General features: G+C 28.8%; 2 protein-coding genes across 4 annotated transcripts; one reads left to right on the top strand and one right to left on the bottom strand.

The window, feature by feature from the left end:
* Nucleotides 1-17,192: 17,192 nt before the first annotated feature.
* LOC100197521 (outer dynein arm-docking complex subunit 2) lies at nucleotides 17,193-55,342 on the bottom strand. 3 transcript variants are annotated; one of them, XM_065799093.1, is made up of 16 exons: nucleotides 55,258-55,342; nucleotides 54,977-55,028; nucleotides 54,069-54,165; nucleotides 53,840-53,902; nucleotides 31,391-31,537; nucleotides 22,139-22,348; nucleotides 20,355-20,576; nucleotides 20,163-20,273; nucleotides 19,546-19,761; nucleotides 19,283-19,464; nucleotides 18,893-18,956; nucleotides 18,691-18,741; nucleotides 18,373-18,450; nucleotides 18,062-18,172; nucleotides 17,716-17,937; nucleotides 17,193-17,624 (listed from the first exon to the last, which is right to left on the bottom strand). In XM_065799093.1, the coding sequence occupies exons 2-16, from the start codon at nucleotides 55,024-55,026 to the stop codon at nucleotides 17,511-17,513; spliced, it is 1,938 nt and encodes a 645-aa protein (XP_065655165.1). In that variant the 5' UTR covers nucleotides 55,027-55,028; nucleotides 55,258-55,342; the 3' UTR covers nucleotides 17,193-17,510. The 3 variants fall into 3 exon arrangements, with proteins under 3 accessions (XP_065655165.1, XP_065655166.1, XP_065655167.1); XM_065799094.1 differs by having other exon boundaries at nucleotides 55,268-55,283; XM_065799095.1 differs by lacking the exon at nucleotides 55,258-55,342 and having other exon boundaries at nucleotides 17,335-17,624; nucleotides 54,069-54,147; nucleotides 54,977-55,130.
* Nucleotides 55,343-57,613: 2,271 nt separating this feature from the next.
* Nucleotides 57,614-59,783, top strand: LOC136081150 (uncharacterized). Its single transcript, XM_065798445.1, has 3 exons — nucleotides 57,614-58,181; nucleotides 58,230-58,566; nucleotides 59,000-59,783. Exons 1-3 carry the CDS (start codon nucleotides 57,614-57,616, stop codon nucleotides 59,781-59,783), a joined length of 1,689 nt encoding a protein of 562 aa, XP_065654517.1.
* Nucleotides 59,784-72,089: the final 12,306 nt, after the last annotated feature.

The following is a 72,089-nucleotide window of genomic DNA, read 5'->3' as shown; positions in this document are numbered from 1 at the left end:
AGTTGATTTTACAAACAACATGTAGATAGATCAACTGAAGGTGTTGGTTTGGTCAGACTCTGTTAATTAAAAAAAAGTTTTCTCTAGTTTTAAATCTAAAAAAAAAGGTTGTATCACAAAATCGGAGGCTCCCTCTTCTCCTTGTAACAAGTTGTCATATAATTGCCTCCCCTTCCACCCCTCCCCTCCTCCTACCCTAAAGCGTGACGTAATTTATAGACAAACCCTTATGCCCTACTAATTACTCTAACAATAGCAACTCCATAATGTAATTAGCTTGTGACGCGATCACAATGCCAATATAATTTTAATGTTTGTTTTAAGAACCCCAAGAAGATCTTACGGTCTTGTTACAGAGCACCACAGTTCCCAAGCTATCTTGGTCTCTTACTTTTAAAGCAAGTGCTCTAACCAATGCGCCATGGCCGCTTAAAAAAAAATCCATTATTTAAAAAATGCTATAAATACTTGATTCTAACCTTAATTTCATTTCTAAAATAATAATTCCTTTAATAAAAAGTTGGCAAAATATTATTCCTTTCATGGAATGAAATGTTAGTCATGTTAGACCTTATATAGATTGCTTCATTATTATATTGATTCGGGGTAAATATATTTATTAAGAGAAATAACTCTATTAACTAAATTTTTTATTTCAAGTCTTCAATTACACAATCATTATATATTAACTTCAAAGTCATCAACATTTTCTGAAAATAAAGAGTCTTTGATATTAGATTTGTACACTATATAATGCGGTAGTGGTGTAGTGGTAGAGCGCTCGATTCATAAGCGAGAGGTTCCGAGTTCGAATCCCACCACGCCCCTGGTAGTACCGCGCTCAACTTGTTTCTCCGCGCAGCAGCCTTGTTCGTCAAGGTTCGTGTTTCGGAGTTATAGAGTTGAGAGCGGGTTATAACTACAACTAAGTAGCCTCCTCGTCTGTAGTGGCCTACTGGGCCTTGGGAAGGTGAGTTAACAGAAAAAAAAATATCTATACTAAAGTTAGTCAGCATTTCTTTTTGAGATTGTGGAATCTTTGTAGTACTTCCCTAGAAAAATTAGTTCTGATCTAATTCTTATAACAGCATCCAACATATTTAGTGATATTCTGTTTTTGGTCTTTGTTTTAGTGGCAGATACAAGAGAGAATATCCTCTCAACTGCATCCATGCTCAAACAGCATTGCTCACAGGTGTTATCAAACAATTTAAGGTGTGGTTAGCGAGATTTTTAAATGTATTATGTCGGAGTACACCAAGCCAGAGCTGCTCAGTATTAGTTGGAAAGCCAACTATTTTAAATGGTTCTTCTTCATTCCAATCTAGGAATGCAAATTTTTAATACTGTTCTTCTATTAAGTTCATCTTGTATTAGATGTAAAAACGGCAGTTCAGGTGTCTGGATTCATAATCATAACATCTGGATTCAAGTACAATAAATTTTTATGTCTCCATTGATAAGGTAGTCTAGATGTTACTTGACTATAACTTCATCTAGTAAACATGTGTGTAATAGTAAAAATTTATCACATAGCATCACAGTGAAGCAAAATGACCAAAACGCGGCCAAAACTCATTTAATAAAAATGTTTATTAATTTACAAATTTTGTAAATTAATAAACATTTTTATTAAACTACTGTTCCTATTCAAAAACAAACAAAAAAAGAGGGTAATTAAAAACTTTTTAAGTTGTAGACCTCTCTTCTTATCCCCCTCTCCTTCCCCCTTTAAATTTTTGGTGCAATTTTTGTTTAATTTTTAGATTCTAGAAATCATTCTAAAAATATTTTCTAAGTGATAAAAATATTTACCTTATTTTTTAAGCAATTATATGTAATCCTTGATTATATATACTGATATGTGAGTTTTTACAAAAAAATATTTAAATTTAAAAAGATAACATTTATTAAGAAAAAAACAACTAATAATCTTCTCTGGAGAAGTCCTGTACGTCAGGATCAAGGTTAGGACCAGCAAATGTCTTGGGGTTCTGAAAGCAATTGAAGAGATCACAGGGTCGCTCCTTATTAGTAAATAATAGAATTGGTTCCACATCACAATAATTCTAGGTATTTTGCATGTGTGATTGAGTTTTTCATTTTGTATGACCTTATTTTGTGCTTCCTGAGCCTCCTCAGAATAGGCTCTGATGGGAAAATCCAAATGCTCAGCAATTAAAAATTCATGTTTCAGAACCTTGTGAAGTGTTGGTGGCATAATGTACCAAGGATAGGTTTCCTCTATCAGCTCAGAAGTTTTATAATAGTATGCTTTAAAATCATCCAAGTTCAGGAGGAATCTAATGCAAACGGCATTCAATAGGTTTCTTAGTCTTAAAATGATGTCCAAACTAACTCCTGCTATTTCAGAGAAAAGTTATGCTGCAAGAAATGCCCTCCTTGCAGTGTTTCCTGTGTTATTATTTCCAAATCCCTACTTAGGAGTATCAACCTATAAGCTTAACTCCTCTCTAAACTTTCTTTTGATTTCTTTTTTTTTTGATATTTTACTGATAATTTATCTTCTGGAGATCAGGACAAGTATCTTTTGATAACCATTTTATATCCCAAGTGTAGAATGAATTCAAAAAATTGCATCCAACAATGCAGTGTGGATAGTCCTAAAGCTATAGCTTGCTTATTGCAAACTTTTTCTCTAATTATATCCAGCTTGTTCATTTCACTAGGCTTGGCAGAACAAACATTGCAAGATTGAGTTGAGTTTGTATCTGTTATAGCATTCACTGCCTTACCGTCCAAAATGGTCATCTCAATTTTTATTTCTATCTTTGCTTTTTGGTTAGAGAAGAGGATTTCAAGTTCAAAATCTTAAAAACTTTCTATTTGCTCCCTAACATCTAATTCTTCAGCTCTTGTTGACTCCTTTGTTTTTTTTTTGGTATAGCAGGTGAAGAGACCTACAAAAGAGGGGATTTGAAGGCGTTGGGTTTGAACAAACTGTGATGTCTTTTATTTCCAGTTTTAACGTAACAATGGCAGTTCGGAACAAGAAGTTTTTGTTTAAAACTCCAGTTGCAAGATCTGTGTCATCAAACCTTTGATTGTATACACTTTAAGATGAGGCTCTATTTATTCCAGCTTTCATATAGAATTTTCCAGTAGCTTCCGATCCATCTAGACATTCTGTATTAGATATGTTTAAAATTCTTGAAAAAGTGTGGTTCACCATTGACTGAACATAACACTTCGCAGATGTTTCTAAAATTTCCAAATTTTCTGGATAACATTTGGATTTGCATCAAATATTAATTTGACTGAAGGGTATATCTCTGCATTCAGTTTCAGTAAAGAGTTTCTAAAAACTTGAGATTGTGAATCACTGAGATCACAATTTATCTTTAATGCAAGGGACTCTTCTGCTTTCATCATTATTTTCGTTTCGGATTCGTTTTTGTATTTTCAATAATTCTCTAGGCTAGAGCTGGATTTTTGACATAATATTAATTAACTTTTGAAAAGTCTGCCTTTCCTGGGCTAGATTTAACCCTCAACGCAGCACAGCCATGTTCGTTGGTACAATGGTCACCAATCAAACTAAAAAAAACTTTTAGAAAAATGTACTCATTTATATAAAATTAGCAACCAAAAATGTAGCAAGTAGATTTCAATATACCTGGATTCTCCTTTTAGTTCTCTCCGAACCATCAACCCATGGTCTTCCTGGTCTTTATGTGGGAGGAGCAGATCTTGGGTACAGTTCTAACGCCTGCCATTCTTTCTCGAGTTCCTCAAGCCGAAAGAAGGTTCTTCCGTGCTTTTCATGTTTTATCTTGAACTTGGCAAGAAATGTTTTAATCCTCCCTTTTAAATCTTTCTAAAGTTGTGAACATTCATACTAATCTTCACTTAATCCTCAACCACAGAGCACAAGTTGGGATTATTAGTTCCAACTTCTTTGATATTATCATAAACATCAATCCTCCTCATGTATAGTTTTTCCCACAAACACAACATTAAAATAAAATTTTTTCTTATCTTAACTCAACGAGAACTTGTCTCTTACAAATTCTAATCATAATTTATACAAAATCACATACCTCAAAAATTACTATTAAAACCCACATAAACATGCTTAAAATTTCACATTAACCGTATAAACACATTAGCAATTACACACAAATCCGTACAAACACATTAACGGCAATTATTCACTTTAATTACAAACAACTAGACGTCATGTAACATTTAGCATAATATAATCACATCATGTTAACAACATCAGTATTCAAGATTTAAGAAATACGGATGAAACACTTTTCCAGGCATGGTGTGAACTCCCAAATTTTTTATTTTAATACTATTGTCAAATGAGGATGTGGTACAAAATATTACGGTTATTATTTGAACACAACTATTTTCAAAACCTAAAATAATATTCAATTTTATCGATAGAATTCAAATTTCATGAAAAAAAATTTTGGCGTTCAGATGTAATGACCACGTAACGTTTACAACTTTACGTGGTCATTACTTCTGAAAATATTTATATTTTTTATAGTTATGCTCATAAATCTATTTCGGGCAATTTGGGACAGCTGAATTTTTTTAATTATCCTTGATAACATCCCTTTGGATAAAAAAGTCATTTCAGGGTGGAACTCTGCGGAACTTTTAAGGTATGATATTTTCAAAAACAAAATTTATCGGAAAATTTATTTTTTCACCTGATATTTTAATTACTCATTTGGCAAAAACAATATTCAATATTTTAAGTTTTTTACTTTTGGAACAGATAAAAAAACAGATAAAATAAAGCTTTATGATTAAAAAAAAAAATCATCTAAATGAGTAAAAAAAAAGCAAAATTAAAAAGTATAAAAAGTTCGCGAATTTTAGCAAATTTTTTTTACCTTCAACCAGGTCTGAAAAATGCTTCTCTGACTAGGATACTAGACATGAGAGAACCGAAAAAATATTTTTTTCTTATCATTTAATATGTTTTCTAATAAGTTGTAAAAAAAATTGATGAGAATGGTGGATTTAAAAAAATCCACTCATGGCCACTCATTGAGCTTTTCGCTTAATTGCGCGCCTTAATAAAATTAAGAAATATATTAAGTACTATCTTTATTACATGCTTAGAATATCACACCCCCCATGTAATTTGTTTAAAGATAACTTACTAAATAGTTGTATTTGCTGCTTAGAAACTTAAAATATTACATCCCCTTATTAAAATCACGAAATTTATTGCACACTATAACAAAGAAATATTTTGAATATCACATCCCTCGTGTATATTGTCATAAACGTCATAAACATTAGTTTTATTTGCTGCTTAGAATCTTAGAATGTCACATCACCTTAATGAAATTAAGAAATATATTGCATGATGCCATCCAATATATTTTATTATATGTTTAGAAAATCACATCCCCCATGTAATTTGTTTAAAAATAACTTAGAAAGTCAATCTTGAACTTAAAGTCAACGTAAAGCTTCAACGACTTAAAACATGTTTCAGTGCTAATAAGTTATCAATAAACGTACAAAAAACTAAATATATTTTATTTCACTTAAAGCAACAAAAAAAGGCACTTCCATCAATCTTTATCTCTCTAAGTATCGATTTCAACAATATTGAAAAAACCCTTACAATTAAATTTCTTGGAGTGGTTATAGACTAAAATGTTTCATGGATAGCCCACTAAACACTCAAATATCTAAAAAATTTGGTTTACTTTTTAAAGCTAGACCATTTCTATCACAAAAAAACTTGAAAATTCTTTACTTTTCGTTTATACATAGTCATCTTACATACGCTAACATTGCTTGAGTTAGCACACACAAGACAAAATTAATGTCTCTTTTTCGACGGCAGAAGCATGCTTTTAAAGTTATATATCATAAAAACAAATATACACATGCTAAACCTCTATTAAAAGAAATGAAAGCGCTAAAAAATTTTAAATCAATATCTATGCTAATATACTATTTATGCTAAAATATAAAATGGGATTTGTTCCTTCGCGATTTACAGAAAACTTCTTTCATACAATTACCAATAAGTTTAACACTAGAGCAGTGTTAATAATAATAACCAATAAGTTTAACACTAGAGCACTAGTGAGTAACTTCGTGGGCCTGGTTTTTCCTGGTTTTCTGCTCCAGGTTTTTTCTCAGCTTGCTCTTGATATGCAGAGTACCATATGGTATGTCATATAACTTTGATGCCTTAAAGATTAAGATTCTGTTCTTTGAGATATCTAACAAGACATTTTACGTAGATTCTGCTGGATACGGTAGTTACGATCAACTACCTGGTTTACATTTATAAGTTCTCATATTCCTTGCAATTGTTCTTGTATATATTTCTAATATCTTATGTCTTTATGTTATTTTTAACTAGAAATAATCGTTTGAAACAATATAACATTACAATAGGATTGAAATGTTAATGACTGAAAATTATCTAAAAAGGTTTAAAAAAATGTTTAGATTTTTCTGGAAATGTGGTTGGGAGTAACTAAAAACGATTGGTATATACCATTGGTATTATAACTAGAATATACCACTTCAACATCTACATATGAGTTTTTAGAAAGCAGTTTATGTTAAAAAATTAAAGTTATAACATTTTGGGCATTTTTCGGGGACATAAAATCGTAAAAATCGTTACTTTGTTTTTTTACCCAAACACATTCACATGAGTTAGATCTACTTTACAATCATTATAATTTCAAAAATATACACAGAATATAATTATGCATCAGAAAAAAAATTGAAATTGGTGGTTATTTTACATCTACATTTCTAAGGCCAATACTTTTGTATCTAATAAGATAACAATTCACCCCATTTTAGGGCACTTATTTTCTTGAAAATCAGAGAAATTTTAAAATATAGTATTTTAAAATTTAGTAGTAATAATTTTTAAGTTTCATAGTATTATCTTTCAGCGTTCAAAAATTATGATCATATAAAAATTACAACCCCCTAAAATTGAGGGGGGTTTAAACTTTATATGGTCATAATTTTTGAACGCTGAAAGATAATACTATGAAACTTAAAAATTATCGATGAATATAAGTCTAGTTGAGAATAGTACAAAAAATATTTTATCAACTTGTTGCTCTCACGTTTGGGGCAGGTGTAGCAAAAATTTTGGGGCTTTTTTGTTCCCAGCCTCCAATCATCGCAATTTTTTGCAAACTCTCATTATTTGACATAAGTATAAACATATAGGTGTTTGGAGTTAGCTCCATGTCTGGAAGTTAGCTATCTCAAAGATCAAAAAATGCTGGATCCGCCACTGCCTGTTGTTATAAGAAATGGTTATTGCCTTCTCCCAGGAAACTTTCTTTTATTCCTCCTTATAGTTGATTTGAAAGATGAACGAACTAGTATTAAAATGTAGAGACGATCCTCCAGCTTCCCTCAGCTTCCCCAGTTGATAAATCTATGGTGGGATTAGAGTTAACAAAATCACTAACAGAGAAAATTTGAATATTGAGTGTGATACTTGGAAAGAGCGAATTTCTGATTATTAACTAATCTATAAGCCTCCTGCTACTCTAAGCTTATCACGTCAGGAACTTCATAATATGATTGAATGCAAACTAGATCTTAGTTTGGTTGGCTAGGACATTCCATTACTCAGTCAGTCTGTTGAGCGTGCTGTAAAGCTCGTTTCTAAAGTTTCAAAAAAAGCTTTTACTTTACAGAATAAGTATGGCTTAGGAAAACAAAAAAGTCAAATAACAAGAAGAAAGTTTAATTCTAAAAAAGATTATGATGCATAAATATTTAATGTTTTAACTTTCTCCACATTCCATATTTTATAATGATTATTATAACAAATTATAATACTAATAATTAAAAAGCACACTCTTGTTATAATAAGTTTTATTTTTCCCGAATCAAGAATAATTTGTTGCAAAATTTATTATTTCATTCGGTAATATTTGGCGCTATTGTTGGATTGTATCTAGATGAAATTTAAGGCAGATCTGGGCTGCAGGACCATTGCACTCATGGAGCTGAAAGTTTTTATAATAACTAAATAGTTTTCTTAGCCATAAACTCTACATCGGAATTTAAGGTCGTATAATTAGGTTTAGTGTATTAAATTTAGGTGAAAAATTGAGTGCGCTGTGTGCTTCATTTTTATAATATTAAATTTGAAAGTAAAATGAGAAAATAGTAATGGTTTTAATTGAGCTATCAATCTAACTTTGTTCAAATACTCCAAGGTTTTTATATCTTCAACTTTGTTCATATATCTTCAAGGTTTTACGTTTAACTGTTGGTGATCAAGTTCTGTTTCTCTTCTACTCCTACCATTAGTTGCTGCTGTAATGTATTATATAGCAAATAATATATAGTATCTTTAGCATATTAAAGTGTTTTATAATTAAAAAAAGTTATTAATAAACGCAAACTAAAATTGAATTAACAAGTGAAACCGCAGTTTTTTCATTTTGAGGAAAAATATCGACGTCTTGTGTGATGTATGTTATGCGGTTTCTAAATGTAACTTTAATGATAATTGTAAATTTTTGTTAGTGATTTGCTTGTCGTAATATGACAAAAACTAATTATAATAAGTTTATATGGTCAAACTTTATATGGTCATAATTTTTGAACGCTGATTACTATGAAACTTAAAATCTCTTTATGAATGAAAATCTAGTTGAGAATAGTACAAAAAATATTTTATCAGCTTGTTGCCCCTCACGTTAGGGTGGGGTGGGGAGTAGGTATGAAGTTAATGGGCCTTATTGTTCCCAGTCTCCAATCTTCGCCACTTTATGAAAAGCCCTTTTTGCAAATCACTTTTTGCAAAGCAGTTTTTAGTTTGCTCCATATCTGAAAGTTAGGAAATCTCAAACACCAATAAATCCTATATCCGTCACTGAATATAAATTATTACTACAACGTGCTAAATTTTTATTACAGTAATTGTGAGCCTAACTGTAAATTTGTCCTGAAAAATGATCGTGATAAATGACTAAAAAATCTTTAAAACAATTAAGTAAACCGTGACATTCTTTTTAAACTTCTCTATTTTTTTCTTCGTCAATCAATTCCGTTTTTTTTTCAAAATGCTTGTTGAAAGGTTGAAGAATGCAATGAAACCAAATGTTAGCAGCTGGATGTTTTAATCTTGACATAAGATGAAGAAAAGTAACAGGATCTTTGATTCCCATACCGTATTCGTATCTCCAGTGAGTTTTAACTTGTTTCATGCATTTTTGAAAAAACGATGAATAAATATCTTCTAACTATTCGATAGTCTTTAAACCATTACGCAATTTGTTCTTCATTTTAAGTTGAGCCAAACATTTCATATGCTCAATTTAATTTAATCGAAAGAGGCGATTCTAACATAATTGCTCAATAAACCGTTTTGAACTTGTTTGCGATCAAGTTTATCCCACCATCTACAAGAAATATAATAGAGACAAGAAATTTGATACAAATCATTTTCCAATTTTTCTACAGAAGTTGTTAATAAGTAGTGTTGCATTCTCGGTTTTTACATAAACAACTCTAATTTACTTACTCTTTTAAACACATAACCACTTGTAAATTATTAAACCACTTGAACCATGATAATATATTTGCAATAAAATTACAACAAATTATATCGACATTATTGTAGTTGGCATTTATCTAACCTCTTTACGAAACAATCGAACATCATTGGAAAAATACAAAAGTCAATTAGACATACTTAAAGGAATTTTAAATAGTTACGAGGGTAATGGCGAAGTAATTAAACTTGGAGATTTCCAGTCATTTCCGCACGGAATATACGATCTATTAGAAAGAACTAGCTCTAAGAGAAATAATCATTCTTTGATTTTATCTGAATTTATTGAATCAAACGAATTATAATTAGTCGATGTAACTAAAGGGTCTGGTCCTGCAATTACTTATCAACATTTTACATTACCAAACTCATCGTATATTGATCATATAGCTATTTCAAAGCATACATCTCTTCTAGTATATAAATGTATCGTTATTCCTCCTTCTTTTCAAAATGTAAGTGATCACTTGCCGCTATCGATTTCAATTGGACTTAAAGGTCAGTATTATCAAGAAAACACAAATAAAATAACAGAGGATTTTAGCATTCCAAGATATCTCTGGAATAATTTAGACTTTATAAACTTATATAAGGATCACTTAAATACCAGTTTTAATAATCTTAACCTTATTGGTAATTTCAAAAATGAACCAAATTGCCCAAATCTATACTACTATTACTAATAGTGGAGCATGGGCTCTTAGAGAACACTTAAAGTCAAAAAAACGATCTACTTATTCAAAATCCTGATGGACTCCCGAGTTAACTCGAAGTAAAAAAATTTTTTCACATTATTTTCAAAAATGGAGGGAAACGGGATTCGTAAAAGACTCCACCTCTTCTATCTTTAATCGATACCTCTTTGCTCGGAAGAATTTCCGCAAAGCCGTCAAAGCAGCCCAAAACAATAAACTATATTAACAATACATAAAAATTGAAAAACTAAAACACTCTAACCCAAAAAACTTTTGGAATGTTTTTAAGTGTATAAAAAAGAATTCAAATTCAAAACTTTTTGCTATAAACAACAAAAAGGGTAAAGAATCGATTACCGCAAAATTCGCTACTATATTTGAAAAACAATTAAACACTGAAAGGTTAAAACACAGTTCTATTTATCGTCAAATTCCACCTTGTGAAAATACTGATGAAATAGTAGTTACTGATGAAAATATAAAAGTCGCTATTTCTTGCCTAAAATTAAATAAATGCCAAGATCATTTCAATATATCTGCAGAATATTTAAAATATGCCCAGTGTAATGCACTAACGCAATGGATAAGAAAATTTTTTCACTTTTCAATTAATCATGGATTGACCCCTACATTTATATAAACTTCAACTTTTATACCGCTTGTCAAATAGTATAAAAATCACTTACCGATCCAAATATCTATCGAGGTATCAGTATTATTTCAATATTTACAAAACTTTTAGAATACCTAATCTTACTCATCAGTCCTGAGATAAAAGGAACACATTCCCTTCAATTTGGTTTCAATAGTAAGAGTTTGACCTTGCATGCTGAATTTGTTATAAGCGAAACAATTAGCATTACAACAACAATAATTCGCAACAATAATTTATTTATGTTCTTTAAATGTTGAAAAAGCTTTTGACAGTTACAATTGGGACATTCTCTTTGATAAACTTTACTTTGATAAAAACTTACCTCTCCAAAAAGTTACCACTATATCTTCTTTATACCACAAAAGTAGTGCAACTGTCTCTTACCTAGGTTCTAAATCAGTTTCATTTGCTCTTAAGCAAGGAGTGAGACAAGGATCTATTCTGTACCCCTACCTATATAACATATACACCAAAAAGTTACTCAAAACTATAAAAAATGATAACGTTGTCGGTACTTCTATACATGGAAACATCACAGGTGTTGTTGCTTATGCTGACGACATCATTCTTCTTAGCTCTACTCTATCTGGTTTTGAAAGGCTGATTACAACGTGTAATATTTACAATAACTTAAACGACATAAAGCTTAATACTGTCAAAACGAAACTGTTGCTTTCCGGAAAAAGACAATTAACTAATTGCAAGATAACCCTAGACGACCATCAAATAATACTAAATGAAAAACTTAATCATCTAGGCTTTATTTGGGATACACAAAAATCTATTTTTGCATCACTCAATAGAACAAATATTAACAGTAGGGTATCAAAAACTATATAAGCTCTCTATTTAAAGTTCGGGAGATATCGACTTTAAAGTTCGGGAGATATCGACTTACATACAACAAAATAAAATAAACTTATTTATCCGTCTATTAAATAATAAAGTAACTTTTGAAACCATCAATTTTTCAGCTTAACTATTGGTCATTAAAATATTAATTTTTAGATGATATAAAGGAATTATGTAAGATTCATAAAATAAATATGAAAAACTTAATTCAGGATAAGAAGATAGTGAAAATTAATATTTCAGAAAATATAATTTTTGAAGATACTTATCAAATTTTAGTACAGGCAATTCAATGTTGGAATTCAAAGCAACAGCGAACAATTTTCAAAAATACTCTTGAAGAAAACATTCCCAAGTGATCTTTATTCTCTCTTTATATATTTTGAACTATTTTTATGCATTTTTACCTTGTAAAAACATTTACAGAGGGTGTTTAATAAAATAATAATAATAATATTGGGGTATTACGCAAGATACAGATAAACATTCTGATTCTTATGCACAAATATTTTAAATAGTTGAATGATGATTTGTGTGTGTATTTTTTTTAATGTTTTTTAGATATATATATATATAAATCTTTCTTTTCTCATGTTCTAGATTGTTTTAGTTCAAATTTTGATTTATCATGTGAACTAGAACAATTCTATGTAATTATCTATATTAAGAACAAGATTTTTAAGTTTTGACTTAATAGAAAATATATTGTCATGAAGAGTAATTAAGGTGTACTTTGGAATTAATTTGTTATATAAATAGAGGCCGCGATAAGAGGTAGAAAATTGAGAGTTTTTTGGTTTTTTTCGGGGTGGTACGTTGCTGACTTGAAGCAAAGCATTCTCAATGTCATTTCCACCACTAAAGACACTATGTTACCGCGAACATGGCGGGAAATCAAGAACCGCCTTGATGTGCTTCCGCAGAGAAAGACGCCTATAAGCTTAAAAGCCTGCAAAGTCCCTGGATTACAAAAGGGCCTATTAAATCTTTAAAGAAAATAAAGACTATATGAAAAATTCTTAAAAAATAAAACTTATCAAAACGAAAAAAAATATAAAATTTACAAAAACCTGTTTGAAAACCTGAAAAGAAAAGCTAAAAAAATTATTTCTCAAAATCACGACAAAATAATATTGGTAATAACAAAAAAAACTGGGATATAATAAAGGAAGTGATAGGAAAAAATAAACAAGATCATGGTAATACTTTACCGAAATATGTATACACTGAAGATGAAAGAACAGTAATTAATGAGCGAAAAGTTATTGCAGAGAGTTTTAATAATTGTTTTATAAACGTCGGTCAAAACCTAGCAAATAAAATAACTCCCGGAAATAAAAATTTTAAATCATGTATTAAAGAAGAGGACTGTGTGATGGATGAGTTTGAAGTATCTTCTGATGAACTTCGGTTTGCTTTTAATATGTTAAAACCAAACAAAAGCTCAGGTCTTGATGACATTAGCCCTAGGGTTGTTAAAGAAGTTTTTGATATTATTGAAAACCCCTTACTAATTATTTTTGATCTTTCATTTAATAATGGAGTTTTTCCTGACCTTTTAAAACTAGCAAGAGTAGTTCCAATTTTTAAAGACGGTGATATTTCTAAATTATCTAATTATAGAATCTCAATACTTCCATGTTTTTCTAAAATTCTAGAGAGAATAATGCATAATAGGCTATACAATTATTTTATAAAACATAAATTGCTTAATAATAATCAGTACGGATTTAGAAAATGGCACTCGACAGAACATGCAGTAATTAAATTAGTTAAAGAAACTTTAAACGGATTTGAAAACAACCAATATACTCTTGAGGTTTTTATTGACCTCTCAAAGGCCATCGATACTGTAGACCATAATATTCTTCTTTACAAACTTAGAAATTAATGGAGTCAAAAATAATTATTATAAATGGTTTTTTTCCTATCTTAATAATAGCAAACAATGTGTATCTTATGACAAAACCTGTACTAAACTAGAAGACATTTCTTGCGGAATTCCGCAGGAATCTATTCAAGGGCCTTTATTATTTATTATCTATATAAACAATGTTTACTTATCTTCTAGTGTATTAAATTTCAATCTTTTTGCTGACGACACTCAGGTTTTTTATACCCACTCAAACATAGAGTCAATCTTTATCACTATGAATCGTGAGCTTGACAACCTCAATGAATGGTTAAAAGCTAACAAACTGTCTCTATATAAAACTAAAAGCAAATATATTCTTTTTTCTAAATCCTCCAAATCTGAAACTTTGCCCCTAAAACTTTCAAAAATTTACAATGGACATTCTGCATTAAATTTTTAGGCGTTTTACTTGACGAACAAATAAGTTGGAAAGACCACATTAATTTATTAGAAAATAAAATTTTAAAGAGTATTGGAATTATGTGTAAGATAAGACATATGTTGGATAAAAACTGCTTAAAACCTATCTACTTTTCATTTATCCATAGCCTTATCAGCTATTGTAATATTGCGTGGGCCAGCACTTATCCACCAAAATTAAAGCGTAACTTAAACAAAAACAAGCGAGCCGCCTTATATTAAATGCTAATAAATAGACCAGTGCCAATCCACTGCTTAGAAAGCTTGGAGTGCCTAATGTTTATCAGTTAAATATTTACAGTATTCTTTTATTCATGTTTAGATTTAAATATCGTATGCTGCCAAATATTTTTGACGACCTCTTTGTTATTATAAATCATAAATATCAAACAAAGCATTCATTGCGTAACTATCAGGTATCAAAAACCTTATTAAAACAATCTAATTTTTCAATAACATACCGAGGGCCACATTTGTGGAACTCATTCCTTCCAATTGAAAGTAAAACTATAATTTCACTTCAAACTTTCAAAGTTATTTTAAAAAAACAGTTACTTGATTATGACATATCTCTAATTCTATTTTATTTTTAATATCTTCTTTTTTTAATTCTTAACTTTTCTCTCGTTTGCTAAAAAGCAAAACATATTTTTTTTTGTTTATTTATCTCAATTTGTATTTATTTCCTTTTTTTTTTACATATATATTTTTATGTATGTAAAAATATTTCTTTTTTTATGTATAAAAAAAATTTAAAATGTTTATTTAAAAGTATTTATATTATTTTATCGATATTGTAAAATTTTATGATAGATTTATGGTAGTGTAAACGATACAACGGGGCTAGATGATAAGACTTTTGTCTTCTGCCTGCTCCGGTCATATCTTAACTCAAAATATTTTGTAAATAACTTATTATGAAAACAAATTAAAAGAAAAAAAAAAATAGAGGTCTATTAAATACAGTTAATAAAAAATTCTAAATACATACTGAATACAAATCTAAATAATACTGAATACAATAAAATAATTATTGTTAAGAAATTTCAACAACTGCCTTTGTGAAAAAAACTTGAAATTTAAAGAGACTTAATGGACACCGTGTATTTTAATTTTCTAATTTATTTTTTAACATGCTAAGACTAAAATGACACTATTTGGTAACATGCAACACCATTTTAAAATTGAGAAAATAAATTTTGCACTGAATATGAGTTTTTTATGATATTCTTTTTTTTCTTATGTTAGAGTGCCAATAATTGTGATAATAACTCAATTATTGGCATGGCAATATTTTTTTCTTTTTTTATATAAGTTGTTTTATAAGTTTTTAACAATTTCTTTTTTTTATCAATTGTTTTTAATATTTGATTTCTTTATTTAATTACTAATTCAAATTATTGGTTACTCCCAATCAAATTTCCACAAAAATCTAAACATTATTTTTTTAAACCTTTTTCGTTAATTTTGATTAGTTTTTACGCTTTTGCTCGCGCAACGGTACCTTCGCCTTAAATTTTTTTTTAAAGCCGCGGTAGTGATTTTTGATTGGTTGATTTTTTTCTTTTATTTAAAGAATGCATGCCTAAACCAAAACCCTTAATCGATGTATGTGCGCTCCACTGCGCCTATCCCTAAATCAGTGGATGTATGTACACTCACTGCGCCTATCCCTAAATCAGTGGATATATGTGCACTCACTGCGCCTATCCCTATATCAGTCGATGTATGTAAATAATAAAAATCAATGTAACTTTTGATGTACAACAATAATAACTTTTAACAAAAAGTAGTTAGAAAACATTTAAAAACATTTTTTTGGAAAATGAACCAATGAGATACCACAATATGTCTATTAAAGCAGTTACAAAAAATACAACATCTTGGGCAGCAGTTTTTAAATCAAAGTGATCTGGTGCAAGTAACCTTGTTTGTAGACCTGTACCAGACTTTGCCAATTTACATAGAACAGGCATGTCGGAAGTATCTTTTTATTAATGATTTTATTAAGTAGCCGTGGCGCAGTTGTAGCACATTTGCCTCAGAAACAAAGGGTTCGTGGTTCAAACCCCACCTCTGGGCAAGTTTTGCGGCATTGGTTAGAAGGAGACGTGAACTTCCAATTGAATGCTCATCCACGGTGCTCTGTGATAAGGCTGTAAGGACTTTTTGGGGCACCTAAATAAAAATTTAAAAAAAAAGTACACAAAATTTTTTTTATTATTACAAAATTTTATGTTGATGATACAAAGTTTAAGAGTAAAAGTAACGAACAATGTAAAGACGGTTTAAGATGACTTCAATAAAGCTGTCATTTGGTCAAAAAATGCTTAATTTCTTTAAATATTGGCAAATGCCTAGTTAACGTAAAATCTAGTTAAAAATGAGAATTATACTTATCTAATAGATGACAGAGAACTTGAAAAAACTGATTTAAAAACAGACTTGGTAAAATTTTCAAATGATCTTAAATGGAAGCAATAGATTATATCATCTACCTCCAAAGCAAATTCAATCTTAGGACATATATCAAAAACATTTGCACATCAAAACGTAAATTTGCTTTAGTTATTATGCGAAGTATTTGTCCGACAATATATTGAATTTGCTGCCCCCAGTTTGATACTTAATAAGACATAACTTTTAGGGATTGTTCATAAATTACGCAACGCTAAGTTTATTTTAAAAACAGAAGTTGGAAATCTTAAACTCGTTTAAGCGGCGATTTTCATTAAACTTGATAATCATTCAAAACTTTTGATCGTTTTTGTTTTGTTTATTAGTGAAAGTTAGCGTTGTGTAATTTATGGACGATATCTTGATCAATAGAATCGCACCATTATGGAATTCTTTGCCGGAAAATGCCGTTTACTCAAAATCTTTGAAGGAATTCAAAAATTTTATGACAATACATAAGTAACAAATTACGCAAGTGTATGAAAACTTTCATTGCTTTTTGATGAGGCTGTCAAAGTGTGCAACTCACACTTGCTGGTGTTTCTAACTGATGTGCCCTCTCTCCACTATGGTGGTTTTGAAATCTAAATTGTTTCTGGCCAACATGGTTCAAAATAAATAATTCAATTACAATAAAAGTTGGATCAAAAAATATTAAATAAGTTTTTTATATATACTAGTGTTACATTATATTTTTTGTTTGTTTTCATAACTCTAAATTCAAAAGAACTCTTAATAAAATAAAATGCTTTACAGAGTTAATTAAAAAAAAAAGAATTCATATAATTTAAACTATCTATGAACAAAAAAATTCTTTAACAAACGAATTAATTTGCAGCAAAAGTTTTTTATAATATAAAAATTAATTTCATATTAAAAATAAAATTTACAAAAATAAAATTTGATATGAACACCTAACAAAATTTGATATGAACACCTAACAAAAAGTATAAAAAATCAAGTATCCATGGCTTTTTCATTAGCCAGAGCTAATTTACGTATGTTATTGAGACAACCCGCTGCTGCTTCTTGAATCTGTTCGTCAGAAGAACCCACCATCTTTAATAATGACTACGTGTGACATTAAAATTTTTTTTACTATTTAACATTGCTTAACTATTTAGGTAAGTAATAAAGACAAAAGAATATTAGTGTAAATTACCTTAACAACTCCGTTGCTATGCATTACAATACAATTATTGGGGTCACGTGATAACTGAAACAACGCTTTGGTTGTAGACAAGTGGACATCACTGCTTGTTGATTTGAGATATCGAACAAGAGGCGCAACTGCACCTGCTTGGCCAAATGACACTCTATTGTTACCCCATGTACAACAACGTGAAATTGCTTCTGATAGATAATGCCTCAAACGATCATCTGTCTATAAGTAATCAGAATAGAAAATGAAATTCGTAGTATTACTTGTAATTTGAATCACAAACAGGCTAATTAGATTTAACTTAATTCAAAATAATATTATTTTTATAGCAATTGTTTTAAATTACGGTGTTAGTTAAATGAGCAAGCATCGGCACCACCCCGTGATCTGTTATGACAGCAAGATTCTCTTCATCTTTAGCAATTTTTCCTATTGCTGCACATACACTTGACAACACCTGAAACAAAACATTCTACAACGTTTATTTAACTACACTTATGCGACTTGTGGAAAATCACGGCTGTTAACTTTTTTTATTCTTTTTTTTTAAATCTCGATTTAAAGTGAAAACAAATATAAAAGAAATTTCAACATGTGACTATATTTTATATAAATGCTTTAAAAATTAAAACTAATGTTAAATAAATGGAAACATACTTCTGAATTTTCTGACTTTAGTAAAGATACAATCAATTCCAAACCTCCAACAAAAGAGCGAACCATCTCGCCTGCATCCTAAGGAGAAAATAGAGTTGTATAAAAATAGGTTTTACATTAGTTGCTCACACACCATGCAATGTTGATGTATGCACATAAGGTGACATTACTGAATAATGTCAAACTGCACATGAAGCATGAATTCATTGTTTACAAAGTAACACTGTGAATGTGATGTAAACAACAACATTTTTTTATTAAACTTTATAAAACATTGCAATTTCGACAAGTAATTTAAATTTTGTATAAGTATTAGACCTTGGCGTTTTCAATGCAAGGACATATTGCCCAAGCTGCACTGGATTGGACCTAAAAGTTTAATAATAATAATAATCAAACAAATTAAAGAAATTAAATTAAATTTTAAAATTAAATGAAAAATTAAAATTTTGCTATAAACTAATATAAATATCATTCCAAAAAATGTTCCATCAGCTGTACTTTTAAAACTTTCAAATACCTCTGGATTTGGAGATTTCAGTAGTGACCATAGTAAACGAACTCCGTCTAATCTGTCAATAATCCTAAAAAACATATTTTAATGTTTTTGCAAAAACAAAATATTTAATTCAGCATATAAAAATATTATTTATAATCAATCAAAATAATTTTATGATTGATTATAAATAATATTTTAAATTTCATTTATATGAAATTGAAAGTTTAAAAAAAAAGGTTTTTATCAATTTTATACCAACAGTATTTTTAGGAGTTAATTTCATTTAATATTTTTTTAAACTAAAATTTTAATAAACATGAAACAAATATTTATTTTTGCATTCATGTATAAGAAGACTTTTTAAATTTTTTATAATATTTGAATAAAAACTTTTAAAATCATATTTTTTACGCCATATTCTCTTGCTCAGAAGCACATTGGCCTATGGCTTTGGTTACATTCACAAGAAGTTGTTGATTTGTTCCAGTTAAGAGTGAAACCATAGGTGCGATGCCACCAGATTTGCGTATGATGGAGCAATTAGCTTGTATTTTTGCACATTCGCCAAGGGCTCCAACAACATTAATCAAGACCTAATGTAACAGATTATTAAAGAAAAACATAAACAATTTTATCTAAAACCATTTTTAATATTGATTAGTAATAATTCTGACCTCTTCATGTTGATTGTTAAGCAATGTTATGAGTTGTTCTATAGCTTTGAGCTGCTGAAAAACAACAACATTATCACTGCTAATAGCACATTTCCATATGGCACCTGTAACTGCAACTAGTAACTCTTTGGTTTCTGCATGTGCTAGCAATGCTATCAGGGGTTCTAAACCTCCATAGATACGAACAAGATCTCTTGTGTCTTTGTCTTCAGCACACTATAACGAAAGAATAAAAACAATCACACATTTAAATGAAAAGCTTAAAAGATATTCATGATAAAAAATTAACTTCTTGATTGTTCAGCTATATTGTGGATGAATTTGTTTGAAATAATAAATTATAACTAATTTAAATTTTCAATGAAATGTTACTAAGAATATTACAGTAGAAAATGAAAAATTTAAATATTACCCAATGGAAAATGAAAAACTGACCAACAGAAATTGAACTATTTACCAACAGATTAAAAAATCATTTCTATTATTTTAACATAAAGTCAAAAAAAATATATTAAAATATATACGCAAAAATAAAGTTTGGACTCTTAACAAACCAAATATCAATGACATTGACTAACAGCATCATTTTCTGACAACATAAAAAACTTTAGACTTACCTTATATATTGCACTTGCACAATGTTGCTGTAACTCTGTATTATTTTTACGCAAATTATTTACGAGATCTTTTACCATGCCCTCTTCACGTATTGCAAGACGATAGCTAGCCTATTTAAAAACAGAGAAAAATTTTACATAGATACTGTAAAAAAATATTTTTTTAAAAAATTCCAAATGTTAACTTCTTACCAATGAAGCACACTCTTGTAATGTTCCAACAATTGGAATCAGCAATCCTTCATTATCTGACTTTAGGAGTTTCGCTAACAGCATTATACCACCAGCATTCTTAATTGCTATTTTATTTTTGTCGCTTTTACTGCAACTCCATAAAGCTAGTGCTCCTGCACGAGCAATTTCAATTCCAAACTCTGCCTCTTTAGATGAATCAGTACAATCAAGAAGCTGTACCTTAATACAAAAAATAAGAAGCTGTACATTAATACAATCAAGAAGCTGTACCTTAATATAAAAAAAAAAAATTCAATTAAAAACTATAATGAAAGCTTTTGATTTTGATAAGTAAATATGTAATAAACACATCTTTTTTTAATACATAATATGTTTCAATGTAATTTCTATATTTCATTACATTTTTGTAGCAACCACTTAAAAAATTTTATGATTTTTTTTACTAGTTTTTTTACTAGCTAAAGGCTGAGAGGTAATACAGTCAATGAGGTTACTCATTTCTCTGGTAGTACCATATTCAGTTTGTATCTCGATGCAGTGGCTTAAAAAAGGTCACTGTGCTAAGAAACAACTTGAGCATTATACTACCAGGATTGTGGTAAGAATTGAACTCAGAACTTCTTGCTTATAAAACAAAAATTAAATTTTTGTTACCATTTTGTTTTTTATTATTTTAAGGTAACTATATTGCTGTCTTTTAGAGTTTACCTCATTTAGAAAAGAAGAAAAAAGGTACCATTTTAATTAAAAAAAAAAAGCTACCATTTTAATTTACTAAAATAAATTATTCAGAGTGTAAGTATTACAGTTAAATGATTATTTATCAGTATATAAACTAAAGTAACTGAGGAGGTATGTTTTTAATAAAAAATGGCTACTTCATACTAAAAACCTTCATAAAACCATTTATAAATAAAACCCTGAAACATCTTAATTTCAGATATTCACACTTTGTATAGAGCTATTATTATAAGTAGAGGCTAAAAGAATACTCACTCTTTATGGCCATGCTATTTTTATGCTTTAAGTTTTAAACTTCGTGGGAAAGCACAATATTGTTTGGTTTTACACTATTTATTGAAAAGAAAATCACTTAAATTAAGATAAAAATTTTTAAATACAACTTTTTTTTATATATGTTTGTAATTCAAAATCAAAAATTGATTTTATAAAACAATTTATAAAATATTTTTTATGATTTAGTATTCCATTGTATAAAATTAGTTTTTGTGAGTTAATCATTAAAGGTAGTGTAAAGTAGCCCGGTACCTACATATGAAAAGATGTATAATTAATTATTATGAAATCATACTTTTATGGTAAAGAGATACAAGAAGTTTTTAGCACTAGGTATTTATTTTTAGGTTTTTACTTTTATTTTTTTTACTGTAAAACATGCTTTGCTACATTGACTATCTTATAGCCTGCTGCTACAAGGGAGTGTTGCTAAATCCACTATCTTATAGCTTGCTGCTACAAGGAAGTGCTTCTACACTGACTATCTTTTAGCCTGATGCTACATTAACTATTTTACATTCTGCTGCTACAAGAAAGTGCTGCTACATCTTCTGAGTGTTTGGTTAGGGCAGGCAGTCTATTAAATGATTAAGAAAAAAACTTTAAAAAAAGTTTTCGAACTTTTTTAAGTCTTTCAAACAAATTAAAATATATATGTGCATATATATATATATATATATATATATATATATATATATATATATATATATATATATATATATATATACATATATATATATAAGTAATACAACACGCATTCATACCAGTTTTTTTATTCCACCATATTGTCTGACTGCTTTTCTAGCCCGACGAAATTTAGCTACATGAGATATATTTTCAGCTGCCAGACATTTTAACTCTTTATTTGATGAACTAAGTATTTTGACCATGGTTTCTAACCCACCTAAATCTGCAATGGCTTTGCATATTTGCATATTTTCAGAAATAACTTTTAAAATCTTTAAAGATCCAACCTATAAAAAATATTAAATTATAATATAAAACACAATACAATTTATTTTAGTAACACTATATAATAGTAAATAGTAAAGTACATAAAAACATAGAAAAAATACAATAAAGTTCAAACATGGTAACCAATCCAGGGTTTATTTAAGAGATTTCACACCTAAAATTAGTTTGATAAACCTTAAAATTAAGATTATATCTGAACAAATGTTTTATTTATGAGTTGAAACTTTCTTGTTTGTGATTTCTAGTTTTCCACTTAAATCATTTCTATATTTCAACTTTAGTTGGTAATATCTTTTGCCATTTACCTACAACTGAAATTTGAGATATGAGAACACTGCAAATAATAAATACAAAAATGACATTTCAATTAAAAACATATTTAAGTACATTTAACAAATATTTAATAACATTAGTTGTATATAATTTATATTGACTGTGATTTGTGACTTTTTTTAAATATTCAATTGGTCAAAAGCAAAAAGGTAAAAAGTAAAATATTAAAGTGAATATACTAGTAGAATTATGAGAATAACTAGGGTACTAGTGGGATAACTAAGCTTAATGTGTGTTGATTAAAAGCTTGCAAATGAAATGAATCATTAACATTTTATCTTTCTTTTCACAATTGCACAGTGGGTCAGAAGCCGGCAAAACCATACAAAAAAGTTTTTAAATTTTGAAATTTTGAAAAAGGCAAATTTTGCTCAATATATTAATAAGCCAGAAATTATATTTTATTAAAAAATAATTTTTCAATAAAACGCCATATTTGTTGTTTAAATATTTCCTTAAATACTTTTTATCAATAACAACAAAAAAGTGTGAAAATTTTATTTTTTTTACATCCTTTGAAAACTTTGATTTCTTATTTTAAAGAAGTTTAAGTTTATTTTTGAACTTATAAATGACTTATATAGTATTATGTTAATATTTAAATCACATAAAAAAAAAATATTTTTTGCATTTTATATATATATTTTCAACAATGCAAACATCAATAATTTTGAGTTTTTATTTTTTTCAAAAATATCATTTAAAACCATCGGATCAACCTGTATCAACCGCTTAAAATGATATATAATTAAATACCAATATAACATTGATCTTTTGGTATAAAAATTGGCTGCCTATAGCAGCCTAAACGAATACACTTTTAAATTCAATTAACTACGTCCACGTTTCTTGTTAATGCGTTTTTGATCAATAACAAAAAATTTAAGAAGATTTGAAATTTAAAAACTGCAGTTTGACTTTATAATAATTTTTATTAAAGACATAAGTTTAAAATTAAATATTTTTGTATTTTTTAATTGCTTTCCAGTAACTTCCTCAATTTGCTCAATGAACATTTAGATCGCATTGAAACCATTATTCCTAATTTTTTATGCTACCGTTTTAAAGTAATAAAAACTCAGAGACTGTGATAAAATATGAATTATATACTTCTACGTAGTACAAGTTTGGGACATAATATTTATTATTTATTTTATAATTTCTGAAAACAATAAAACTATATGTAATCGATAAAAAAAACACCATAACAACCAATGAGAAATAAAGGAAAGGAACTGAGCTTCATAGTTACTGCTCGTAAAAAAATTACTTTATTAAAAACATTTTAAATTACTTTCTTTCAAATTAAAAGTATTTTATTGAACAGACAATCTCTTAAGAATGGATAGGAGATGTCTTATGAATTATATAATGGAAAATAATTTACTACAAAATGATGATTTACATGCAAAGATTTTGAGTTTTGTTTCCCAAAGCAATTTTGAAGAACCTAATGATAACTTGTCAATTATTTCAAAATTCATTTACCAAGCTAAAAAAAAGTGGAAAAAATCGAATAGAACAAGTGCAGTATTTTAAAAAAGATATAAAGTTTGGTTAAACCAAACTATATTTGACTGTAAAAAAAAAAAAATCGAAACAAAAACCTGTGGTATGTTTACTTTAACTATGCGTAAATTTATTATAATGTGTATAATTTATTTGTATTATTATTACAACAATTTAATAATTGATAAAATAATATTATACTTTAAGGTAGACGCCCTTCGATTTTGTTTGAAGATGCGTCTGTGAGAACTAAAGATTGCATAATTAAAGAGCTTTTGAGTAGATATAATTTAAACGAACTTTTATATGCAGCAAGTAAAAGTTTGAAAAGGGATAAAAGGTTTATAGAAGCAAAAGTGGTTAAAAAAATATACAACAAAGAATTATCGACAGAATCATTTACTTTAGAACAATCATTAGCGCTAGTCTTAGATGCTAATTTATCCAAAGAAACTTATCAGCATTTAAGAAACAATGCTCTTCCATTCAGCTCTCTATACCCATCCTATCATATTGTAAAAGAGGCTAAAATAAATGCTACCCTGAAAACATTCAGGTCAGTGACTACTCTGCAGAGGTTCCATTACAAGCTCTTCTTTTTCATACTGCATCAAGAATATGTTCAGCTTATAGTGTTGTGTTAAATTCACCTGTGCTTAAAGATTGTATTAAACTATTTATAATATAATAAGCTGGTTTTGATGCTGCAACAGGACAATCTGTTTATAAACAACTGTCAGATGTTTCTAGTGAACTTCATACAGATGAATCACTTTTCATAACTTGCTTGGTTCCTCTTGAACTATATTGTTTCAAAGATGACAAAAACAGGTTGTTTGTAGAAATCCGAAACCATCGTCAACTAATTACTGCAGACCTCTGAGATTTAAATATAGAAAAGAATCAAATGAAGTAATTCTTGCAAAATATGAGTCAATTATGGCTTCTATTAAAGAGATAACATTATCTGTTGTACCTGCTTTATTGGAGGACGGTACAACAAAGGAAGTTGAAATACAACATATTGTAAATTTAACAATGATAGATGGAAAAATTTAAACTATTATTTCCACAGCAACCAACTTATACCAATGCTGTTCAGTGTGTGGTGTACCTCCAATCGAAATGAACAATTTATCTTTAGTTGTTCAAAAAAAAACTTTAGAAGGCAATATAAAACATGGCGTTTCAACTTTGCATGTTTGGATAAGGTTTTTAGAATGTATGCTCCATATCTCTTATAAGATGCCGATTATGAAGTGGCAGGCTAGAAATCAAGACGAAAATATTGTTAAACTGAGAAAGCTTGAAGTCTGTGCTGAATTTCGAACAAGGATAGGTCTTGTCATAGACCAACCGAGAATAGGTGGGGCAGGTACATCAAACAATGGCAACACAGCTAGGCGATTTTTTCAGCAATACGATGTCTCAGCTAGTATAATGAACATCGATGTAGATCTTATGAAAAAGCTTCATATTATTCTCGCCACAATATCAAGTGGTTATGAAATTAACTTATCCAAATTTAAAACATTCTGTTGGGAAACTGCTTCGTTCTGCGTATTCCTGTACCCTTGGTATCCTATGACCCAAACACTTCATAAGATTTTGATTCATGGCTATGAAGTCATCGAACTATTTACTCTTCCATTAGGTATGTTTTCTGAAGAGGCTCAAGATGCTACCAATAAGGTTTTTAAAATTTTTTGTGAAAATTTTACAAGAAAATGCGATCGGAAAAAAAACAATTTAGACCTTTTTCATCGCCTTTTATGTGCATCTGATCCTTTAATTTGCACATTAAGAAAGAAGATACGTAACAAACAAAAAAAGTCTACCATCTGGTGTACTTGAACTATTGCAAGAGCCAACAATAGAATACTCTGCGTAAAACATAAATTTAAATAATATCCTTTTTGTTAATTTTGTTGGGTAAAAACGGAATTTTTTATAAATGGAAAATAAATGAGTTTTTTAATAATTTGCGTAATTATGTAATAAAATTTGAAGTTTTTAAAAAACAAATGTTATTTTTTCCACAAATTATGTTTTTCAATATAATAAATAAAAAAAAAAAAATTTCTTTTGGTTTTAGAGGTTTTGGCTAAAAAATGTCACTTTTGACCCACTGTGAATTGCTAAATTAGTGTTTACCTTATTTTAGACCCTTTTTAACAATGCTGACTGTATTTGGAAAGATTTGGACCAAATTCAGAAGATGAGGACCTTATTATATTTTTTTTATATGCCAAATATTGTTTTGTTTTTTTGCAAAAAATACGCCTATATATGGCAATATTTCAATAAAACTTTCATATGCAGGCACTGCTACAGGGAGTCAAAATTATTTTCTTAGAATAGCTCCTAATATTGTCTGCACACACTATTATAAATTTTAATAGAACTAGAGCATTATTTTAGTATTTATTCCTAATAAATTAAGTCAAAAAAACCAGACATAATCTATAACTATGTATATAACTAGGTCTAGTTGCATGAGAATTTTATAAATTTTTATAGAGACTTCTACTGTATGAAGTTTATATGATTATATTGCTTGATGAAAGATCATTAACTTTGTTGAACTTCTAGAATAAAAAAAATCTATTATAATAAATCTATTTGTAGTACATTTTTAATTTGTTACAGTCCTTAGAGAGAATAAAATGTTATTAATAGTCAGGCTTTTAGTATATTAGTCAATTTTGTTAAACAACATTAACAAGATAAGATCTTAAATATTAATATTGACAGTTGAAAAGTCAAACTTTAACCCAAACAAATGTTGGTTACTGCTAATAATATCACAGTATTTTTGAGATTCTCATAATGATAAATGACAACACACATAATGAGTACTCTAGTTTTTTCTAATTATCCCTCACTACTAACTTCTCATGGAAACTATATGTACAGCCCATTGCAAAATTAGTATCTGCAAAAGGTTGCCAATCCGTATCATGTTTGAATATTTTATACTTCTGATTTCATTCTCTATCTCTGTAAATTTCTTATTTATCTTTTTATGGAGTACTGTTATCATGATTGGGCTGGTTCTTCTAAAATTCTTTTTTTAGACAAGGTCTAAAAACATACTAAAAAACATAAAAACATTTTCTATCAACTCCTTACATACCTTCTGATAATTCTATCTTAAACAATGTTTGCTTACAGTGTTGTTGTTTTCTGATAAATCTATCTTAAATAGTATTTGCTTGTGTTTTTGGGTGAGAACAAATTAATAAAAAAAAGATCAATATCATGCTCCTGGTAGAATTATTTTCATTCATTTTTTTTTAAACATACTTGTTAATTTCATATCAAGGAATGTTAGATATTTTTAGCATTTTTTGATCAAAGCCTATTGTTATATACAATAAAGTTTAGGACTTTTATTCATCAATATATAACAATACATACGAAATACACAAGACTAGCATATCAAAAAGGTGAATTCAAGTCATAGTAGAACTTACAGTCTAAAACAAATTGAGATGCGAAACCCAAAAAACTTATCAAAAGAAAATTCCAAATGCTTATTAAACTTTCATTTGTTAAAAATTCATCAAAAACTTTGTAAACATGATTTCTAAGACTTATCCTTGAAATATTTTCTTTAGCTTAAATATTTTTGCATAAAAAAATACTTTGACAAACGTAAATTAATTTAAATTAAAAACAACAAAACTAGTGGCAGCCTTAAACTCAATTAAAACTCTCTTTCACCTTTTTCTGTAAGAGGTTACAAAGTAATTCCAGCAAGTTTTTATTTTTTGTTTGCTTTCAAGCTTAGGAATTGAAGCTACTATGCAGTCTTTCATAGAAAGACTGCATAGTAATATAAGGTAATATAAAGACATGCGATCGCATGTCTTTATATTACCTGGCAAATTACATTTTACTTTGACGATTTGACCACGGCTATTTCACATTCTACGACAACAAAGTCTCTTTAACAAATTTTAATATTAGAATATTTAAAGTTAATACATTTAAAAATATAAACAAAATTTTGTTGGAAAAAAAAAGGTGAATGTTTTAGAAAGCCGATAAAATTAAATAAGTTTGATCTTAAATGCTTTTATATTATAAAAACGCTTTTTAATGAAGTACCAAAACACTTCTAATGAATTTTTATAAGTATTAATAAACTTTTGTTTTTTTTTAATGTTTATCTTTTCGAACATATTTAAAAAACAAACAAAGTACAAATATTAAAACAAAGAATGAAATGGTTTTTTAATGCGTAAATTAAATAGGCAAATCATTTTAGTTTGACGAGTTTTGTTTTAGTTGGATTATACATGTATATATATATATATATATATATACATATATATACATACATATATATGCATATATATATATATATATATATATACATATATATACATACATATATATGCATATATATATATATACATATATATACATACATATATATGCATTTATATATATATATATATTGTGTTTTTGCTTTAGTTAAGTATTTTTTTTTTATTTTCTCTTTCGTAGGGCTATTTTTTTCTTTTATAAATTTTTTTTTAGATAAGTTTAGGTAAGTTTTGGTAGCGGATTTTTAAATTTTAAAATATGTCAAAAGCCATGGTCAAATTATCAAAACAAATTACTTTTTGCATGGTCATATAATTGCGTGCGTTCGCAGGTCTTCCTGTGAAACACTGCTATGTAACAATTTTTTAAATGGCTGCTAGGACCATCAGACCAAACTTGTAAAATTTTTACATCCTTTCTAATAAGGTTAGTTATTAAGAAGTCAGTTTAAAAAAATAATTGAACTTCTTGAATGGTTCAAATCATTAGAAAAACTGCAGATTTACAAGCTAACTAACTTTACTCATTTTTTGTTCCAATGTGCTGACTGAACCTACCAAAAAGTTGAGAACTTGAAACACAACTGAAATTCAGTTGTGTTTCAAGTTGAAACACAACTGAATCAAGATTGCTTTTTTTAAATCATTTTTTAAAATGTTCATAACTCTTTGATTGTTTTCTTTTTATAAATTAATTGAGTAGCATTTGAACAAACATCATTAAACAGAATTATGGCTTTGTCATTTTTATTTGCTTTTTCAAGGTACTTAGTTTTATAAGGCTGCATAACTTTCTTCCAATGGTACAAGGGAATTTTTTTATCATGTTTTTTTTTATCTGAACAGTATAGTTTGAGAAATAACACTCCGTCCTTACAAGCTAGCTTCACAAAGATTATTTCAACAATTATCACTTTTCTTGACACACACTATATATTTGGTAATTTCATTACATTCGAATAAAGGGGAACTTGCATATCTATGTAATGTAATGCTTTATATTTTCATGTTTTTGACATGAACAAATATTTTTAGGCATTCAGCTTGATAAAAGTATATGGCCCAGTCTCAAATAAGCAAACTTGGATTTATTGATTGAAAAATCAGTGTGTTCGTTTTTAAATACTTGATATGCTTCACTTAAATTCATTGATAAATTTCTTTTATGCATTATCTTTTTTACTTTATTACTTCTTAAAACAATGGTATTTTTTTCCAGGTGCCTAACGGGATATATTGTATTGTTCAAAAAAACTTATCTTACATACCTTTATTATCATTAAGAACTTATCTTACATACTTAACTTATCTTACATACCTTATTAACTTATCTTACATACCTTCGTCATCATTAAGAACATTAGGCCCATGTGTTAGGTGCATACCTTGAAAATCTTTATTAAACTAAATTGCAAGTTGTTTAACAACAGTGGCTTTTTTAAAAGGAGGAGTTGGGAGATCACATATTGAATTGAATGGTAGAGGGCAAAAACGTAAGACCACCAGCGCAATTGATCGCAATATCATCATTATTGTCATAAAAAATAGATTTGTTTTGGCAGCTAAATTAGCTTTAAAAGTTCAAGAAGATCACAACATCACAGTGACTCCTCAAACAATCAAGAAGATCACAACATCACAGTGACTCCTCAAACAATCAGAAACCATATTAGAGAACAAGGACAGGTAGAGTAGCTCTAAGACAACCGTTTTTAACTGCAAAACAAATGAAACGTCAATTGAAATTTGCAAAGAAGTACAAAAAAAATGCCGACATCATATTGTAGAAAAATTTTGTGGTCAGTTGAGTCAAAATATAAATAGAGTCCAGAAGGTGTGGCGAAAAAAGTAGAAGCTTATAAATTGAGCTGTTTGTGGCGTAGTGTAAAGGGGCAGTATGAGTTAAAAAGGAGTGGAGACACTTATTGATGACAAAATGGAAGCTTCAATGTATTGTAAAATTCTCAAAGCCAACTTCCAACTATCTACTATCTATCAAATTGAGAATGGGAAACGATTTCATCTCCAGCAGGATAACAATCCTAAACATACTGCTAAAAAAACGAAGGTATACTTTGACACAAATTACATCAATGTTTTGGAATGGCCATCTCAAAGTCCATACTTGAAGCCTATAGAAAATTTGTGGTTTATTTTGGGCAGAAAAATTGGCAACCAAGCATTTAGATGCAAAGACAACTTGAAAGAAGCTATAGTGAGCGCTTGGGATAATATAACAACAGAAGAGTCCCAAAATTTGGTCAACTCAATGCCAAATTGTCTAGCTGAGGCCATCAAGGTGAAAGGAAATCTCACTCGATACTTCCATATAATTTGATCAATTTGACATTATTATTGAAATGAAAGTTTTTTTTTGCCGCACTTTTTTAATTATCTCTTTAAATTTCCATTGCTCTAATAAAAACTATGACTTTTTTTATAAAATCTTGTTAATATTTTGTTATTATTATTTTAATGTACAATTTTAATGGAATTTTTGTAAAAACTTTACTTTTTTAGTACAAAAATTTTGGTCACAAACATAAAAGATGTGATTTTTTTTTTAGTGCACAATTATTTTTTTTGCATACTGTATTCTATAAGTTCCTAATAAAATAGCTAAATTAAAATGACAAAACAAAAACGTTCCACTTAAAAAAACAGAAAAACAAACGTTCCACTTAAAAAAACAAAAAAACAAATGTTCCACTTGAAAAAACAACAACTAATAACTTTATTTTATATAGACCATTAAATAAAAGTGAACTTATTTTACTTTTCTGTACTTTTATTATTACTTTATTTACTTTTTCAAGTAATTTTATGTTTTTATCTTGAGATAATTATAAAGTAACTCCACAATACCTTGCATTTGAGTTCATTTGTTTCCAAAAGATTAATAAGTATTTCTAGTCCTCCAACATCTCTCATAGCTAATTGACATGCTTCTTGATGTAAATTAAGATCTCTCAAAGCACATAAAGATATCACAGTTGCTGTTTGATTACCACCCTTAACAAAAAAGTATATTTACTATTATTTCAAAAAAATTTAACATAAGAGCTACACGCTAGTTTTATCTAAACATGAGTGTATATAAACCTAATATTATTGAGTATGTATCTGACATTCTAATTATCACAAAATTACAGTTATTTTTGACCCCCAAATAAATAAAAAACACAAATCTACTTTTATTAAATTTAAAAAAATCAGCATTGCATTAAATGAGCCACTACAGTTGAGGAAGTGACTTTATAGTGGTTACAACTCTGAAACATGAAACTTGACAAACAAGGACGCTGAACAGAGAAACAAGTTGAGCACGATACTACCAGGGACGTGGTGAGGATCAAACTCTAGAACTTCTTGCTTATGATGCAACTTTACCATTATACAACTACTCCATATCAATTCATCTTAAATATCAAAACCAAATCAACATTGTTTCAAAAAAATTTGTTAAACAGTCAGCTGAGAGCAAAGAGGCTTATTTATAATAAACAGAAAAACCACATTTTGTGTTTTTTTATTTTTTTATTATTAATAAATATTTGTTAACCAATGGAGGTTGGTTTACAAATATTTGGTCTCAAAAATCATAAAATTTTATGAAATATTTTAATAATCAGTAGGACTTTCTGGCAGAAAGTATTTACATGCTAACATTTAAAACCCAATTTTCTCTGTAACACAAAAAATGGACATACGGCCTCCTGGTTCTAAGCTGATGAAATGCAAACAGGAACTATACTAGTTTCTGTCTGCATCGAACAAATTATTTGACATGGCAGGTGTAATATAAGATAATAGCTTGCTTGCAGTAACTTTGAGAGTATTTATGGAAAAGCGAAGAAATGAAAACTTATAAAAATAAGATAGAGGCTCGAGCTTGGCAACTAAAACAGGTTTAACTGAACTTACAACACATTATTTGAACTTTTTTAAAAAAGAAAAGGTATCATGATAACAGCAATTCCCATTCTTTCCGATGATGCAACCTTTCGATTAAATTTGCCAAATTGTGGCAACCCCAACAATAACATTAATAAGGATGCTCATAATCCAATGCATTTTTTTAGCTAACTATTTTTTGACATCTAAATTTATGATTTTATTTATATTTTTAAATTTATAAATATTTTTTTGTTACCAATTTTTTTATAATTGATTAATAATAATTAATCAACAGAACAATTTTTTATAAGTTTTAGTTAATATTTGCAAAGGAATAAAATGTTTGTATTCCTGCCTAACACCCTGACATTCTTAATCACAAAAGTTGTAAATAAAATTCAACTTTTTTCTTCCGAGCACAGTTTTTTGACTTTTTTTGACATTAATATAATAAGTTGAATTGATAAATTAGTTGAATGTATTATATAAATTACATTAAATACATACACTGATTACAGTACAAATACATTGAAGTTTTTTGCCAGTAATATAATATAATAGTAATATAATAAATTGAATTATTAAATTAGTTTAGTTAGTATTTTTTATAGATGAATTTAGTTTTTATTTTAAATTTTTAGTATCTAAAAATGATCAAAACTGCATTTTGATTATTTTTAGATAGTAAAAAGTTAAAAAATGTTGTATAATGTCAAAGAAATCTAATTTATCACTAGAAAAAAGTTCTAGTAATCTTCAAAAATTGTTGAAACTACCGAACTCAACAGTGAGTGATACTATTTGACGGTTTAAATGTGTTGGTAAAAATAAAGATAAGAAAAGAAGTTGGTGTCCCTGCAAAACATCAAACAAAACAAGTCTGAATGAGAGTCAATTATACTCTCATGTAATCAAAATGTAAAATTAACAGCTCAAGAAAGAACATCTAACTTCAATGCGGCTCATAATAAAATTATTTCAGAAAGGACTGTACAATGTCCCTTTGTACAGTCCTTTCTGAAATAATTTTATTATGAAAAAACTGTTGGCTTTAATCGGGGCTACTGGAAAACCTCTTTTAAAAGCAGTAAAATAAAAAAAAACTTAAATGGGCTCTAGCACATAAAAATTGGATAAAAATACATTAGTGAAATGTATTGTGAATGGACTAAGTCTAAATTTTTTGCTTTTAGAACAAAATAAGGGGTTGTTTGTCTGTTGGTCTATGAGGGACAAACAGCTACTGAAAAATTTTATCCACTGTGTATACAGCCTGTTGTCAAACATGGTAAAGGTTCAGTAATGGTGTAGGGCTCTTTTGCTTCTAATCAGATTGGTAATCTCGTAAAAGTGAATGGAATTCTTGGTAAAAAAGAATATCATAAGATATTCTTTCTTAACTAATCAGGCATGGTTCCACCATTCAATAGGATAATGATCCAAAACACACATCCAAATACTGCGCAAACTCCTGAACTCAACCCAATTGAGTTATTATGGAAACAACTGGATTGTGAGGTACGAAAAGAGTTTATGGTCAATTTTACAGTGAGTGTGAAATGATATTTATACAGTTTATTTGGAGTAAAGAAAAAAAAAAAAAAAAAAAAAAAAAAAAAAAAAAATTTCTTTTAAAAAAAAATATTAATGTCATTAATATATAAAATTATATTTTAAATATGATTGTCATGATTTTTTTGATATATAGCAAGTATTTAAGGCGGTTCCTAAAATATTGGAGTCTGGGAATAGATTGTCCTGTTGTCGGAGTGGTCCTCTCCTCCATTACTTTTTAAATGATATGATATTAAAGAATAGAAAGCATATATAAATTACTTTATTGTTTTTATTACGATTTGGGTCATTCCATGCCAAATGAACCAAAATTTTAGGATTTCAACATGGACCCCTCAGATTTTGATGAAACTTAGTGGGTTTTTTATTATTAATGAGAAAAGCAATTCTTGAAATATTCAGCATAAAATCTTTTGTGGTTCATGAGATATGGTCATTTGAAATTTCTGATTTTTCCAAAAATAAAAACTTCAGTAGCAAAAACATGTTTTGTTCATACTTTGAAGCTTTATATTTTAAAAACAAAATTTCAGAAAATCTTCTAGTTATTTTTATTGTGTACAACTCTAGACTTACTTTAACAAAATATTGACATTGAATTCTCCAATTTCACATTTTCGCCATAATGGCTACCTAAAAAACTTAAAAAAATGTTTGCAGATATAAAAAGTTGATTTTTAATGATTCAATATACAAAACCTGCAGTTTAAGAAGTGAAAAGACATATTTTTTTAGTTTCTATATATGGTAGGCTTCCAAATTTTCAGAAATTTACTGATAAAATACAATTCAGTAAAAAATTATAGACTTCTAAAAATGGCTGCGGCTAAAACTTAGGAAAATGGGTCTCCACTTCAAACCACCGGTAACCTAGAATCAACACTGGTTTTAATAAGATTTTTATTTTCTTCTAATTCAATAGACTTTATTACAGTGATTTCAGAAAAAAAAATAGTGGGAACTCATGGGGAAGTTACAAAATCAGAACAATGAAAATTGCTTAAAATGCATTAAAAACATTAAAAATAAAGTTATTGTTGTACTTTAGTTTGTATTATATATTGTAATACAAAGTATGTATGAATTTAAAAGTATATTATAATCAGTACTAGAGATAAGTCTTTAATTAGGCCTGAATTAAACCCAGTTTTTAAATATCCTAGCTCTTTCCTGTTCCCTCCCCTGTCCATTTACTTTTTAACATTCACATTTTCCCCCAGAACTTAGAAAAAAATTGTAATCAAACACTTCTCCTTACATGTGTCTGGTTTTATGTCTGATGCATGAAATGCCACTAAACATAAACATATAAAAACTCAAACTTAGTTTTTTTAATGTTTTCACATAAAACTTATAAGCAACTTATTAGGTAAAAATGAAAAGAAAGGCTTTTAGTTTAACTTACCTAATATTTAATATCATGACTATAAATTTTATAATATTTTTCCTATACATTCACTATTCCACCCCTCCGCATTAATTTGACTTAATTGATTATCATTTTCAAATTGAGATTACAACTTATGACAAGTTATAAGAGTTGACTTGTCAACACAATGCACTAGTTGATTATGTAATAAAGAATATTTATATGTAATAAACAATCAATATAAACATTGAATCTTTTAAATAAATTTTGTGCTAAAAAACTTAGATCAAAGTGGTGTCTTCCTATTGGAGGTGCTTCAGGTCTCCATTAAGTATGAGTTTGTGAGTACTGCTAGAATGAAAACCTTTTAGTATTACAAATACCAGATATTTCAGGCTATACCTCTTGACATTAGTTGTATGTGACTTAACAAATCTAGACTGCATGCCGCACAGTTGTAATAACTGCCCAGATACCAACACACTTAAAGAGTATCTAACTGCTTTGTTTGATTGACACAGCATTGAAGATATCACCTTAAATCGTGGCAAAAAAGCCAACAAAAAACATGGTACAGTTCCAGTAACCATTCCGGTGTATGATTTTATTGAAAAAGCTTGTCACCAAATAGACCAACTAAGAGACCACCATTATATAACCAAAGATCAAGCAGCATATTTGCAGCATCTAAAAATAACATTACCAAATAACCATATTTTAACATTACTAGACTTTGCTGAAAATTACAGTTTTTTAATTTAAGATGCAGTATAAGATTGCCATAAAATGTAAAAAGTGTTTGTATCATTTCAGATCATTTGCAACACAATACAAACTCAGTTCATTGTTTCATTTATGAAGTAATAAAACAAAAGAGTTGTTGCCTTACTTTAACGATTGCATTTATTTTAGTGAAGGGGCAGGTTCACAATACAAAAATTATGAAAACATATATAACTTATGTCACCATGAATATACTATGAGTATACAAATGTAAATGTTCCTAAAATGCAGTATATAGTTCCATTGCTTCTCTTTTAACAGGAATTAGTATAGCATGTGTTTATGATGTAAAATGGTCTTTAGGCAATATTGTGGAAATATCTGAAGAAAATCAAGATGTTCTTATTAAGTTCATGACGCAGTCTATTTCCTCAAAAACTTTTACTTGGCCACATAAAGAAGATATTTTCAGGGTTCCAATAATGCACATTTTATGCAAAATTTCATCTTTAAAAGTTCAACCAACAACTAGTAAATGGTATGAACTATCAGTTCAAGAAAAAACTGTACATTACATTGTACAATAGCATAAGTAACATAATAAAATAGCCATGTGGCAAAATTACTATAAAGTTGAATTATTTGATTTAAACCTAGTTTTTTAGCAAAAATTTATTTACAAGATTCAATGTTTATATTGATTGTTTATTACATATAAATATTCTTTATTACATAATCAACTAGTGCATTGTGTTGACAAGTCAACTCTTATAACTTGTCATAAGTTGTAATCTCAATTTGAAAATGATAATCAATTAAGTCAAATTAATGCGGAGGGGTGGAATAGTGAATGTATAGGAAAAATATTATAAAATTTATAGTCATGATATTAAATATTAGGTAAGTTAAACTAAAAGCCTTTCTTTTCATTTTTACCTAATAAGTTGCTTATAAGTTTTATGTGAAAACATTAAAAAAACTAAGTTTGAGTTTTTATATGTTTATGTTTAGTGGCATTTCATGCATCAGACATAAAACCAGACACATGTAAGGAGAAGTGTTTGATTACAATTTTTTTCTAAGTTCTGGGGGAAAATGTGAATGTTAAAAAGTAAATGGACAGGGGAGGGAACAGGAAAGAGCTAGGATATTTAAAAACTGGGTTTAATTCAGGCCTAATTAAAGACTTATCTCTAGTACTGATTATAATATACTTTTAAATTCATACATACTTTGTATTACAATATATAATACAAACTAAAGTACAACAATAACTTTATTTTTAATGTTTTTAATGCATTTTAAGCAATTTTCATTGTTCTGATTTTGTAACTTCCCCATGAGTTCCCACTATTTTTTTTTCTGAAATCACTGTAATAAAGTCTATTGAATTAGAAGAAAATAAAAATCTTATTAAAACCAGTGTTGATTCTAGGTTACCGGTGGTTTGAAGTGGAGACCCATTTTCCTAAGTTTTAGCCGCAGCCATTTTTAGAAGTCTATAATTTTTTACTGAATTGTATTTTATCAGTAAATTTCTGAAAATTTGGAAGCCTACCATATATAGAAACTAAAAAAATATGTCTTTTCACTTCTTAAACTGCAGGTTTTGTATATTGAATCATTAAAAATCAACTTTTTATATCTGCAAACATTTTTTTAAGTTTTTTAGGTAGCCATTATGGCGAAAATGTGAAATTGGAGAATTCAATGTCAATATTTTGTTAAAGTAAGTCTAGAGTTGTACACAATAAAAATAACTAGAAGATTTTCTGAAATTTTGTTTTTAAAATATAAAGCTTCAAAGTATGAACAAAACATGTTTTTGCTACTGAAGTTTTTATTTTTGGAAAAATCAGAAATTTCAAATGACCATATCTCATGAACCACAAAAGATTTTATGCTGAATATTTCAAGAATTGCTTTTCTCATTAATAATAAAAAACCCACTAAGTTTCATCAAAATCTGAGGGGTCCATGTTGAAATCCTAAAATTTTGGTTCATTTGGCATGGAATGACCCAAATCGTAATAAAAACAATAAAGTAATTTATATATGCTTTCTATTCTTTAATATCATATCATTTAAAAAGTAATGGAGGAGAGGACCACTCCGACAACAGGACAATCTATTCCCAGACTCCAATATTTTAGGAACCGCCTTAAATACTTGCTATATATCAAAAAAATCATGACAATCATATTTACAATATAATTGTATAGATTAATGACATTAAGATTTTTTTTTACAAGCAATTTTTTTTTTTTTTTTTTTTTTTTTTTTTTTTTTTTTTCTTTACTCCAAATAAACTGTATAAATATCATTTCACACTCACTGTAAAATTGACCATAAACTCTTTTCGTACCTCACAATCCAGTTGTTTCCATAATAACTCAATTGGGTTGAGTTCAGGAGTTTGCGCAGTATTTGGATGTGTGTTTTGGATCATTATCCTATTGAATGGTGGAACCATGCCTGATTAGTTAAGAAAGAATATCTTATGATATTCTTTTTTACCAAGAATTCCATTCACTTTTACGAGATTACCAATCTGATTAGAAGCAAAAGAGCCCTACACCATTACTGAACCTTTACCATGTTTGACAACAGGCTGTATACACAGTGGATAAAATTTTTCAGTAGCTGTTTGTCCCTCATAGACCAACAGACAAACAACCCCTTATTTTGTTCTAAAAGCAAAAAATTTAGACTTAGTCCATTCACAATACATTTCACTAATGTATTTTTATCCAATTTTTATGTGCTAGAGCCCATTTAAGTTTTTTTTTATTTTACTGCTTTTAAAAGAGGTTTTCCAGTAGCCCCGATTAAAGCCAACAGTTTTTTCATAATAAAATTATTTCAGAAAGGACTGTACAAAGGGACATTGTACAGTCCTTTCTGAAATAATTTTATTATGAGCCGCATTGAAGTTAGATGTTCTTTCTTGAGCTGTTAATTTTACATTTTGATTACATGAGAGTATAATTGACTCTCATTCAGACTTGTTTTGTTTGATGTTTTGCAGGGACACCAACTTCTTTTCTTATCTTTATTTTTACCAACACATTTAAACCGTCAAATAGTATCACTCACTGTTGAGTTCGGTAGTTTCAACAATTTTTGAAGATTACTAGAACTTTTTTCTAGTGATAAATTAGATTTCTTTGACATTATACAACATTTTTTAACTTTTTACTATCTAAAAATAATCAAAATGCAGTTTTGATCATTTTTAGATACTAAAAATTTAAAATAAAAACTAAATTCATCTATAAAAAATACTAACTAAACTAATTTAATAATTCAATTTATTATATTACTATTATATTATATTACTGGCAAAAAACTTCAATGTATTTGTACTGTAATCAGTGTATGTATTTAATGTAATTTATATAATACATTCAACTAATTTATCAATTCAACTTATTATATTAATGTCAAAAAAAGTCAAAAAACTGTGCTCGGAAGAAAAAAGTTGAATTTTATTTACAACTTTTGTGATTAAGAATGTCAGGGTGTTAAGCAGGAATATATTTTTTACAGCGTTTTTGTAATATTGGGAATATTTAATGTTATTATTTTACAAAATATTTGAAACTTGTATTAAAATTATCCTATTCCTTCAAAATAAAAAGAAAAAAAGCCTTTGAATTTTGGGAATTTAGCATTACACCTAGTGCTATTGGGCTGGCTAACACCCTGTGAGTTTGAGCAACTTTATAATACCAAAATAAAGAAAACATACATTTATAATTATTATTTTCAAAAACCCATTAGTAAATTTTTTTTAAAACTATTTTATAACTAACAAAGAATTTTGGAACTATCAAAACTTAAAGTGACCGGAAACTTTTGCCATTTTCGCGTGGAGAAACAAGTTGAGCGCGGCACTACCAGGGACCCAGGGACATGGTGGGAATCAAACTCAGAACCTCTTGCTTATAAAGCAAGCGCTCAATGACTATACCACTACCGCATATATATATATATATATATATATATATATATATATATATATATATATATATATATATATATATATATATATATATATATTTATATATATATATATATATATATATATATATATATATATATATATATATATATATATATAAATTAGTAAAAACACGTATTAAATCTTTTCTTTGACAACTTGTTTCACCATCAGTAGATTCATCAGGCTTCCTGTTTTGTTTTTTTTTGTTGTTTTTTTTTTTTCAACGTCTTTGTTTCCAATGTCTTTGCTTCCAACAAGGCTGCAAGCAACCGCTATTAGAGTTGGAAGTTACTGGAAAAGAAAAGATAACTATTATAACTATTATTTCAACTATTGATATAATAGAGCAAGATAACGATTGACAGACAACTTAATAGATTGCAAATTATATGAATCAGGAAAGCAAGATGAAGGAAGCGAATTCCAAACAACTGATGTTTGAGGAAAAAAACTAGACAAATAAGAGTTTTTGAAGCACTTAGGAATAATCACGAGTAACAACGATGACAAGTGACACAAGAATAAATTTTAGAAGACGGTACAAGAGACGCTAGCTCTTTAGAGCAGTGCCCATTATAATATTTGTAGAAAAGAGAAAGAGAAGCAATGTTATTATGATGTGATAATGGTTGAAGGTTGGCTGCAAAAGAAAGTTATGTTTACAATGCGTTTTTGCACCTTCTCTAAAAGAGAAAGGGCAGCATTGGATGATCCACCCTAGATATGGCAACAGTATTCCAAACAAGGATGGATTTCAAATTTATAGAGATATAGAAAAGAATCCAGAGTAAGAAAGTCGCTAGCACAATAAAGAGATGCAACCTTAGCAGATGCTAATTCTGCAATAGATTTGATATATGGTTTCTAAGAAAGATCAGAAGTAAGATTTAATCCTAGAAGATGAAGGCTAGATGACTCATTGAGTACATTACCATTCATAAATCTAAGAAGATCTAAATTATTGCGATAACGATTGGCTGAAAAAAATTAGGTTTTATCTAAATTAAAGTTCACCAGCCACTGTGAGCCCCGTGCTGTAGCAAAAGTGAGATCCTTTTCAAGCTCAAAAGCCCCCTCCAAGCGATCAGATAGTGTTGACTTCTTATCAAGACAAGAATAAATGGTAGTATCATCAGCGAACAATGTCACCTTATATGTGAGAATATCTGGAAGATCGTTAATATAAATTAAAAAGAGTATAGAGTCAAGGATAGAACCCTGAAGTTACAGGATATGAAGAAGTGTGCTGTCCATTGAGGACAACTTTTATACAACAATTGGAAAGGAAAGATTCAATATTCTTAAAGATGTTACTAGATACACCGTAAGAAGAAAGCTTATGGAGAAGACCTGCATGCCAAACTTTATCAAAAGCTTTAGAAATGTCAAGAGTGATGGCCTTAACCTCTCCAACTTTATATAATGTACAATAAAATCTATCAGTTATTACTGTTAGCAAATCGGCTGTAGAATGAGAAAATTGAAATCCATATTGATAATCAGAAAGTAAGTTATTAGTTCAAGATGAGAGATTAGGCGTTTATTAATTAAAGATTCAAAAACCTTGTTTATGATAGGAAGATAACTAATGGGGCAGTAGTTAGACAAGTCAGATCACTCTCCAGAACTTTTGAAAATAGGAATAACAGATGTCGCTTTCCAGCAGGCTGGAAAACAAAACTCCAATAAGCACTTGTTAAATAGTTTTGAGAGTATAGACTACAGCTCCGAAGAACACTTCTGCAAGTCTACAACAGGTATGTTGTCCAGACTACAAGTTTTAAAAGAGTCAGCAGGAAATCACAGATACAGAAACTGGAGTAATATGAATATCAGGCAATGGATCATGCTGTTTGTCTGCAATATCAGGTAGAATGCAACTAATGGAATCAAAAGATGATGTTGATAAAAAGTTCTTAGCAGACAACTTAACTTTGTCTTTAGGTGAGGTGACAAAACCTGAACTGTACAAGAGAGGTGGAATAACAGATTTGCCCTTATTATTGATACTGTTAAAGATTCTCAAGAAGTCAGGAGAACCTAATTTTTTAGATGAAATACGAGATTTTATGACCTGAGAATCGGCATTAGGCAAAACCTTTTTACAATGATTTCTAGCAATAGCAAACAGACGTCTGTTTTCTGAAGAATTGTTATGCTGATAGATGTTATGCTGAAAGTAATGGTTTCGATTGGAAATTGCAGCAGCACAATGTGAGGAAAACCATAGAGAAGAGTAAGGCTTGATTTGGAATCGTTGAGATGGTATAAAAGATTCCATGCCAGCCTGAATATGTAAAGTTATGTAAGAAGCACATTTATATTCAGGAAGACGAAAGATTTCTACCCAAGGGTTGTCACAAAGAAAATCACGGAAAGAGTCCCAGTCAGCTCTAAGGTAGTTGTAAGAGGTACAATAATAGGGGTATTCTGATGATGAAAGAAGAATGAAATTATAGCTTTAGAGAGATCAAACCATGATCAGAAGCACCTAAGAGTGAATGTGGAGAAACTGAGCACTGACTAGGATCAGAAATAAGACATAAGTCAAGTAGAGAAGGTAAATGATTTGGGTTGTCTGGAAAACGAGTTGGAAAGTTGAATATTTGAGTTAGAGATTGAGAAAGGCAAATGTTGTGGGTCTTAAAGCTTGCAGAGTCACTGACACTAGAGCCAAACCATACAATGATATTGGCTGATGAATAAATAGGAAGGGCTTTTGGTTCTTTTTTTGGTCAATTTGATAAGAAATAACATCAAAAAGAGTGCAGTCTTGAGATGAAGGAGAGCGATATAGAACAAAGAGAAAGGCCATAGAGTGAAGTGGTGCTAAATGAAAGCACATAAAGGAATAGTCTGTGGATCCAAACCTAGTTTCCCCACTAATATGTGAATTCTTACAAATGTAAATACCCAGGCCAAGCATGTGACTATTGGAGTCTTTACAAATTCAGGGAAGATAACCATCAACACTAAGATCACAAGATGAGACAGCTGAACTCAAATTAGTCTCAAAAAGAGCAAATAGGTCTGGTGAACTTTGCAAGATATAAGACTCAACAGAAAAAAAGTTACTTCGAAGACCACGAATATTAGTGAATGATAGGTTTAGAGAACTTGGTGACAGCGATGGTTTTTTGTGTTTTATAGTTTTAGGTACTTAAGTCATTTTTAAATTTGTTAAAGAACTTGACTCAAAGCATAGATAGTACTCAGTACACTATTTAATAGCCCAAGCAATTGCCTCATTACTACTAATAAATCCTAAGCCATAACAAAGGGCTCCAAATGTGGCCTTGACAACGCACACCAAAAGTACAAGCAGGGACACCATCTATGCGCTAGATGGTGTTCCTGTATGCTATATTTTATAGCTGTTGATGGAATCAGCCTCGCTCAGAGCTACCACAGAGTTTAGAAAACCTAACTACCAGCCGGCCTTAGAACCATAAAAATGAGTTTTGGAGCTGTACCCTCATTAGGAGATAATAGATTGAGTTGCCTAGTCATAAAAACAGAGACATAAGCAAAACCCATGCATTGAGTCAAGAAGATCCAGCATTCGACATCCTAAACTGGAAACAATGTATTATAAATATATCTGCGCCAGCTTAATAGATGAAGAAAGGGTGCAGGGCTAGTCAACAGATAGAATCTGTTTACCCCTTAAGTCTTTACCTAGGAGGCTTTCTACAAGACAGTAGCTGGATGTATTTGACATCTCCAGAATATGAGTACTTTTATTGAGACACCAACTTTAGCCTTTACAAGAGCCTTAAGGCAGGGGGTATTTTAAGTCAGAGTTGGCTTCTCCAAGGCTTAGCCTAAAAAAGCGTATCCTACAAGGCAACAGGACATGAAGCAGGTTGTTATAGAGTTGAAGGACATGAAGCAGGTTGTATCTGTACAAACTTTCATCATTTCTTAAATTATCAAATACTATTACTTATTTATAACTAATGATAATTACCTGAAGATTAGTCATAATAATTCTGATAAAATTAATTGATTTTAGTTATAACTTTTGATTTATTATTATAAATCTCTAAATTAAGAAAGCTATACGCCACACCATCATCAAAATATTAATCTTACATTAATAAAGCTGTCTTTTTCAACATTATGGGAAAAGTAAAAATAACCTTTAATGATTTTTTTTTTTTTTTTCAGAATTTTTATCATTTTTTGGATTTTTATAAACCATGCTAGCCAGCAATAAACAGTAAACCAGCAATAAAGCAATAAACCAGTTTATTGCTTTATTGCAACATGTTATAATAGTCACATTATAATGTACTACTGTAGTAGTTAAATTATCAAAGGTTATTTTATAAAAAAAATTATCAGTGTTTAAGTAAAATTTTAAAAATAATTATTTTTATAATTTTACTTTAATACAATATTTCTTGAAAAAATACCTGCAACACCAAAGTATGTTTAAACTTTTTAAATTCTTTTGATATTTTATATTTCTAACTTCTGAAGTATATAGAAATTCTTAGAGTTTGTGGTAATTCTGAGATATGTAGTGATTCTAAGAGTATGCGCTGATTCCGAGAGTGGTAATGGTGTGATGAATGTGTTAGTCATACCATGTATGTCGTTGTTATGTTATATATTTAATATGATTGTATGATTTATGGAATAGCTAGGTGCTTTATGTGGTTAATGAGTATTGATTTGAGAAAAAATTTAAGACTATAAGTTTTCAATAGAAATATATGTTATATTTACAGATTATGTGTAAATATAACATATTTCTATTGAAAATTTAAATTTAATACAAACAGAGGTAGATTATAAATAGATTTTTATGTGCTGTTTTATTTGCTTCGTTTTAAATTAGTAGAAAGAAAATAATAAAAGTTCAATATGCACATAATGATTTTTAGTAAATGGCAAAACAATTTTTTGCCATTTTCTGGATTTGCTCAAAAAAAGTTACTTTTTTCAAGCCTTCCCAGGAAAGGTATGTGGTTTTTTCAGAGTGGTTGTTATTTTTGGTAAGTCAAAGCAAAAAAAAAAAAAAAAAGTTTTAAAAATTAAAAATAATGATTTTCCTATATTTTATCTATTTTTTTTTTTTTAAGAAGGAAAGCAAAAATTAATGTCATCTGTTTGTAAAATATATTTGTATAATTTTGATGTAACAAGTATATATTGCCCCTATAAGAAAAGGCTTGTGTAATGCACGCATACCCTTTTATATATAAATTTTTGTATTATATAAGTATATTTATTTAGTTCTAAATATACACATGTTTAGCTCATTTGAATAAGGTGTTGTTCATACACGGAATGTCCATGATTTGATTTCCACAACTATCCACAAATTTTTTTGTTTTTCTTTTAAATACCGCTGGTCATATTTGCTTTGTAACCATTTATCTTTTCTTATTTGCATATAAAATATCTTTATGTTGTATGTTTCTGAATGATATCTTATCACTTTCAGATATCTTATATCATTTAAGCCTTTCAGTGTATTTTCTAAGTAAGGCACACACACATATATACATAGTTTTTAAGCTTCAATTAGGCCTTGTCATCTACACATAGCGTTAATTGTTTCATATTACCTTTCTTTTCCTGTACGCTCTTTATCCCTAATATTTTAACGGAGATACATTTCTTTTTAACATTCAGCTCAGTGTGTGTAAAAAAAACATTCAGGATGAGGTTTGCCTTGAACCAAAAACTTTTTTTTTATGAAGTTTATGAAATGTGCATACAATTAGGAGAAAATAAACACATTGCAATTTATATTTTCGCTTTCCTCTTTAAAAAAAAAAGTTAAATAAAGGAAAATCATTCTTTTTAATGTAGACTTTAAACTGTTTTGTATATTTATTTTTTTTTTGCTTTACCTAGTCTAATTTTGTTGCTGAAAATAACAACCACTCTTAAGAAACAAAAATAAAAACAGTACACAAATTATTTTTTTCTTATAATTTTTTTCTATTTAAGTTTCTTTTTATTTCCTATTTTGTTAGTTTTTTCAAAAACAAAAAAAGCTTTTTTGTTTTTTCCACAATGAATAATAATTATAATACTCATTTCCTGGGAAGGCTTGATTTTTTATGCTAAAAAATCTAAAATCTGATTTTTTTATTAAACAAGAATTTTTCCATCCACGTGGTCCATGGTTTATTTCCAAATAAAAGTGGACAAAATTGTTTTATCCCAAAAGATTATACTTTCCTGAACATTAAAGAGCATCTCTTAAATCATGTTTAAGAGAAAAAAATTTTAACACACCCTAATATATATATATATATATATATATATATATATATATATATATATATATATATATATATATATATATATATATATATGTATATATATATATATAGCAACAAATAGTGCTCGCTTCGTTATGAAAGTAAAAAATTACACTTGTCTGAAGAACTTGCGAGGGAGAAAATTTTAATTTTATAGAAAATATTTTTAGTAAAAGTTTTTTGCTGAAGTCAAAATATGTTTAAACAGTAAAGTTTGCATATTGTTAAATAATTAAGTTATATTTGTAATAACGTACTTCATGCATAATTTATGTGTGACATACTTCAATTTTAATTTATGCGGTATAAGTTCAAATTAAAAATGATTTATTTTTTCTATTTGAAAGCTAAATCCAGCATATTTTCTTTTTTAAATTCCATTTGAACTTTATCATATTATTCGCTTAATCATACCCTGGTTAAGTCAAACCATTTGCTAACTCATATAGTTCTTTAGGGTCCATTTGACAAAAAACTTCGCTTAACTAGAACTTTTACTTTGAATTGCATAAAAGTCCATGTAATAAAATATCAAAACTTGCAACACTTCAATGAAAATTTTAAACTTAAATGTTAAAAAATTAAATATCTAGCATAATATAATAATTTATAAATATCTTATAAATAAATACTAACATAAAAAGTAAAATCAAATCAAACTAAAACTTCACTTAAAGCTTGGATTTCGTACAGGTTCAATCACATTCTATTAATTAATGACTATTATATTTAAAATTCAAAAACATCAAACGTTGGAATATCAATATTTTTTGTCAAATATAAGTTAATAAACTATATATTTTCACTGGTATCTTCGAATCAGTGAAACTTATAAAAACTAAAACTTAAAAATCAAAAATTAAAACTGCAACTAAAAATCAAAAAAAAAATTTTAATAAACAATACGTATAACAAATATATTTGTTATATAATTTTGAAATGAAACTTTTGGAAGCGTGCTCACAAACAACAAAAGAAAAAATGTAATATCACTAGTTTCACAAAAGCATTTCTTAAAATATACGTCAGTATATAAGTTATTTATTTATTATACTTGTATAAGTATATATATATTTACACTAACATATATTATATTAGTATAAGTCTATTATATATTTATTAAGTTTATAATCAAGTATATAAAATATTATTCACTTGATAATAATTAAATGGCGCATTCAGTTTAAATTAAAAAGCTTTCTGTTTTGTACAAACAATGAATGAAAAGTTATGAAGTCATTACTGCTTACAGATAGAATGGAATGTTTACTATTTCAAAACGTTTCATCCCAATGAGAATAAAAAATTTAAATTAAAAAATTAAAACTTGATTGAATTTTGAAAAATCAAAAGTTTTAATTCACAAGGTTGTGTAAAAATGTAAGATTCTTTTGCTTTATTTTTTTTAATTTTTCACAAATCTTTTGTAAATAAAAGAAATATTCTTAATTTTTTTTTTAACTATTATTCATTTTAAATTAAATTTAAAATGTTTTCTCTTGTTTAGAATGTTCGCAATCAAGCATTTTAATTCAACTCCAATAGGAAACAAAGTTATGTACCATTTGAATAATTGTGGACAGTAGTGTATGTATTACATACAAAGATTTTTTCTCCTTTGAGGGATAGCAATTACTATCTCCTAATGATCAGGTTCTTTGTGAATATTCTTGACAATATGTTAACCACTGCATGGTTAGTTACAAATTGGGAAAAAATTCTAATTTGGTCAACATGCTTCCATAGTTCCATAATGGTACCAGGTTGTTTAATTATGTAGTGAGATTCGACAAACTAAATATCAACGAAAAGTCTACTTCGGCTAATTGTGTAAGATTTGTGTCTAACACAATTAGCAAAAGTTAATCTAGCTTAAAGTTAAAAGCTTTTTATAAATTTAATTTCTCTGAGTGCCTGAAGAAATTCTGTCATTGGCTTCACTTCTCTCTTTTACTTATCTGTTAGCTCATAAGAAAGCTGCAAACTCAATATTTAAACCATGAGATAGTAGATATTATAAATGTGTATATTACACACCCCCTGGAGCTTGATTTTGAAAAACTTAGGATATAAGTACATAAGAGTCAGCATTATCTTTAATCTTTTATAAAATCCTTCACTTGCACTTGTTTTTGGTTACTTGGATCTAGTTGCACTAAACCATGCACTTGTTGCACTAGACCATGTAAATCGTCTGACTTCTTACTGGCACCACTTTTGTCTGAGAAAAACTCTAGCACTGCAGTTGATTTGTCTTATGGAGTTAATTGCTCAATATTAAAAAGTTTTTACTGTTTCTTTTCTTTGTTTTTCAACTTATACTTCATGTCTTTGTTCCTCAAGGTCAAAATGCTTGTTTTCTTTAAGATATCTTGATATTATCTTTACCAACCGAATAAACCTGCTTTCCCTTCTACTTAAATTCTTCCCTAGATTTATCCTGCTGCTTTTGAGTCCAAACTCTTACTTTTCATTAATATCTCCCAACTATCGGATAAATAAGTGATATTATCCCTACAAAAATCATGAGATAAAAATAATACATTAGAAAATTAAAAAATAATAATGACGTATTCACAACAAAATCATACAACACATGCTAACACCACAACAGCTTAAGTACTGTGATAACAGTTGTTTAGCTTGATGATAAGAAACGAACAAAGCCGCTGCCCGGATAAACAAGTTAAGTGCGGTACTACTAGGGACAAAGTGGGGATCGAACTCAAAACTTCTCACTTATGAGGCAAGTGCTCTATCACTACACCACTACCGCATATATATAGCATTTGTAGCATTTAAAATTAATTAAATTGCCTTTTATTTATTTTAAATGCTACAAACTTAAACATAATAATAATGAAAAAAAAATGATACAGATCAGCAAATTTAACACAAATACCTACTAAATACCAACTAGCTCTTTAATGAAATTAAAAATTTATAAAAATTATTACACCTACCTAATAGGTTTGAGTAATCCATCCTTTTTCTTCACTATAAACAAAGTTTTTAACTCCAAAAAGAATAAAGTCACAGGACAATATACAAGAGCAGGGCATTGTACAAATTTACTGGTTCCAACAGTATAACCAATAAACACATTGGATGAAGTTAACTTGTCTTGGCAAAAGTTATAAGAGGTAAGTTTTCTATCAGTTTTTCTTCTTTAAATAAATATGTGCTAGCTTTTAGCCATTTTGAATAAAAGACTACTTGTTAATATCTCTCTAAAACTATCATCTCACTCTTCTTTGTCATCAGAATCCCCCTATCATCTACCTTTCACAACTACTTTTTTTTACTAATTTTTTGCCTTTCTGCTGACAAAAGTGCCTCTTATGTAACTTCATGGATTCAGGCTGGCATGGAATCTTTTTTCACTTCTCAACAATTCCAAGTCAAGCCTCACTCTTTTCCATGGTTTCTGTGTCATTGTGCTGCTGCAATTTCCAATTGTAACCATTACTTCTATATCTATTGCCAAAAGAGTTCTCTAGAAAACAGATGTTGTTTCCTATTGCTAGTAACCATTGTAAAATGGTTTTTTCTAATGCCAAATCCTCCTATCGTCAGGACTCAAAATCCAGTATTTTATCTCAAAAATTAAGCTCGAGAGACTTTTGTAGAATCTTTAACAGTGTCTATAGTAAGGGCAAATCTGTTGTCCACCTCTCCTGCATGGTTTAGATATTCTTACCTCATCTAAAGATAGAGCTGAACTTTTTGCTAAGAACAGTTACTTCGACTTGTTGTTGTTCAGATTGTTGTGTGGTCCGGACAACATATTTATTATAGTTTTGCAGAAATGTTCTCCATAGCTGTCAAGTGCTTATCAGAACCTTGTTTTTCAGCTTGCTGGATGGCTGCATCTGTTATCTCTATTTTCAAAAACTCTGGAGAGTGACCTGACTTGTCTAACTACCATCCCGTTAGTCTTCTTCCTATCATAAACAAGGTTTTTGAATCTTTAATTAACAAACACTTAATCTCTCATCTTGAATCTAATAACTTACTTTCTGACCATCAATATGGATTTCGATTTTCTCATTCTACAGCTAATTTGCTAACAGTAATAACCAATAAGTTTTATCATGCATTAGATAGAGGTGGAAAGGTTAAGGCTATCACTCTTTACATTTCTAAAGCTTTTGATAAAGTTTGGCATGCAGGTCTTCTTCATAAGCTTTCTTTTTACAGTGTATCCGACAACATCTTTAAGATCACTGAATCCTTCCTTTCCAATCGTAGCATAAAAGTTGTCCTCGATGGACAATACTCTTCTTATTCTGTAACTTCAGGGGTTCCTCAAGGTTCTATCCTTGGCCCTAACTCCTTTTAATTTACATTAACGATCTTCCAGATATTTTCACATCTAGGGTGGCATTGTTTGCTGATGATACTACCATTTATTCTTGTCGTGATAAGAAACCAACACCCTCTGATTGCTTGGAGGGGGCATTTGAGCTTGAAAAGGATCTATTTTCTGCTACAGCATGAGGCTCACAGTGGCTGGTGAACTTTAATTCAGATAAAACTTAGTTTTTTTCATCCAATCGTTATCTTAATAATTTAGATCTTCCTATATTTATGAACGGTGATGTACTCGATGAGTCACCTGCTCTTCATCTTCTAGGATTAACTCTTACTTCCAATCTTTCTTGGAAACCATATATCAAATCAGTTGCAAAATTAGCATCTGCTAAGGTTGCATCTCTTTCCGGCCTTGTATGGAATACTGTTGCCATATCTGGGGCGGATCCTCTAATGATGCCCTTTCTCTTTTAGACAAGGTGCAAAAACGCATTGTAAACATAGTTGGACCTGCTCTTGTAGCCAACCTCCAACCATTATTACATCGTCGTAATGTTGCTTCTCTTTCATTTTTCTACAAATACTATAATGGGAACTGCTCTAAAGAGCTAGCGTCTCTTGTGCCATCTACTAAAATTTATTCTCGTGTTACTCGTCATTCAATAAAGTGTCATCTTTTTTTCTGTGACTGTTCCTAAGTGCTCTAAAAACGCTTATTTGTCTAGTTTTTTTCCTCGAACATCAGTTCTTTGGAATTCGCTTCCTTCATCTTGCTTTCCTGATTCATATAATTTCCAATCTTTTAAGTCATCCGTCAATCATTATCTTGCTCTACAATCTTCATCTTTTCTCTTTCAGTAACTTCCAACTTTAATTAGTGGCTGCTTGCAGCCTTGTTGGAAGCGAAGATGTTTAAAAAAAAAAACTACTAAAATTCATTCTCATTATACTTGTCATAAAATTAAGTCTCATCCTTTTACTGAGACTGTTCCTAAGTGCTCCAAAAATTCTTATTCAGCTAGTTTTTTCCTCAAACATCAGTTCTTTGAAATTCACTCCCTTCATCTTGTTTTCCTGATTTATATAATTTGCAAGCTTTTAAGTTGTCTGTTAATTGTTATCTTGCTTTATAAACTTCATCTTTTCTCTCCCAGTAATTTCTAATTCTAAGCAGCCTTGTTGAAAGTAACAATGTATAAGAAATAAAAATAAAACTTTAATCCAAATGCAGTCTTTACGGTAATCCTGCAGTTAAGCGACCTAAAATAATTTTATTTTTTCGCTTGTTGCGCTTTCGTGAGACTTGCTCAAAGTAGTGACTTTTTAATATAAACAAAAGGAATATTTATTGGCTTCAGTACATACATCGACTATCTTATAGCCTGTTGCTACAAGGAAGTGCTGCTACATCGACTAAGGGTTTGGCATGGGGCAGCATATATCTTTTTTCTAATGTTTAAAAAGCATCCTCTGGCGAGAGCGCAACAAGCGAAAAAATAAAATTATTTTAGGCTGCTTAACTGCAGGATTACCGTCTTTACTTTTCCTTAGCATTGAAAAGTAGTTTTTAACTTTTAACAGGTTATTGGAGATTTATTATTATTTTGGCATTTAAATTTTTAACTAACTTTTTCCTATCAAATATCCAAATTTATATTTATTACGTTCTAATGTTTATTAAAAAGAAGCCATTAAGGTTATTGTAAGGGAGAGTTACCCTAACAATTAAAGACTTATAAATAAATTTTATAAATTTGCCACCATTATAAAATGTTCCCAGGTTATAGTCTTTCCCACATTTGGAAACAATATATTTAAAAATCCAAAACATTTTCCATATCTCAACAAATTATAGATTACTTTTTTTATTGCGCAAAAATCTTGGTTTTTCACTAATTTCTGAAGATCGTGCAGAGCTTTTTCTTTCTTTTTTATAACAAGTTTTTTTTCTATAATTAACATTCAAACCAATATTTACCACTTGGAAGAATTTAAAAAATTTATAGAATAAATTTTAAGGTCCCAACAAAATGTTTGACACAAAACTATGAATGACAAATCTAAAAAATATTATTTAGATGTTCAACTTTTAAATAAAACTGTAAAATAAATTTCAAAATCCGATAAATATGAATCATTCAAGTATTATTATTATAACTAGCATTCTTTAACTTTAAAAATCTTTAAAGTTTAACAAAAACTTTAACAAAATGTTGTTTATTTTAAACATAACAAAAAGTTATGTTTAAAATAAAACTAAAATGTATAAAACTAATATATGTATGTATGTATGTATTTATGTATGTATGTAGGTATGTATGTTTGTATGTATGTATATATGCATGCATGTATGTATGTATGTATGTATGTATGTATGTATGTATGTATGTATGTATGTATGTATGTATGTATGTATGTATGTATGTATGTATTTATGTATGTATGTAGGTATGTATGTTTGTATGTATATGTGCATGTATGTATGTATATATGTATGTATGTATGTATGCATGTATGTATGTATGTATATATGTATGTATGTATGTATGTATGTATGTATGTATGCATGTATGTATGTATGTATGTATATATGTATGTATGTATGTATGCATGTATGTATGTATGTATGTATGTATGTATGTATGTATGTATGTATGTATGTATATATGTATGTATGTACATATGTATGCGCACATAGGCACATTTGCCATAACCAAATCTAGACAACTGCTTAGGGGCACCAATCAAAAAGAGGCGTTTAATTTTTTACTTTCTTCGAAAAATTTTATCAGAGATTTTTTTATTTTTTATCACATCAGAATTAGTTTAAATATATTTGAATTTTTTAAAACTATTCCTATGATTGGTTTAAAATAAACAAGGATTTTAAGCAATCATAGGTATGAGTGTCTTTAAACAAAAACTATTTGTGCAAAAACTCACACTACATAACTTAATTGTCATTACATTGCATAATAGAAAGTACTTGTTTATATTATTACTTATACAGTGTATTTTTACACTGTTTAAATAATAATGGTAAAATCACTCAATGGAAAATTAGGTGGGTTTTACAGAGTTTTCTGTCTAATGTTCTTTGCATTTGTTGCAAGAATCATGAAAAATAATTTAACACAAATAAATACCTTTAAGTATTTGACCAACTTTTGTATTTGCCAATACTCATGAGGTAAATCTGTATTTGACTCCTATAAGAATAATGTAAAATTTACTTCAAGTTTAGTTTTTTCTAATATTGAAATCTTTTACGTTTAACAACTTGAGCATTAAAAATGATTTAAAAATTAAAAAAAATTGAAAGGTACATTGTTTTAAACTTTATTAATTCAACTATTGTAATATTAAAAAAATTACATGTCGGCGATCATAATTTTCTTCATCATCTTCAGATTCACTTGAACTCTTAAGCAATTCTTCTTCTTTAAACTGTGAACTAGCTTGACATGAAAATCTAATTAATAAAAACTGTCTTGATAAGGTATTCAAAGTAAAAGAATTAAATCAATATTTAGTTCATTTAATAACAATATACTTACTAAATATAATTTTTAAAAAATAATTTAATATTATAATTAAACTATTCAATATATCTGGTATAGCATGAGTAAAGTGAACAAGGTCAAGATAAAATAAAATAAACAAATAAAATTGAATGACATTAAGTGAACTTGTTATATGAAATAAAATACAAAGTATTGAATAAATAAATTTTGAATTAAAAGTTTAAGTTTATTTTTTTTTTTAGTTTTTTTTTATTTTGAGTAATATTGAAATATTTATAACAAAGTTATAGTTATCTTTTTTTTATTTATGTATTTATTAGGATCATTGAAAAAAATTTTCATTAGGATCATATAAAAAATATATAAGGTAACTATTGTTGTAAAGTATTCATTTTAAATTCAGGTCAAAATATGCAAGGAACTAATCTTGCTGTATAGAGTGACCATGATGTAAATACAACAATTATCCAAGTTGATATCAAACTAAGCCTGTTTGATAATAATTAAACAAAAATAAAAAGATTAGTACATATTAAAAGTAATTTTATTTCTAATTTCATATCTGCTGAAGTTTAAATTTATAAATAACGTAGTAGTAATATTTTTTGAAAACAAACTCTAATATACAAACATTACACAAAAAAATGACAATAACTCATTTCACGTTAATATAACTCAAGTTTAAACATTTGAAATGAAAAACTAAAATTGTGTATAGTTATATATAATGAAGTACATTTCTCTTTTTAGATAAAATACCTTTTTTCTGATAACTTATTTTTTCCTTCACTTTCTTTCCTTTGCACCATATCTTAATAAGAAAAACAAATGTGGTGAGATTAACTGATCCTTTCAAATATCAATTTTTGGTTGGGAACTACATTTTATTATTTGATCTTAGCAATTTAGTTTAGAAAAACCTCTTTGTTTTTGTAAATTTTTTGAGCAATATTTCTAGTTTGAATAAGTTTAATTAAAAAAAAAAGAGGGGAAACAATTTAAATGAAAAAGATTTATTGTAATTATTTTAAAAAAACTACTGATTTTTACACAACGGATACGGGACGTCTCAACAAGTTCAACTGAGCGCGTTGTCTTAGAAACAATGAAGGTTTGAGCTGAAGCTCTTAACTAAAGCACTTCATAATTATAAGAATATATACGACGTATTTCATACTAAAGATTTATAGCCGTCTGAATGTAAGTATTAAAAAGCATATTTAAATATTCTTGATACATCCACATTGTTTTATTGCCTGTTTTAATCATTATTATTGTTTACTTTAATTTTATTGTTTACTTACTAGTATCATTTTAACTGCGTTATTTTTTTGACGCATACGTCAAAAGATCATCGTCGAAATAAAATTAATTTTCTAATTTGGTTTTAATAACTCGAATGTTTTTTTAGAACCCATGAGTTAGCATATTTATTGAAAAATTTAATATGGTAACTTCATCAGCAAAAAAAAATTGTAATAAGGTAAATTCATCAGGAAATAAAATGTAGCTAAGAATAAAAAAATCTTTATCCTGGTCGTAATCTGTCAGAGCAAACTTTAGTAAGCTAAATATTTGAAAAAAAACTTAAATTAATTAAAAATTAAAACAAAATCTTAAACTTGATAAACTTTATTGATGTAACTAAAACGATTTGTGGGGTCGATAAGCACCAAAACAAAATTTTATGGGACAAAAAAAAGGTGAAGATCCAAAAAATTCTAAAACTATTGGGGCTGCCTATCACCAATGTCAACAATATTTTGGTATTTTTAATCTACCTCCTCCTACTTGTTGAAGCAGCCGTGGCGCAGTGGTTAGAGTTCTGGCTCAGAACCCAGAGGTCCGAGGTTCGACGCCAGCTCTAACTCAACAAGCGACATTGGTGGGAGGAGGCGTGAACTTCCTGTTAAATGCTCTCCCGCGGTGCTCTGTGATAAGACCGTAAGGACTTCTGGGAGCACCTAAAATACCTACATAAAATAAAAAAACATTTTGTCAAACTTCCTGAGACCTTTCTATAAAACTAAGTCAGCATTTGATTACTTCCTTTCCCCAAATGAAAACAAAATTAAAATGGATTTAAAAAACTCTTTCTTTTCCTATTTTTTAAGTAATTAAATTTATTTTAAAAAATAACATTGTTGACGATCACTAAGTAACAAAAAAAGTAACATATTTGACCTCCCCTCCCCTTGCCAACAATTGTTAAAAGCACCCGTGGTGCAGCGGCTCGAATTCGGGCTGAGAACCCAGAGATACGAAGTCAGAACTCTAACAACAGCGCCAATAAACGATATTGGTAAGTAAGGAGGCGTGAACTTAAATACACTTTCGCGGAGTTCTGTGATAAGACCGTAGCAATATCTGGGAGCACCTAAATAACCGTAAGAAAAATTTAAAAAAATTTAGATACCCTTCTCCCCCTATTTTGTTGATACAACTAATGGACAGGACAACCGTTGACATGTTGCAAACATCAATGTAAATTGGATGACATAACTGAACTGGGAAATTTGAATCAATTTCTCCTCTATTAAATCTGGGTAATTGACCTCCGCTAAATTTTATTTATTTTATACATTTACATATTATTCTTGAATGTAGACATCATGTATGCGAGTATGTAAATTATTATTTTATAAACATCAATTAATACGAGTTTCTCTCGATACTAAACTTATTTTTATTTTTCATTTATTTTTATTAAAAAAATTTTCGCTAGATTGTTGTTACCAGCGTCTTCAGCTTTAAAGTTTTTTTTTTTTTTTTTTGTATCTTATTTTTAAAACGGCACTTTTATTTTTTGTCAATGGGATGGTTTCATCTTTTTCTGACGTAAGTGCGCCATAAATGGTGTCCAAAATTTTGTTGACACATATTGACCCTCATCTAAATTGATACCGTTTTGTTGAGGGGCACATTGGTGGTACTGTATTTCGAGTGCCTCACGAACTTTCCTATCAAACTTTATAGCATCAACTTTTAGAGTTCTGCAACTGTCCCAGTTAATTTGTTGTGAACAATGTCTCATGTGTGTAGCTATTGCAGATCGTTCTGTTTTATTTCCTATTGTACTGTTTTTGTGTTGCTGCTTGCGTGTTTTTATTTGCATTTTTGTTTCACCTATATACTTTTTGTGACAATGACATTTAATAAGGTAGACTCCTGGGTTCTGACTCATTTGTAGTTTGGATTTATTTCTTGATGTTAATATTGCTTCTAGGTTCAGATTTGATTTAAAGACCGTTTTATATCCTGCCTTCCTAAGCACCTTACGTAATTTGGGAGACAATATTGGTACCCAAGGTAATGAAATTGTTGGATACGTACTGGTGATGTTTTCATTGTTTTTAGTAGTCTCTAGTTACAGTTAAATTTATTGAAAAGGAACTCATGAAAATACTTGAAACGACGGATTATGAAGCCGTAAAAAGAATCACTGAAAAAGCACGAGAAAATATGTTCATGAAATCAAGAGACAAATTAATCAAAAAGTTCAAACTTCTTCAAGATCAACGCGTCAAGCGAACATCCCGTTCGACAATCTATACTAAAGAAGCTGTTTTAAACTTATGCGACACAGAAATTCCAGAACAGCAAAAAAGTCTCCTTAACCTTGGACCAAAATTTGTACCAACAATAAAATCTCTTCCGTATCTTGACATCATCTCAATAACTGAGTCATCAGCTCTAAAACTTGAATACAACAAAAAAGATGAAGCCGCGCAAACGCTGAGGAGAGAAGTTTTAAGCGAACTAAAACTAAACAAAAATAATAAAAATGACAACCTGACTCGTGAACAAAGGAAAGCACTTACACAATTAAATAACGATAACAATATTGATATATACCCATTTGATAAAGAAATGGGCTTTGTAACGATCCCTCATGATAAAGCAATAAAAAAGATTCAAGAACAAATTGGGCCAACTAAAATTATCAATGAGGATCCGACACAAAGTTACGCAATGAAAATCAAGGTCCAACTATAAAAATTAAATAAAAAAGGTCGGTTCACAAAAGATGAATATCAGCAAATTTATCCCAGTGACCCAATACCACCTCGTATGTATGGTGTAGTAAAGGCACATAAGCCTGAACAATCTTACCCAATGCGAATGGTAGTATCCACAATAGGCACACCAAACTACGGAATCTCAAATTACTTAGTAAAACTAATACAACCAATATTAAATGAAAACCCAACTCGATTAAAAAATTCACAACAATTCGTAGAAAAAGAAAAATCGTGGGATATATCCAGTGATGAAATTCAGGTATCATTGGACGTTATAAACTTATACCCATTAATTCCTCTAAAAGAAGCTGCTGAAGTACTCATAAGGTTATTAAAGGTTTAAAAAAGCGACAAAATTAAATATAAAAGAAATAAAAATTCTGATTGAACTATGTTTATACCGACTATACTTTTTATGGAACAATGAAATACACGAACTTGAAAATTCAGGTCCGATAGGTCTTTCATTTATGGTAGTTTTAGCTGAATTTTTTCTTCAAGATCTTGAAAAAAGAGCACTTAATACAGCGCTGAAAAACAACCCACTTATAGATTTAAAGTCATTTTATAGATATGTAGATGACAGTCATGCTAGAGTCCCTAATATTGCCCATGCTAATCAATTTAAGACAATACTTAATTAACAGCATCCAAAAATACAATATACTATCGAATTTGAAAATGACAAAAAAACACTAAATTTTCTAGACATATGCATAAAAAATAACAAAATTGTTAAATATGAATTTAAAATACACAGAAAAAATGCAATTACTAACATTCAAGTTAAGGCAACATCAAACCATGATCCACAAAGTTTAAATGGAATATTCAAGGGTTTCGTACATAGAGCATTTAATGTATGCAGTCAAAAACATATGGAAAATGAACTGAGGTTCCTTATTCAAGTGTTTGTCGAAAATGGCTACAAACAGTCTAATCTCATAAAAATCATAAAAGAAATAAAACGAAAGAACAAAAAATCACTAGAGACTACTAAAAACAATGAAAACATCACCAGTACGTATCCAACAATTTCATTACCTTGGGTACCAATATTGTCTCCCAAATTACGTAAGGTGCTTAGGAAGGCAGGATATAAAACGGTCTTTAAATCAAATCTGAACCTAGAAGCAATATTAACATCAAGAAATAAATCCAAACTACAAATGAGTCAGAACCGAGGAGTCTACCTTATTAAATGTCATTGTCACAAAAAGTATATAGGTGAAACAAAAATGCAAATAAAAACACGCATGCAGCAACACAAAAACAGTACAATAGGAAATAAAACAGAACGATCTGCATTAGCTACACACATGAGACATTGTTCACAACAAATTAACTGGGACAGTTGCAGAACTCTAAAAGTTGATGCTATAAAGTTTGATAGGAAAGTTCGTGAGGCACTCGAAATACAGTACCACCAATGTGCCCCTCAACAAAACGGTATCAATTTAGATGAGGGTCAATATGTGTCAACAAAATTTTGGACACCATTTATGGCGCACTTACGTCAGAAAAAGATGAAGCCATCCCATTGACAAAAAATAAAAGTGCCGTTTTAAAAATAAGATACAAAAAAAAAAAAAAAAAAAACTTTAAAGCTGAAGACGCTGGTAACAACAATCTAGCGAAAATTTTTTTAATAAAAATGAATAAAAAATAAAAATAAGTTTAGTATCGAGAGAAACTCGTATTAATTGATGTTTATAAAATAATAATTTACATTAAGACAATGGCTACAGTACACTGCCATGCTTATGAATTTATTCTTTCTTCTTCAGGTATACCATATAAAGATATATTTATTATTGTGAAAAAAGAAAATTTATATACAAAATTAAACAAAATTAATGTTAAACGGCGATATTTCTTTAAAGTCTTTTAATTTTTGATTTTTCAAGTTTTATCATGTTAGCTTGTTTTGGGGTCTAGTGTCATGATGCAGTGACTTGATCCAACAGTTTAGACTAGAAAACGGTTTTGAGATTATCAATTGGCATAATCCACCGATTCACAGATCTCCATCCAACGCACAGTGGGACAGAGTGTGCCAAAATACCTAAAAATCAATGTCGGCATTGCACGGTGAAAGTTTGTCATAATGGTGAAGACATGTTGATTAGAGGAAATATCTAGTTAAAAAAACATTAATATTAATTTAAGCGTTATTTTATGCGGTTATTTACACGTTAATTTGAGATGTTTTCCAAAACGCTGTTTTGCATTTTTTGTTTATCAACTTACTTACGCTACTATTGTTTTAAATTAACTTTATTGACTCTAATTTTAAAATATATTATTTTAATTAACAATGTTTTTCTCGCTCAGACTTTTAAAAACAATTTAACGTAAGTGTAATCATAAGTTTTTATGCATCGAAAACAGACAGTTTTCGATATATTTTTTGCTACTAACCTTTGCTATTAGGTATCAGATTAACAAACCTCCAATATCCTCCAAACATTTGCTTATGTAAATCTCATGCTAAATGTATGTAAATAGTCATGCATCATAAATATTTTGCAACTTTTTGCAATAAAAAAAGTTATAACAAAACATTGGTCTTCGGTTAATAGTCAGTTGATGAGAAATACTGAACATGTAAAAAAGATGTTTTGTACACAAAGAATACCTAAATAATCTTTCATTACTGTTATAATATATAAGTTCTGTAAATATAAATCTTAAAAAGTTATTTTACGCCAAATGCAAGCATTGAAAAGTAATATTTTTAATGTTTACACTGATAAAAGTTGTCTTGTCCATTAAAAATATTTCGTTTTTTTTCACCAAAATTTAACTTTTTTTATATTTTTTTATATTATATAATTACCTGTTTATCACTTTATTTATGTATTTTATATATAAATATAGCTATTTAAAAAAAAAAATGCGAAAATAATTTTGGCACAAAAAACTTGATTTTGTCCCACTGTGCAACGTCCAAATGCGTTAATTTACATATAATAATGCTCGTCATAATTTCTACACAAATTGTATTGTCAGTGATTGGAATAGCTTGCTGTTAGCATGCAAAATGGCTTTGTCAGTTAATAAGTTTAAGAACAGAATTAAAAAGTATTTTTTTTCTGAAGCTGCAAATAGTACATCTTTTACTGAAAATGTGCTACACGCTTATTAATTAATTCGGGATTTAGCAGCTACAAATTTTGACTTTTTAGATATTATTTGTAAAAAAAGAAAACTTTAATTAAATTAAAGCAATCATTTTCTTTTTTTTTTTCTCAGTTTTGATATCAACTTACTTGTTACGGAATAACATATGCTTTTTTTTTACTTAAAGATGATAATTTATAGGTTTCGTTTTTGTTTGTTTTTATTGTTTGTCGTGTAATCTAAAAAGACTTATTTAAATATATTACTATTACTATAATTGAAAATTAAGAATACCTGGTATTAGTTTTTTTCAACATAAAAGTTTGGGAAACTATTTGATCGCAAATTATAACTTTGAGAAAGTGATAACAAAAATATGTCCAAAAATAAATTTGGTAGCATATTATTATTAATTTGAACATAAAAATAAGAATCTGGTATAAATTCAGTTTTTCCAAGTTTCCGAGCTTTCTTATAATTAATATATAATTATATTATTATATAATTATATTCTTATAATTGAAGTGGTACTACCTACAAATTTTATTTTTCAAAATAAGATCTTTTTCTTAAAATGATAAACATTTTTCGATAGTAATTAAAAAACTGAACATAAAAAACACCATTGTTTTACTTATTTGTTACAAAAACATGCTGAGTCAGCAAAAAAAAAAGCAAAAAACATGCAGTCACAAGAACATAAATAACTTGAGGAATATTTAAGATAAAAGTTTTAAATTTTATAAACATATAGTTAAATGGTTGGTGGAGGGCCCTTAGCAGAATTTTTAAAAAATACTGAGTCAAAGTAAAATGGCAGATATTAACCTGTAAAAACCATAAAAAATCCCAAAGTTTAAAATTTTACATTCCCCAGTCCCGGGGGAATGTAAAATTTTAAACTGGTCAAAATAAAAAATATTTTTTGATTATTCTTCTGTCAGCCCTTTCTACAATATCAATGAACAAATTGTGAAAATTTCATAGAAAAGGAGTAAATAGTTTCTGAGATATCAATGTTCTAATTTAAAAATATTTAAAAAATATATTCTGAGAAAAACAGCAATTAAAATAAAAAATGTCATGAATTAAAAAAATCTCTAATTAAAAAACATCAAAACCGGAAAAGTATGATTAACCACCTTTAATATTTTGTTCTGTGTCAAAGTAATCTTTTTACAATACCATTGAAAAAACTGTGAAAATAGGGCAAATACATAAACAGACATGGTTGTTAAGGCCGTTGTTAGGAATTGGAAAATAACATTGTTGCCTTTGAATACAAATTTTAGGACTTTCTGTTATTATTTGAAGAAAAGTAAATTGGTTCTTGTAATTATGGATGTTCAAGCTGTTAGAATTTGAAAAAAAAAGAAGTACCATGTTAAAATCAGCAAGAAAAAAAATTTTTTTTGCTGATTTTAACATGGTAGAACCTTAATATATATAAGATATATGTCACATTAAAATCACATAAGAAAGATTTTCTACTTAGATGATGAATTTTAAAAAAATGTTTAAAAATGGCAGATAGAAAATCAAAATTTCAAAATGTTAAAAATATCAAATAAAAAACTGAAAAACCATATGTAATAAAGAGTTCCAATATTAATTTCTAGAAAGATTTAATTGTATTTTTTTTAACAAATAGTTAAAAAGCTTGATTTTCAATTCAGAGATTGAAGGTTTTTGTGATGATAATTCCAGACAAATTTGCAGTTAAGGAATATCACAAGGTCGCTTAATTTTGATATATTGGAGATTAGGTACAGCACATTAGATTTAAAGCTATTGTACTGAAAATATATTATTTTCAGGACATTATTTTGGAGATGGAGCAACCTTAAAATGATTTGTTCATGGAATTGTCCCCATACTTGACATGCATATCTTAGATGGGACCCAAAAATAGCATGATATATATTTAGCAGAGTTTCTAGATTTACATAATCGCGAAGTTTGGATAGCAGTTCATTAGATCTGCTGAGTTTCATTGCTAAGCCATTCAGATGGCTTTGAAAAGAAAGATTAGAATCAATTTTAATCCCAAGGTATTTAATAGTCTAAAGGATAAGTTTTTTGTCCGCTTAGTCTGAAATTTAAGTGCTTATTAATTGGTGCCAGATTGAATTTAAAGATGATCAGCTCTGTTTCGTTAAAATTTAGAGAAATTTTATTGGAATGAAGCCGCTGAACAAGATTTCCAAGATCATGATTAATATATTTGTTGATTTTTTTAAGTGATTTGTCAACCAGTAGCATGTTAGTATCATCAGCAAAATGGTAAGCAGTTACAAATTTAAAAGAAGTATTTAAGTCATTAATAAAAAGAAGAAAAATAAGTGGTCCTAAAACTGAACCTTGTGGGACGCTATTTGAGCAATTCTGTAAATCAGATTTAGTGCCATTAATGGAAACAAACTGTGTTCTGTTTTGGAGATATGAAGTAAACTATTTTAGTGGGATGCCTCTGATTCCATAGTATTTCAATTTTGTGAGAAGGATGGAGTGATCCACAGTATCAAAAGAGAAGAAGGGAAGGGAAATTATTCTTTTAAATTTGCCAAATTTAAAAGAATAATTTATCATAATGCTAAAAAGTTTGGAGATTATGAGAGAGCTAAGTTTAAGAAAAAATGTAGGTTTGCTGTTAGGTCCATAACTTTTATCACTTTTAAGAGCATTGTTAATAAGACTAGATGCCTCATCTTCACTCACAGGTCAATAAAGAAAGAGTTAGAATTAGGCAAATTAAGAAAGTCACTATAAGTACGTTTTGATGGCATGATTTCATTGAGTAGTTTTTCACGAATAGAGACAAAGTAGTTATTAAATATATTTGAAACAGTGGCATGGTCTGTGATGATATTTTCATTCAGATTTAGCTGAGTAGGTATTTTATCTGATGATGCTTTAATATTTATATCTTTTGTGCCTTTCCATGTATTTTTTATGTTGTTCATATAGTATGATTTTTTATTACTTTTTAATAAGTTGCTGATTTTATTTTTATAGAATTTAAATTTTTTTAAAAGTTCATTTTTAGTATTAATGTTTTTACATCTTGCAATTTTTTATAGTTTGTTTTTTACAGAAATAGATTTAAGTAAGCATTTAGAGATCTAGGGTTTAGATTTAAGTTTGATTTGATTTTTAGTCAAAGTTTTATAGGGGACATTGGTCTAAAACTCTATAAAACGATTTTTAAATTTGATTGATGGGTTCATTAATATTGTCATCTTTTTTAATCATAAGCTGTGAGTTGATTTTAGAAATTTTTAGAATAAATTTGTTAGAATTAAATTTTTTTAAACATCGCACAGTGGGTGGAGGACAAAACCTAAAAAATAAAAATTTATTATATTCAAAAACATATATTAAAACGTATTTGTAATACTCTAATTTAAAGTTTTGAAAATTGTTTTGAGTAGGGGAGACCGGGGCACGTTGGCCCACTTTTTTTCCTTGATGTGTAACTTTTTAACTTTTTGTTTTTTAGTTTATTTTTTTTTGGAAAAAGGTTGACTAGTCCTTAGACTATCCGCAAAAAACATTAATAAAAGTTCATAATAGCTTCTTAACACATTAAAAACTGTTTTTGTTAGGTCATATCGGGTGGGCCAACCTGCCCCGATAACGGGGTAGGTTGGCCCACCCGGTATGGTGGGCCACCATATATATTGGGGGTGGTTGACCCACCCGATATGGTCATATCGGGTGGACCAACCTGCCCCAAGGATTGGGGCAGGTTGGTCCACATACAACTTATGGCAGACTTTGAAGTAAGAAAACGCTCATTGAGCAAAAACAACTTTACAATTTGATGAAACAAACAACTTTATAACTTGATAAAACGAAATTGAAACAACTTTATAACTTGAAAAAACGAAATTGAAACAACTTTATAACTTGATAAAACGAAATTGAGACAACTTTATAACTTGATAAAACGAAATTGAAACAACTTTATAACTTGATAAAACGAAATTGAAACAACTTTTAAACAATAAACTACAAAAAAAAGAAGTAAAAACAAAATACAACAATTACATTTTAGTTAACAACAGTATAAACATTTATAATCTAATCCCTTTGCATCTTTTTCTACACAACTCACATGGGCCCAACGCTGACAGCTTGAACGCTATATCCACACAGCACCTGGAAGGCTGTTTGAGAACGGCTTGAAGCAACTAAGACACAAGACATTTTCCTCATTACCATCTTTGTTTTTCTTGTTGCGTTTTTCTTTTATCGGTTGACTGGCAAAAATCCTCCTCGTTTTAGAGTTACTTGGACCGGCTTCTTTAATAGAAAATAGTTTTTTTATTTTTTGAGCCCTTCTGTTTTTTTTCTTTTGCTGCTTTCTGTGCCTGTTGCAAGGCTTTTTGAACTGGTGTATCAGTTAATATAGCACAAATTCGTTTCCGATTTCTGAGCTTATTTAAATTGTTTTTTCTAGGCTGAGCTTTTTCAAAAGGCCTCACTTCTTCAGGAGATGGTATAAGTGAAGAGTTTAGAGTAGCACCTGATGTGCTGTCTAAATCTGGAAAATTTCCTTTCTTAGATTTTGATTCATTTGAATAAAATTTTTTGAATGTTTTTTGTTTACAATCCATAGATGAAACTTCGTTACTAGGTGCTTGTTTACAATCCCCAGCTGAAATTTTGTTTCTAGGTGTTTGTTTAGTGATGCTAAAATCCACAGATGACATTTTAGTGCTAAGGTCTCGTCTATCTGTTAAATATGATGGCAAAAAATCACTTTCTGGAAAAATATCTCTGTTAAATGGATAAATACCTTTTGCTTGAAAACCACTAATTATGTTCCTTGGAGTTATAGCATTAGGAAGTGCTGTTTTTACTATACCAGGTATGTCATAGATAGTCATAGGTTGTTTGTTTACAGTAACCCATGCATCACATGCCAAGTTCACAAACTTTTTTAAAGGACCATAAACACTTTTATCTAATGGTTGTAATTTATGACTACAGTGTGCTGGAAAATATAAAAGTGTGATACCATTTTCTTTACAAAAATCAAGTACTGCTGCATCAAGATGAGAGCTGTGGTTGTCAATCAATACCAGACAAGGGCGATCATTGGAACAACGTGCATGGATAGATAAATGTTTGATATATTTAAGAAAATTTGTCTCTGTCATCCATCCTGAAGAATGTGCTGATCCATCACATCCTATTGGTCCATCACGAATAAAGTGAGATTTAAAATTAACTCTGGGAAAGATAAAATGTGGAGGTAAGCTATTGCTAATTGCACTAACCGCCAAAGCCATAGTCACTAATGCTCCTCTTTCTGCTGATGTTACACGACCTATCCGGCGAAAGCCTCTACGTGCAACAACACGATCAGGCCGCTGCACTGTTGTGAATTATGTCTCATCAATGTTCCAAATTTCTGAAGCACTTAATTTTAACCTATTTAAAACATTGCTTAAGTTGTCAAAAAAAAATTTACATTATGTTTATTAAAACTTGTGCACTGAGCTAAACTTGTTGCTTGAGGAGAGCGAATAGAAAGCTTTGGATGCCTTTTTAAGAATCCGGAAAACCAATCACTACCAGCAGGTTGAAGTTCTATCCATGAGTGAGGAGTTTTAGTGGTACAAGCAACAGCATATGTATAAGCAAACCTTCGAACTTCTTTCATTAGGTATTCTTTAAGCAAAACTTCCTGCTCAGGTTCAAATACCTAAGGAAATATAAAATATATATTACCATTAGACATAAACATTAAAATCATATTAGGTATCTGTCCCAGTCTCTAAAAAAATTCAAAGTTTTAAATATATCAAAGCAGTATTTTATATTGAAGTATCTTATTAAATGTTTAAATAAATTACAGTACTAAACTATATTCAAATTTGTTGGAGAAAATATAAATACCTGAAATTCTTTTGGCATAGCCAAACTTGCGCCAGGGTTTTTTATCTAATTTAGGTGATAAATCTCTCCGTTATCAGGCGTATGTTCTGCATTAGGTTCATGTACTGTTGCAGTAACATCAAACTCAAGTTTGTTATCATTGTTAGAATTTGAAGGAATAACTTGGCAATCAAGTTCTACTTCAGTTTGAACTGAAGTATTAGATGTAGATGGCAACCTTTTAGATATGCAATATCTTCCTAGAGTCTTACGTGGTATATTAAATTCTCTACTAACTGCTCTAATTGATCTTTTATATTTTGTAACTTGTATCACTGCCAATAACATTGCTTCTTCTGACACTTTTCCAGGTTGTGACTTGCAAATATAATTTCGTACCATTTTTAGGTAGGTCTAAAAAAAATGCAAAAACCAAAATGACACTCAAATATGGTCCGATAAATATGATTTTTTTTTTTGAAAAAAGGATTAAATTACTAACAACCTTCACTTAGATTCCCAGCTAGTTAAAGCGTCTAGCCTTTGAATAAACTCGAATGGGCCAACCTACCCCGTGGGCCAACGTGCCCCGGTCTCCCCTTTAATAGTATCTTTTAAAGCCACAAAAATTAGCTGCGGTTTCATGTATAATGAAAAACTTTTTTTTTTTTAAACCTTAAATTTTTTTTTATACATAGCTATAATAAACAGTAACTTTTAAAATTTTATAAGCTTACGGAATTAGTTTATATATTTAAAATATTTAACAGTAAAGCTTTTCGAAAAAAAATCTAAAGTAAAGGTCAGTCTTTATAATACACTTATAATCTGGCTTTAAAATAACGAGGTGAATTTTTAACATTTATTACTTTTATTTTGTACAAAAAGTGTCATATAATTTAGGGAACCTACGAGAACCTATATTAAATACTTGAACTAGTAAATGTAATATGTATACAACGAATTTGAACTAAATGCATTGCCCCTAAGTTCCCCTTTTGGGTTTCTTAAACATTTTAAAACAATGACTTGTAACTTATGTTATTTGCTTGAAATCAACTTTTATTTCTTGTAAACAAAAAATACATGTTATTTTGTTTGTTATTTAATTCAATACAAATTGCACTGTTTACTTAATAATTTTTTTTTGCTTTTTTGTTTAGTAATAAAATAAAAATTAGTGACATTTACGGACTTTTACAACAAAATAAACTAGTTCCTAATGATATACCATTCTTTTCATTGAAATTAACTGTTCTAGTTTCTGCAGATATTAAACTAGAGGATTCTGAGTGAAAAACTTTATAAAATTATAATGTAAAAAGTTAATAGCTGCAAACAATGATAATACTCATTTTGAGAGAAGTAATGAAAATTGGCTAGCTCAAGATTTTCAATACACCTACGGTACATTAAATGCCACATCATCAGTTAATGAAGTTGGGAAACCATGTGGCTCTTTTGAAAAGCTTGTAACAGAACAAAAAGAATAAGCCTAAGAATGTTAGTAATATTTTATTTAGCCATAAATTACTTCATGCAGTAAAATTAAAACTAAAAAGTGAGTTTAAGTAAGAAACTGGCACAAAAATTTCTGAAATTTGAAATAAAAACCCCATTAAACCTGCTTAAATATATTCACCTGATGAAACTTTATCATTAACTATTAATGGTGATATATCAAAATCAACATACCAGCTTCTAAGAAATGGTGCTGAAAAAAAGGCTGCCACATATTCTTTATATAATTAGGTATGCTACATGAAATTTTTTTATTGAATAAATTCTAGGTTGTTATATATCATTAGAAAGAGCTTCTATTGAATATTTTAAAAGTGAAAAAATAAATCAAACGATTCCACAAAAAGTTATGACGTTTTAAGCACCGATTTTTAGAAATATGGATTTGTTGATAAAACTGTGGTCAAAATAAAGTTTTTTTTAACTAAAATTGTTATAACTTTGTCAACTCATATATATATGCCTAAAACTTAGTTTCAATAGATAGATATAAGAATAGCCTACACATTAACACTGTCATACACCCTTAGGGTGTATCTGGTAGGCTAGAGGGGCCACCCAACCTCCACCTTCACTGTCATAATATCAATAATTCATCTTTAAAAATATATATTTTTTTTATTGCTAGTTTTTATATGCAAGTAGTTGTTTTTATTTCCTTCTAGAACAAATACGAGAGGTTGATTTTTGAGTCAGGGTGTATGTGGGGTTGGGGGAAGCACCGTATTATTGAAAACACCCTATTAAGGTGTAAGACCCCTCAAAAATCATTAAAGAATCAAAAAAAAAATTTTGTGTAATTCTGACACGAAATTTATCGCTGAACTCGAATTTGAAAACCATTTCTTTAAGTAAGATTTAGTTCTTGAGATATAAATCTATTCCTTCGACTGGGTAAATTTGATCTGCCAAGCAACACACATAGCAACAGGTTTTTAATCAGAATTGCAAGGTATTTATTTTTTTCTTTTTTTTTTTGTCATTTAATAAACTTTTTTAACAATGGGTAAATCATGTAGAGTCAAACAAAGTACTCAAAGTAAAAAATCCAGAAAATTTCATTTAAATAGATACACTAAAACTTTGCCAATCGATTCATCTCTATCAGTTACTCCTGTTATTAGTTATAAAAATGACCATATTTCTTGTAAAACTTCTTTAAATTTATCAATATCTTCAATAAAAATTGAGAAAATTGAGACAACTCAGCATAATAAAAATAAAACTGTTGGTTATTGAACTGTTGGTATTGAAATTTTGTCTGGTGTAATTAATCAACTATGTTGTAGACAATCAGAATTCAATCTTTCAGAATGTTTCCTCGAAAAAAAGGACTCAACTCAATGTTTAATATTTGCTGCTCTAACTGCAATGAAAAAACTGAATTTTGTACTTCAAAGAAATATTCTGGGAAAAAATTTTGAATGTAAATAATAGAATAGTTTATTCAATGCGTCATGTGGTCAAGTTATTTCAGAATTAGAAACGTTTACATCTTTAATCAACATTCCTAAACCTATGATTAAAAATGATTACAACAAAATAAATAAATCTGTCTCTGATTGTGCTAAAATTGTTGCAAAAGAAACAATAATTGATGCTGTTAAAGAAATTTGTCAATCTTCTTCAAATATTGTTGACACTGCATTATCAGCTGATGGTAGCTGGCAACATAGTGGGTTTTCTTCATTAAATGGAGTTATTACAGAAATATCAATGGCCACAGGTAAAATTCTTGATTACGAGCCAATGAGTCAGTCATGCAAAGCACGTAGTCTAAAATTAAAACTTAAAGAAAATAATCCTTTTGGATTTGAAGCTTGAAAGTTATCACATGTTTGTAAATAAAATTATCGTGGCTCTGCTTCTGGCATGGAAGTAATTGGTGCACAAAGAATATTTGGTCGTTCTATTTCACAAAGTAAACTAAGGTATATTAACTATTATGGTGATGGCGATTGTAAAAGCTTACTCTTTATTCCTGGTATATATACTCTTCAAGGCTGTTCAACCATAAACAAAAAGCGTTTAATTTTCATAGAGTATTAAAATCGACCAACATTTAAAAAGCAAAAACAAGTTGTTCGTGGATGCAAAAAAAAAAGAAGATGAAAAAAATTTTACAATACTGTTAGGAGTTTTTGATTTATAGAAGATTTAGTTGACAAGAATGCATTTTTTTAAATACGCCATTTTGAAAAACTCAGCATAGCTTAAATACTTTGGTTTTTTGAACAATTTTAGTTCAGTTTGTAGATTACTATGTTGTTAATCATATGCCAAAAAGTCATATTCTATATGCTTTCGGTTATTGAGATAGAATGACTGGGGTGGCCTAAACATTTTTGGGTGTTTTAAATTAATTTTATTAGTTGCCATTTTACTTCGTAACCATGGCAACTAAAAAATTTATTTTGGATAATTTAAAAATCCTGTTATATAGTTGTTTCTCAGAATATACTTGGTTTTTTATTAAAGAGATTTTTTCAATAAATAATTTTTTAGGGGTCTTACACCTTAATAATTTTACACTAATAGAAATTATTATTACTAATAATAATAGTATTACTATTAGTTTTACTGTTTCCATTCAAAAATCAACAAATAAATTTCAAAATGAAATTATTAAAATTCTTACAATTTAACTTTTCACTCATTTTATCTAAATAAAGCAACATAAAATTATTAATTATGACAGTAATAATATAAACAAACAATAATATAAACCTTTTTAAGTTAAAAAGGTTTATATTATTGTTATTTAATATTAATTTATTGTTATTGTTCTTAAAATATAACAATGTGATTATCAATAATAATAAAATTTAACCTGCAAAGAATTTTATCTCGTACTCCCCCACCCCCCCACCCCACCCCCCGTTGCACAAAATTTTAGCCCATTTATCGGTTCCGTAAAACGCGATTTCCGCATACCTAATATAATGGTATAAGATCTTCAAAAGCTAAATGCTATCCCGAAAACATTCAAATAGATGGCTAGTCAGTACAAATATCGCTAAAAGATCATCTAAAACATACTCTTAAAAAAGCTATGTGATATACAAACTACTGTGGTAATCACAATGCTAAGGAATTAACTAAACTAACGTTAAATGCAAGGCTGGTTTTGATGGTACTATAGGATATAGTGTTTACAAATAGGTAAGTTAAAATGAAAATAGTGACGTATGAAGAGTGCCTGTTGATTATTTGTATAGTACCTTTAGAACTCAATAGACTTTATAATAATAAAAACGTTGTAATATCATTCACCCAGAATCTGCGGCCAATATATTAAAAATAAAAGTAATGCATTATTA

This window comes from Hydra vulgaris, chromosome 06 (genome assembly GCF_038396675.1).
Source record: "Hydra vulgaris chromosome 06, alternate assembly HydraT2T_AEP".
Taxonomy (NCBI): Eukaryota; Metazoa; Cnidaria; class Hydrozoa; order Anthoathecata; family Hydridae; genus Hydra; species Hydra vulgaris.
This window is presented reverse-complemented; position numbering and strand designations above follow the sequence as displayed.

Excerpts from the sequence above, each read along its gene's own strand:
- LOC136081150 (XM_065798445.1), top strand. The coding sequence starts at position 57,614 with ATGAAAATACTTGAAACGACGGATTATGAAGCCGTAAAAAGAATCACT. Across the intron at positions 58,182-58,229 it reads CAATGAGGATCCGACACAAA|GTCGGTTCACAAAAGATGAA; the intron begins GTTACGCAATGA and ends TAAATAAAAAAG. Across the intron at positions 58,567-58,999 it reads GCTGCTGAAGTACTCATAAG|AAAAAATGCAATTACTAACA; the intron begins GTTATTAAAGGT and ends TAAAATACACAG.
- LOC100197521 (XM_065799093.1), bottom strand. The coding sequence starts at position 55,026 with ATGGTGCAAAGGAAAGAAAGTGAAGGAAAAAATAAGTTATCAGAAAAA. Across the intron at positions 31,538-53,839 it reads AGTTGGTCAAATACTTAAAG|GGTGGTAATCAAACAGCAAC; the intron begins GTATTTATTTGT and ends TTTTTTGTTAAG. Across the intron at positions 20,577-22,138 it reads ATGGTGGAATAAAAAAACTG|GTACAGCTTCTTGATTGTAC; the intron begins GTATGAATGCGT and ends TTTTGTATTAAG.